Source organism: Lycium barbarum, chromosome 9, assembly GCF_019175385.1.
Source record: "Lycium barbarum isolate Lr01 chromosome 9, ASM1917538v2, whole genome shotgun sequence".
Classification (NCBI taxonomy): domain Eukaryota; kingdom Viridiplantae; phylum Streptophyta; class Magnoliopsida; order Solanales; family Solanaceae; genus Lycium; species Lycium barbarum.
Genome location: NC_083345.1, coordinates 63,274,737 through 63,346,825, shown reverse-complemented (window position 1 = coordinate 63,346,825; position 72,089 = coordinate 63,274,737).

The following is a 72,089-nucleotide window of genomic DNA, read 5'->3' as shown; positions in this document are numbered from 1 at the left end:
GTATATAGGGTAAGGGAAAAGGTGAGGCGCTGTTATATCCCGCATTTTGTACGTTCGGATATTTCAAGGTAGTAGCGGCAAGGTTAAGGAAATGACCATCGTCCAAAATTATTTTAATGTACAAGTTGGTGATGAACATTATTTATGAACATTAGTGGTATGGAAATATTGAGGAAGGCTAAGGGCAAAAAGGGAAATTCGCAAAATGATTCATGGTAATATTGTGGAAGTCTAGGGGCAAAATGGGAATTTCACTAAAATTTCATGAAGGTTCTTGAAAGGCCATGTTGGCCGTGTGATATGTGTGGAATATGTGCACATTTTTAATTTATGGGGACTAAAGTGTACACAAGAAGACACTTAGTCTTTTTTGTTTAATTTCAAGAAAGAGGGGGGAAAATCTAAAAAAATGGAGAGAGGGGCATGTGCCCCTCACATGCTTGAGGAATTATATATATATATATGAGTTCATCTTTTAATTCAAGACAAAGCAAGAAAAAAAAAAAGATGAGAGAGGTAGGAGCCATTCGGCTATGGCCTCCAAAAATGAGGTCACAAAAATTGACCAAGAAGAATTATTCCACTCTAGTGTTTTCACTAAATGGAAGGTCCTCTACGACATGGAGTGATTGTTGGAAGAAGTAGAGCACTTATTGTGCAAGTTGGAAGCTCTAGCCAAGTTTAAGAAGCAAGTGGAAAAAGGTAAGAACCAATCTTCCTTTATGTGTTATGGATGCTTGGTACATATTGTTGTATGTAGAAGTGGATGAAAAACATGAAATCATGCATTTTGAGGTTGGGCCGCGTATGTGTAGTATTGGCCGTGTGTGTCTATGTTGTATTGTGTAAAGTAGATTGAATTAATTCTATGTAGTATGTTGCTTGTTGTTGTAATGTATAGAAAAAGATGAAAAATTCATGGAAATATGTATGTAGTGTTGTGGCTGAGAATGGTGATGTTTTGGTAAGCTATGATGAATCAATTTCATGTGATATTCTAGTTGATGTCGTTGTGGATTTCATGATGTAAAATGAGAATTTAATGGTTAGAAGTGAAGCTGTGATTGCTTGTGGATATGGAAAAAGTTAGTGTGACATTGGTATGGTTTCTTATATGTGATAATGTGTAGGATATGAATATAATGCATGAACTTGGAAGTGAGACATTTGTTTGGAAGGTTGTAAGTTGGGTTGTGGTGATTAAATTTGAAAGAAGGAATTAAGTTTTTATTGTTTTTGTTAAATTTGGAAGGTGTTGGATGAAGTAGTATGTTGATTGGATCGTTTCGAATATTATATGAATTGAATTGAATTGAATTGAATCGGATGTTGAAGTGTTGCTAGAATAATTGTTGGTATTGTTGTTGATAGTTTGGCCGGGTTGAATTTCCGAATTGTTGTTGATTAAAATTTGGCCGAGTTAGAATCTCGGGGATGGTGTATTTACAGGGGAGGTGCTGCCGAAATTTCGGCAGACCATAAGTGAATGTACTTGAAAGGCTAAGGCAAGTATATGTCGATGAATCTAACGATAGTGTCAATCTTCTTGCATGTAGACTAACAAGTTGGACGAATAAGTGTAGCTAGTAAGGCGCGGCACAGGTATGTAAGGCTCGTCTCTTTTCTTTCAAAGGCATGATCCCCACGTTATAATGTCTTAAATGTTTTTATATCTTCCTAGCTTGCAAAAGTTAGAAGTCTATGACTCCAAGGTATAAGTCTTTTCCTAATAGTTCATAACTGTTTTTTTTTTTTCAAAATGCCCATATTTTCCAAAAACCAAGTTTTAAGAGGTTGAAAGCTCCTATGACTAAAACGACGAATATGATTTTATAATGACAACGATGACGTCAAATATGAGAAAATGTCCATAACGAATATGTCGGGGATATGTTCCTACTATGAATATGACAGTATGAAAATGTTAAGCTATTTCTTGATTTCTCAACTCTATTTATGGATAATGGCTATTTTAAAGACTCCAAATATATGAAACGATGCCTTATGATCCTGTTCTATGTTTCCTCATGATGTTACTCTCCATTGATAGTCTTGCCTTATATTAATTGTCCCTTCAAGGTGAGACACGAAGCCCACGGTTATTCCATAATATAATCGGAGGTTACCGACCTTACGTCACTCCGATGGATACACGACTTTCTTTGGGCTCTCCTGCATGCTGCTATATGATATATGTATATGTATATGTATATGGGGAAGATGGGGAGATGGGCAGAGCGCTATAGACGCTGATATATGTATATGTATATGTATATGTATATGTATATATATATGGGGAAGATGGGAAAAAGGGCAGAGCGTTATATACCCGTAGCCACCTGATCAGTTGGTATGACATGATATCGTCCCGGACGCGGGATATGTGGTTAAATGGATCGGCTGCCGATGCCTCGGCAATATGATATATTCTATTTTCTATATATATATATATAAAAAAAATGTTTTCAAAGCAAGTAAAGTATTATATGTATATATGGGGTTAAATGGATCGGGCTGCACGTTCCGCAGCAGTATATGTATATATGGATCGGGCTGCACGTTCCGCAGCACTAAGCATGCCGGGTATTCGCCTAAGTGGCACTCAAATGTACAGGTTACTCTTTTACTTCGTGATATGCTCTATATGTCCATTCTGTTATTATTCATATTTATATTCCTTACTGTGTTACTATTCGTGCCTTACATACTCAGTACATTGCTCGTACTGACCCCTCTTCTTCGGGGGCTGCGTTTCATGCCGCGCAGGTACACCCAGGTGAACAAAAGCTATTATAGAAGAGGTTCCAGCGAAGTTGGTAGACTCCACTTGTTCCTGGAAATGCTGCCAAGTCAGAGCTTGTATGCTAGGATTTCTGGTTTGATGTTAGAGACTTTGCAGACAGAGTCGTGGGTATTGGGAGTCAGTCTGCCAGCGGCTCCATCAGCCGACGTGTCTTTATGTGTCTACTATAGAGTTTCATATGATTACAGATTTTGAGATTAACAGAAAGAAAGGTTTTGAAAGTCTTATTATGTATTTCATGATTATTTGGTTTAGAGTCTGGAGAGATTAAGTATGTGATAAGAGTCAGCAGGTTCGCTCGGCTCCGAATATGGGGTCGGGTGCCCATCACACCCTAGTAAGGTCGGGGTGTGACAAAGTGGTATCAGAGCAGGTCGGTCTAAGGGTTGTCTGCAAAGTCGTGTCTAGTAGAGTCCTGTTTATGTGTGTGAAGCCGGCCACATTTATAAATAGGAGGCTGCGGGGCATCTAGGGATTGTTGACCTTCTTTCTGTCTTAGATCGGGCGATAGAGCCAAGTCATAGGAAATAAGATTCCTTATACTAATCGTTGATTTTCGCAGACGCCTAGTATCGACGAAGAAAGGCGAGTGACGATATGGCAAGTCACAGAGGTAAGTCTGGATATTTGTTCTGTTACTTGGAACTAGAAGTTCTGGATGGCTGGAATATGTCATATAGCCATATTGTCACGACCCGACTCGGGGCCGCGACGAGCACCCGGTGCTAGCCCACCCGAGCACCCTCTTAGCTTACTCTTATACTTACATCTAGGTGAGCCGCATAGTTATACATACATTTCCATTCATTGGTCAGCTAGTCCCAGTTGGACAACAATACATTTATATCACCATAGGCATCTATGCCACATCAATGTACGTGGGCCAACGTGGCCGACAAAATGATATACAAAACATAGGCCGACTAGGCCGGACATGTCTAACCATATACACATGACTACGAGCCTTTAGGAAGAGTATAACATATCACATGACCGGGACAGGAGCCCGCTATGCCCATAATTATATACACAAAAGAATAAGTACCCAAAAGCTATGGCTCCGAAGGAAATGGAGCTCCGCTATGTAATCTCTGAATAAGCAGCTATGGATCAAGTCTGTCTCCCTGTGCACCTGCGGGCATGACGCAGCGTCCACAAATAAAAGGACGTCAGTACGAAGAATGTACTGAGTATGTAAAGCATGATTAACATCAATGTAGAAGCATCATAGACAATATATGAAGTGGCATAGGAGGGAAGACAATAATATCATCATCATGGCACTTACCTGCCTTTCATAGGAACTTTCCATTTTTCATGCGTATTTCATAATAGTGCTCGTATTCGTATACATGCCCCTATTCGCATTCATATACATAGTCTTTTCACATTCATACTCATATTATATACATAGCCATACACTTATATACATACATAGCGTACCCGACCATAAGGTTCGGTGTTTCATACATACTTGGCCAACCAAGGCTCAATGTTATTTCTACCTGGCCCTACCAATGCTTCAGGGTTATCCGTACCATCTGCAGATGTGTGCGCGCGTTACGTAATCATATACATACATATATATATACGTCCATATACATATATTCTACCCGGCATTATAAGCTCGGGGTGTCATTATAGCCCCTCATAGGCACATGTGAATATAATAGCCCATAGGCACCTTTAGCATCATTATTAATATCATCGTCATCACTATCATCATCGTTTTTGCTACCTATCTATCTTATGTTCACTCGTCAATGGGGTGCGTAGTACATTTGTAGCACGTATCGGGATCGTGAGCTTATGAGCTCGGAGTGTTAATCGTTTGAATACAACATACTCATATAGAGGGTTCAAGAGTTTGGCCAAGGAACCATGCTTTATGAAAGAAGGGTTAGCCTTACATACCTTTTCGTCGGACTATTCTACACTTGCACGCTTCCTTCCAATGCTAGCGTCTATACCTTAGAAGTTGTAGGAACAAGCTTTGGTTAATAATACTCCACTTTGAGCAAAACCCTAGTTTTTCTCCATTTGCATTTCTTGACTTGAATGGTATTTAATGGCTTGCTTACACTTGCTTCACTTGTTTATGTTGTTGGTGACTTATAATCCTTGAAAACTTATGAAATAAATGTAGAGAGATGATTCTAGAGAGGAGTGGTGTAATGTAGAAAATGAAATAAACAAATCTTGGTCCTCATATTTAATGAATTGAAATTTTGTGCTGAGGTGTACAGTGGTCGTCCATGGAGGTTTACGGTCCATATTCCAGTTTACGGACACTCCCTCGTGGTAGTCTTTAACCTTAAGCAGAACCAGAAACTTTGGCTGCATGCATGGTGATTTACGACCATGGTTTACGGGTCGTAAATCACTTTACGGTCCGTCCACCAGGTCGTATTTTACCACTTCTCAACTGGGCCAAAAGTTGAAACCTTGCACGGCAATTTACGACTGCCAGTTTACGGACCGTATTCCATTTTACGGTCCTTATTTTGCACTTTACGACCACTGGGCAGTTTTGCCAACTTTCAACTTTTCACATTTCTCGACTTTTCATTCTAATCTTTCTCGTCCATATACGCACATTGCTCATGAAACATTATACACTCGCACTCCTCGCACACATCACTATTTCGTTTACTTGCGTACCAACGGGAAAGTTTTTGAGGTGCAACATTCTTCCCCCCTTAGGAACATTCGTCCTCGAATGTTAAAGTCTCGGGGAATTCTACGTAAATTTCGACAGAGTTCCCCTTATAATATGGCGCTACCATCCTGCCACAACAACCCATAATATCGATACCACACAGGGCCATAACGTAACAACATAAAAAATTTTGGCCACACATGACCCAAAAGCATAAAAGGAAATATACGTACCTTATGATCTTGACGTCTCATCTTGGGCTTCTTCCACCGGCTGAAATAAATGTGGGTATTTAGATCGCATACTTTCTTCTGCTTCCCATGTCATCTCCTCTCGATTGCTATTCCTCCACAGAACTTTAATTGAGGCCACTTCCTTGTTCCTAAGCCTCCGTACTTGCCTGTCTAATATGGCAATGGATACCTCTTCATAAGTCAATTTCTCTATCACTTGCACATAATTTATTGGGACGATCCTAGTGGGATCTCCAACACATTTTCGAAGCATCGAGACATGAAATACTGGATGGACTGACTCCAATTACGGAGGTCGATCTAACTTATAGGCCACTTTGCCTATTTTGCGCACAATCTCATATGGTCCAATATACCGGGGACTGAGCTTCCCCTTTTTGCCAAATCTCATAACGCCTTTCATTGGCGACACTTTCAAGAATACCCAATCCTTAACTTGGAACTCTAAGTCCCTTCGATGATTATCCGCATAGGACTTCTGGCGACTTTGAGCCGCTAACAACCGATCTTGTATGAGCTTGACTTTCTCTATAGCTTGCTGGACCAAATCTGGCCCTATCAACTTGGCCTCTCCAGTTTCAAACCACCCAATCGGGGATCTACACTTTCGCCCATATAAAGCCTCATACGGTGCCATTTGAATGCTAGAATGATAACTGTTATTGTAAGCAAACTCAATGAGCGGCAAATGGTCATCCCAATTTCCTCCAAGGTCTATCATACATGCTCGTAACATATCCTCGAGAGTCTAAATAGTGCGTTCAGCTTGCCCATCGGTCTGTGGGTGAAATGCCGTGCTTAGGTGCACTTGGGTCCCTAGACCCTCTTGGAACGATCACCAAAACTTAGCTGTAAACTGGGTCCCTCTATCGGAGATAATAGATACTGGAACGCCATGGAGTTTCACTATCTTTTTAAGATAAAGCTTCGCATAATCTTCTGCCACATAGGTCGTCCTGACCGGTAACAAATGAGCTGACTTTGTTAGTCTATCCACAATCACCCATATGGAATCATACTTACGTCGAGAACGGGGTAACCTTGTAATGAAATCCATATTAATCACTTCCCACTTCCAAGTTGGGATCTCTATAGCTTGCAATAATCCACCCGACTTTTGGTGTTCAATCTTCACTTGTTGGCAATTAGGACACTGAGCTACGAATTCCGCTATATCTTTCTTCATTCCATTCCACCAGTATATAGACTTAAGATCATGATACATTTTCGTCGCTCCGGGGTGTACGGAGTAACAGGAACAATGAGCTTCCCTCAATATTTGGTGACGTAGGCCTACCACATCGGGAACACATAACCTGCCTCGACATCGGAGAACTCCGTCTCCCGAAATATCAAATGATGACTCCTTTTTCTAAGGGAGTGTATCTCTGTACTGCATTAGCATGGGATCCTCATATTTCCGCTCTTTTACTTCCGCTTCTAGCGATGAAACTGCTGAATTCTGAATAGTAGCTCCGCTGCTACCTGAGTCCACTACTCGGACTCCTAGGCTAGCTAACTGTTGAAGCTCACGGGTCATCTCTTTCTTTTCTGGTCGTACATCACTTAGACTTCCCATGGATCTGCGGCTAAGAGCGTCAGCCACAACGTTAGCCTTTCCGGGGTGATACAAGATATCAACATCGTAATCCTTTAGCAACTCCAACCATCGTCGTTGCCACAAATTCAACTCTTTCTGCTTGAAGATATACTGAAGGCTCTTATGATCTGTATAAACATCCACATGGACACCATATAAATAATGTCGCCATATCTTTAATGCATGGACCACTGCAGCTAATTCTAAATCATGGGTCGGGTAATTCTGTTCATGTTTCCGCAATTGCCTAGAAGCGTACGCAATCACCTTACCGTGTTGCATCAGTACACAACCTATCCCGACGCCTGAAGCATCGCAATAAACAACATACCCTTCCAATCCCTCTGGAAGTGTCAAGACTGGGGCAGAAGTCAATCTATCTTTCAACTCTTGGAAGTTACGCTCACAGGCATCTGTCCATTGAAACTTAGCTGACTTCTGAGTCAACTTTGTGAGCGGTGCAGAAATAGAAGAGAAACCTTCAACAAATCTTCTGTAATAACCTGCTAAGCCCAAAAAGCTATGAACCTCCGTAGGAGTCGTGGGCCTTGGCCAAGTCTTCGCGACCTCAATCTTTTGGCTATCCACCCGAATACCATCATCTGCAACAATATGGCCCAGAAATGATACTAAGTTCAACCAAAACACACACTTGGAGAATTTTGCAAACAACTCTCGAGCTCGCTAAACTCCAAGGACTATACGCAGATGCTCCGCATGATCTGTCTCGGATCTAGAATACACCAGGATATCGTCGATGAATACAATCACGAATAGATCCAGAAAGGGTTTGAATACATTATTCATTAGGCCCATAAATGCTGCCGGTGCATTAGTTAACCCAAACGACATTCCTCGGAACTCGAAATGGCCATATCTTGTTCTGAAAGCTGTCTTAGGGATATCTTTCTCCCTAATTCTTACTTGGTGGTACCCGGACCTCAAATCAATCTTTGAAAACCATTTGGCACCTTGCAATTGATCAAATAAACCATCGATCCTCGGATGAGGATACTTGTTTTTAATCGTCACTTTATTCAATTGCCGATAATCAATGCACATTCTCAAGGAGCCATTCTTCTTTCGGACGAACAATACGGGTGCTCCCCACGGGGATGAACTAGGCCTAATGAAGCCTTTATCAAGCAAGTCCCTCAATTGCTCCTTCAACTCTTTCAATTCTGCGGGTGCCATTCTATATGGAGGAATAGATATAGGTGTGGTTCCTGGCAACACATCAATGGTAAAATCAATCTCCCGTTCGGGAGGAAGGCCTGGAAGCTCTTCCGGGAACACATCCGGAAATTCGTTCACCACTGGAACTGACTGTAGAGTCGGCGACTTAGCTTCTACATCCTGAACTCGTACTAGATGATAAATGCACCCTTTTATGATCATCTTCCTTGCCTTTAGATAGGAAATACACCTACCTTTTGGTGATGCCGCATTCCCTTTCCATTCTAAGACTGGTTCTCCCGGAAACTGGAAATGAACCATCTTCATTCGGCAATCAACATTGGCATAACAAGAAGCCAACCAATCCATGCCAATAATAACATCAAAATCTACCATTTCTAGCTCATGCAAATCAATCATAGTACGACGATCACAAATCACAATCACACAATTCCTATATACTCGACTAGCTATTACCGATTCACCCACGGGTGTAGACACCTCAAAAGGTTTGATAGACTCCGGCTCAATTATAAATCGACCCGCAATATATGGAGTAACATATGATAATGTGGAGCCCGGATCAATCAAAGCATATACATCATAAGAGAATACCGATAATAAACCTGTGACCGTCATCAGGAGAAGACTCAAGATCTTGGCGTCCAGCCAAAGCATAAATATGGTGCTGAGTACCGCTAGTACTAGGAGCTCTACCTCTACCTCTACCATGGCCGACTGGCACATGTGAACCTGGCCCCGTAGGGCGTACAGATGTTGATGATCCGACTGCCGACCCTGCTGGCTGGGTCCTACCTCTACCCTGTACTGAGGGGAAATCACGCATGATATGGCCTGGTTGACCACATGAATAGCAACCATCTGAGCCCAATCGACATCGACCCCAATGCAACTTCCCACACTGGGAACATCGTGGTACAGGTGGCCTTGACTGGCCTGAATAATCTCTTAACTGAGGTCCTGAATAACTGTGACTCGGCCCTGAACGAGCAGATCTATCGAGGCTCTGGCTTGGAAACCGAGCAGATGCACTGGTCATAGAATAGCCTGAATGTCTAGGGAACTGCTGCCTGTGTCCGCCTCTACACTCGCTTGTCGGACCCGAAGATCTAGCTCTCTTGCTATGTCCCCGATCTTACTCACGCTCACTTCTCCGCTGTTGTAGGCTTTCTTCTAAGTTCTGAGCATGTGCCTGAATGCGTGCAATATCCATACCGACCTGAAGGGACGTAGTCAAGCATTTATCCATCAAGTGTGGCCCTAGGCCCTTTACGAATCGGTGTACCCTGTCGCCTATATCTGCCACCATGGCCGAAGCATACCTAGCCAAGGAGTTAAAGCGGAGGCTATACTCTAGGGCACTCATACTACCTTGCCTCAAATTTAAGAATTTATCGGCCCTTTCTCGCCGAACTTCTGGAGGCATATAGTGACGGAGAAAAGCATCAACAAACTCTTGCCATACCGGGGGAGGTGCATTAGCCCCCCGTGAAGCCATCCACACCGTATACCACTGGATCGAGACATCTCTCAATCTATATGATGCTAGCTCTACCGACTCGGTGTCTGAAACATATATCAACCGGAGCGTCCTTAGCATACTATCAATAAAGTCCTGGGGATCGTCCGCCGGCTTTGACCCAAAGAATTCCGGGGGGTTCAAAGTAATGAAATCACGGGCCCTTGCACTAACAGCCCTATCACCATACCCTGAACCTTGCCTCTGAGCCTGGACCGCAACCAACTGGGTCAACAAATTAATGGCCTCTTTCATATCTTGGCCAGAAGTATTCGGTGGAGGAGCTAGAGGTGCTGGAGCTGGAGCTGAGGCTCCCTCACGCTCCTCAGTAATAGGCACTGTCTGGGAGGACTGAGATTGAGCCGCACTCTGGGACTCACTTTACTCTACTACCGGTGGCGGTGCTTTCTCAGCCCGCTTCTCTGCCACCGTCTTGCCTTTTTGGGCTGCCGTAGCCTTTCCCTTTTTAGGCATCTCTGAAATACACAACACACGATTTAGGAGCAAGAATTTCCTACATCATAGCTCTATCGCACGATTCTTATGAAGAAAGAAGGTCATTTATTCCTAAAATGTCCGCAGCTTCTTGTTTATAAGTGTGGCGCGCAACACACCCATAACCAAGACTCTACTAGACACGGCTCGTAGACACACCCTAGGACTGAACTGCTCTGATACCACTTTTGTCACGACCCGACTCGGGGCCGCGACGAGCACCCGGTGCTAGCCCACCCGAGCACCCTCTTAGCTTACTCTTATACTTACATCTAGGTGAGCCGCATAGTTATACATACATTTCCATTCATTCGTCAGCTAGTCCCAATTGGACAACAGTACATTTATATCACCATAGGCATCTATGCCATATCAATGTACGTGGGCCAACGTGGCCGACAAAATGATATACAAAATATAGGCCGACTAGGCCAGACATGTCTAACCATATACACATGACTACGAGCCTCTAGGAAGAGTATAACATATCGCATGAGCGGGACAGGACCCCGCTATGCCCATAATTATATACACAAAAGAATAAGTACCCAAAAGCTATGGCTCCGAAGGAAATGGAGCTCCGCTATGTAATCTCTGAATAAGCAGCTATGGATCAAGTCTGTCTCCCCGTGCACCTGCGGGCATGACGCAGCGTCCACAAACAAAAGGACGTCAGTACGAAGAATGTACTGAGTATGTAAAGCATGATTAACATCAATGTAGAAGCATCATAGACAATATATGAAGTGGCATAGGAGGGAAGACAATAATATCGTCATCATGGCACTTACCTGCCTTTCATAGGAACTTTCCATTTTTCATGCGTATTTCATAATAGTGCTCGAATTCGTATACATGCCCCTATTCGCATTTATATACATAGTCTTTTCATATTCATACTCATATTATATACATATCCATACACTTATATACATACATAGCGTACCCGACCATAAGGTTCGGTGTTTCATACATACTTGGCCAACCAAGGCTCAATGTTATTTCTACCTGGCCCTACCAAGGCTTCAGGGTTATCCCCACCATCTGCAGATGTGTGCACGCGTTACGTAATAATATACATAAATATATATATATACATCCATATACATATATTCTACCCGGCATTATAAGCTCGGGGTGTCATTATAGCCCTTCATAGGCACCTTTAGCATCATTATTAATATCATCGTCATCACTATCATCATCGTTTTCGCTACCTATCTATCTTATGCTCACTCGTCAATGGGGTGCGTAGTACATTCGTAGCACGTATCAGGATCGTGAGCTTATGAGCTCGGAATGTTAATCGTTTGAATACAACATACTCATATAGAGGGTTCAAGAGTTTGGCCAAGGAACCATGCCGTATGAAAGAAGGGTTAGCCTTACATACCTTTTCGTCGGATTATTCTACACTTGCACGCTTCCTTCCAATGCTAGCGTCTACACCTTAGAAGTTGTAGGAACAAGCTTTGGTTAATAATACTCCACTTTGAGAAAAACCCTAGTTTTTCTCCATTTGCATTTCTTGACTTGAATGGTATTTAATGGCTTGCTTACACTTGCTTCACTTGTTTATGTTGTTGGTGACTTATAATCCTTGAAAACTTATGAAATAAATGTAGAGAGATGATTCTAGAGAGAAGTGGTGTAATGTAGAAAATGAAATAAACAAGTCTTGGTCCTCATATTTAATGAATTGAAATTATGTGCTGAGTTGTACAGTGGTCGTCCATGGAGGTTTACGGCCCGTATTCCAGTTTACGAACCGTCCCTCGTGGTCGTCTTTAACATTAAGCAGAACCAGAAACTTTGGCTGCGTGCATGGTGATTTACGACCATGGTTTACGGGCCGTAAATCACTTTACGGTCCGTCCACCAGGTCGTATTTTACCACTTCTCAACTGGGCAGAAAGTTGAAACCTTGCATGGTAATTTACGACTGCCAGTTTACGGACCGTATTCCATTTTACGGTCCGTATTTTGCACTTTACGACCACTGGGCAGTTTTGCCAACTTTCAACTTTTCACATTTCTCGACTTTTCATTCTAATCATTCTCGTCCATATACGCACATTGCTCATGAAACATTATACACTCGCACTCCTCGCACACATCACTAGTTCGTGTACTTGCATACCAACGGGAAATTTTCCGAGGTGCAACACATATGTTTTGTGAAGTATTGTCGATATTTGCTACGTACAGATTTTGAATAGTAGGAGTGGTGGAGGAGATTCTACTAGAATGGATACGCTTAACAGAAAGAAACGTGGAAAGGGAATGCCGTAAACAGACAATAAATGGGATGTGTTGTTCTAGAGGACCTATGGTCTGGCGTGGCTATGAAGGTGCGATCTCTACTATTGGGAAACTGGAAGTCCATGATAGGAGGTAGCCATACACACAGGCGGAAGGTGAACATTGGAAATCAAGAAGGGCAAAACGGTAATTGTAAAAGAAAGGACGTGTTACGAAAATCCCTCGAAGTCTGCGAAACCTCGACTTGCTCCAGATCAGGTAATAAAGGTCATACGAGGAAGTGGACGCGATTATAGCAGCATTAAGGCACTGAATTCCACCAAAGTTTCGAGGTTAAGCGTGCTAAAGTGGGAGGATGGGTGACCCCCCTGGGAAGTTTACAAGAAATTCTACATATTCGGACATAAGAGACAAATGAGAAGTTAGGGTAGCCTAAGGGAAACTAGAGTATATGGGATGGCTGGAAACCTTAAGAGGACGCGTAAGACGAGGCAGACTAGATCGGTGAAGAGACAGAGAGTGTGCCACAGCTCGGGAATTAGGGTAGGCTTGAACAGTGTTTGGAAGTACTTTGTGGGCTAGTTGGTAATAAAATATATATATATATACGGATGTGTAGGATATCCCACGTATGATTGTATCGGAGGATATGTGAGTCCCAGCAACCGAAGCTACGGTATAAAAAGCATCAACCGAGTAAGGGTACCGAAGATCGAGTGACAATGCTAAGGGCAAGGGCAAAAAGGGAAATTCGCAAAATGGTTCATGGTCATATTGTGGAAGTCTAGGGGCAAAATGGGAATTTCACAAAAATTTCATGAAGGTTCTTGAAAGGCCATGTTGGCCGTGTGATATGTGTGGAATATGTGCACATTTTTAATTAATGGGGACTAAAGTGTACACAAAAAGACACTTAGTCTTCTTTGTTTAATTTCAAGAAAGAGGGGGAAAAATCAAGAAAAATGTTGCTTGTTGTTAGAATGTATAGAAAAAGATGAAAAATTCATGAAAATATGTATGTAGTGTTGTGGCCGAGAATGTTGATGTTTTGGTAAGCTATGATGAATCAATTTCATGTGATATTCTAGTTGATGTCGTTGTGGATTTCATGATGTAAAATGAGAATTTAATGGTTAGAAGTCAAGTTGTGATTGCTTGTGGATTATGGAAAAAGTTAGTGTGACATTGGTATGGTTTCTTATATGTGATAATGTGTAGGATATGAATATAATGCATGAACTTGGAAGTGAGACATTTGTTTGGAAGGTTGTAAGTTGGGTTATGGTGATTAAATTTGAAAGAAGGAATTAAGTTGTTATTGTTTTTGTTAAATTTGGAAGGTGTTGGATGAAGTAGTATGTTGATTGGATCGTTTCGAATATTATATGAATTGAATTAAATTGAATTGAATTGAATAGAATCGAATGTTGAAGTGTTGCTAGAATAATTGTTGGTATTGTTGTTGATAGTTTGGCCGGGTTGAATTCCCCGGATTTTCGGGGATGCTATATTTACAGGGGAGGTGCTGCCGAAATTTCGGCAGACCATAAGTGAATGTACTTGAAAGGCTAAGGCAAGTATATGTCGATGAATCTAACAATAGTGTCAATCTTCTTGCATGTAGACTAACAAGTTGGACGAATAAGTGTAGCTAGTAAGGCGCGGCACAGGTATGTAAGGCTCGTCTCTTTTCTTTCAAAGGCATGATCCCCACGTTATAAAGTCTTAAATGTTTTTATATCTTCCTACCTTGCAAAAGTTAGAAGTCTATGACTCCAAGGTATAAGTCTTTTCCTAATAGTTCATAACTGTTTTTTTTTTCAAAATGCCCATATTTTCCAAAAACCAAGTTTTAAGAGGTTGAAAGCTCCTATGACTAAAACGACGAATATGATTTTATAATGACAACGATGACGTCAAATATGAGAAAATGTCCATAACGAATATGTCGGGGATATGTTCCTACTATGAATATGACAGTATGAAAATGTTAAGCTATTTCTTGATTTCTCAACTCTATTTATGGATAATGGCTATTTTAAAGATTCCAAATATATGAAACGATGCCTTATGATCCTGTTCTATGTTTCCTCATGATGTTACTCTCCATTGATAGTCTTGCCTTATATTAATTGTCCCTTCAAGGTGAGACCCGACGCCCACGGTTATTCCATAATATAATCGGAGGTTACCGACCTTACATCACTCCGATGGATACATGACTTTCTTTAGGCTCTCCTGGATGCTGCTATATGATATATGTATATGTATATGGGGAAGATGGGGAGAAAGGCAGAGCACTATAGACGCTGATATATGTATATGTATATGGGGAAGATGGGAAAAAGGGCAGAGTGTTATATACGCGTAGCCACCTGATCAGTTGGTATGATATGATATCGTCCCGGACGCGGGATATGCGGTTAAATGGATCAGCTGCCGACGCCTCGGCAATATGATATATTCTATTTTCTATATATATATATAAAAAGATAAAAAACAATAATGTTTTCAAAGCAAGTAAAGTATTCTATGTATACATGGGGTTAAGTGGACCGGGCTGCACGTTCCGCAGCAGTATATGTATATATGGATCGGGCTGCACGTTCCGCAGCACTAAGCATGCAGGGTATCCGTCTAAGAGGCACTCAAATGTACAGGTTACTCTTTTACTTCGTGATATGCTCTATATGTCCATTCTGTTATATAAGTGAATGTACTTGAAAGGCTAAGGCAAGTATATGTCGATGAATCTAACGATAGTGTCAATCTTCTTGCATGTAGACTAACAAGTTGGACGAATAAGTGTAGCTAGTTAGGCGCGGCACAGGTATGTAAGGCTCGTCTCTTTTCTTTCAAAGGCATGATCCCCACATTATAATGTCTTAAATGTTTTTATATCTTCCTAGCTTGCAAAAGTTAGAAGTCTATGACTCCATGGTATAAGTCTTTTCCTAATAGTTCATAACTGTTTTTTTTTTTCAAAATGCCCATATTTTCCAAAAACCAAGTTTTAAGAGGTTGAAAGCTCCTATGACTAAAACGACGAATATGATTTTATAATGACAACGATGACGTCAAATATGAGAAAATGTCCATAACGAATATGTCAGGGATATGTTCCCACTATGAATATGACAGTATGAAAATATTAAGCTATTTCTTGATTTCTCAACTCTATTTATGGATAATGGCTATTTTAAAGATTCCAAATATATGAAACGATGCCTTATGATCCTGTTCTATGTTTCCTCATGATGTTACTCTCCATTGATAGTCTTGCCTTATATTAATTGTCCCTTCAAGGTGAGACACGACGCCCACGGTTATTCCATAATATAATCGGAGGTTACCGACTTTACGTCACTCCGATGGATACATGACTTTCTTTGGGCTCTCCTGCATGCTGTTGTATGATATATGTATATGTATATATATATGGGGAAGATGGGGAGAAGGGAAGAGCGCTATAGACGCTGATATATGTATATGTATATGTATATGTATATATATATGGGGAAGATGGGAAAAAGGGCAGAGCGTTATATACGGGTAGCCACCTGATCAGTTGGTATGATATGATATCGTCCCGGACGCGGGATATGTGGTTAAATGGATCGGCTGCCGATGGCTCGGCAATATGATATATTCTATTTTCTATATATATATATATATACATATATATATATATAAATGTTTTCAAAGCAAGTAAAGTATTATATGTATATATGGGGTTAAATGGATCGGGCTGAACGTTCCGCAGCAGTATATGTATATATGGATCGGGCTGCACGTTCCGCAGCACTAAGCATGCAGGGTATCCGTCTAAGTGGCACTCAAATGTACAGGTTACTCTTTTACTTCGTGATATGCTCTATATGTCCATTCTGTTATTATTCATATTTATATTCCTTACTGTGTTACTATTCATGCCTTACATACTCAGTACATTTCTCGTACTGAACCCTCTTCTTCGAGGGCTGCGTTTCATGCCGCGCAGGTACACCCAGGTGAACAAAAGCTATTATAGAAGAGGTTCCAGCGAAGTTGGTAGAATCCACTTGTTCCTGGAAATGCTGCCAAGTCAGAGCTTGTATGCTAGGATTTCTGGTTTGATGTTAGAGACTTTGCAGACAGAGTCGTGGGTATTGGGAGTCAGTCTGCCAGCGGCTCCATCAGCCGACGTGTCTTTATGTGTATACTATAGAGTTTCATATTATTACAGATTTTGAGCTTAACAGAAAGAAAGTTTTTGAAAGTCTTATTATGTATTTCATGATTATTTGGTTTAGAGTCTGGAGAGATTAAGTATGTGATAAGAGTCAGCGGGTTCGCTCGGCTCCGAATATGGGGTCGGGTGCCCATCACACCCTAGTAAGGTCAGGGTGTGACAGGCGCTATAGACGCATATCCACCTGATCAGTTGGTATCAGAGCCGGTGGTGGGGCAAACCCAATGGTGGGGCAAACCCAGTGGTGGGGCAAACTTCAACAAGAACCCTGAGTCCCAAAGGGGGGTGAGTGTAAGGCTTGCCTTAGGCGAATCCCGCATTGGTTTAGGCGAATCCCACATTGGTATAGGCAAAATCCCACATTGGTTTAGGCGAATCCCACATCGGTTAATATCGTCCCGGACGCGGGATATATTTGGCTAAATGGATCGGAGCCGACGCCTCGGCAATATGATATGTTCTATTTTACATATATATGCAAAATAAATGTTTGCAAAGAAAGTAAAATATGATATGTATATATATATATATAGATCGGGTTGCACGTTCCGCAGCACTAAGCATGCATGGTACTCGCCTAAAAGGCACTCAGATGTACATGTTACTCGTTTATCCCATGATATGCTCTATATCTCCATTCTGTTATTATTCATAATTACATCTCTTACTATGTTACTTTTCATGCCTTACATACTCAGTACCTTGCTCGTACTGACCCCCTTTCTTCGGGCGCTGCGTTTCATGCCGCGCAGGTACACCCAGATGAGTAGAAGCCATTATAGAAGATGCTCCAGCGAAGTTGGCAAGCTCCACTTATTCCTGGAGTGCTGCCGAGTCAGTGTATGTGTGCTATGATGTCTGATTAATGTTAGTGTCACGACCCAACCCCGTGGGCCGCGACCAGTGCCCGAGCTGGGCACCTATACGTACCCGATACCCCAAATTAGCATATTAACAGAATAATAATATAATAATAATATTAGTGGTCGCTACAGAATTTAGCAGAAAAGCAGACTTGGCACACATAGGCCGATAAGGCCATCACAGAACAGAATATCCCAAACATATGTACAGAACCCACACAGATGTATCCACAGACCTCTACAGAACATATCATAATCATAAGACGGGACAGGGCCCCGTCATACCCTGAACAAAGTACATATCCAGATAGCAGTGACAGACTGTACCAAAAGATGGGCTCTGTAGAAGAGAGCGCCCCAAATAGCAGAAATAGGATCCTAAACGTGTGGATCAGCGAACCTGTCGTCAGTACCTGCGCGGCATGAAAACGCAGCCCCCGAAGAAAGGGGGTCGGTACGAAATATGTACTGAATATGTAAAGCGGAATCATAGAAGTCAAATCATAATGGTTACAGAAAATGAGTACAGAATCCAGAGTGTCAAATGCATATTTCCAAAACAGACAGAATGCGTACAGAAACATATGTCATATCATATCATATCCGGTCCCTGACACGGGACTCGGCAGACAGAATGTGGCCACCCTCCCGACGCTGGTGCCACTATACAGAGGAATCAGAAAAAGGGGTGTGGCCCCGTATCATATAATGTCATATCAAACTGTCCATACAGATCAGATCAGAATAGGCGGACATGGCACATCATACTCCACAGACCCATGTACGCATATACCTGCCCCCTCACATCGGGACGCGGCGAACAATGCAGAGAATTTCGCTTGACAACATATCCTGGCCCGGGCTCAGTGTGGGAAACATTGGGACATCCACGAATGGAGTAGTGAGAGACTAATGCAATTTAAAAATATCATAAATGTTTTCAAAGACTCGATGAAGCGTATCAAAGACAAACCAATCCAATGGAGTCGGACGGAATCATAATAAATGTATTTCGGATATCATAATAAATTACAGAAGTATAACTTTCCCGAAGTCATCCCGAGTGTCAAAATAATTTATAATATTTAACAGAATATTTAAAATAATATTCGTTAAGCGATTAGTAGGGTAATTAAAACATTTCTTTCAAAAATCGCTTAAAAAGGAAGCTTTAACACATTAGGGGCAAAACCGTAAATAGCGGGCCCGGCTTGGGACAAACAAGGCGGCGGGCTCAAATTGTGCCCTCTAAGCATATAGTATCACCTAAAAAGGTTATACAAACATTCTATGACTTTCTGAATAATTTAGAGCAAAATTGCATAATTTCAGAAAAGGCGTATCAAAATGGTTCAATTCTACTGAAGGAAAAACTGAAATTTTGTCTTGCGGATTCCGAGGGCCAAGAGGTCCTTCGAGGCCCGGATCCAACCCTAACACACTAGGGGCATGCCAAGGGAAGAATTGGGGTTGCTTTACATACCTTTCGCGCTCCTTAAGCCTTTCCAAACTCACTTCCCATTTCGTCGAAAAACTGCAATTGGTCAAGTTTACCAATTATGAATTATTAATGCCATTATTTCAACTTTAAGGATATTTGGCTACCGAAATTTTGGCAGCACTTCCCCTATACATATGACACCCCGAGAATTCAACTCGGCTATAAATCATCAACAACAACCCAAACGACAACAACAATATCAACAATGAACATTAAAACACAAATATCCTTCAACTAGTCATTTTTCTCACAAGTTGACATAATCTTCAATTCAACCCAACTTTCAACTAAGATCAATAATTTCATATTCAACAACCATCATGATCATCACCATATAGTTCTAGAAACATTTCATATCGTTTTCCTTAACATATACACTCGATATACATGATATACAATCTTCCGCCAAAATCATAACTTATGCAAAACATCAAATCTTTGGCATACAACTTCATAACAAGTTTCCAACTTCCAAATTCATCAACCATAATCATAATTCACATCTTAACAACTTCATTTCCATAATATCACAAAATTATTCTAAAGTGGCATAATCATCTACATTCCAACTTCAACCAAAATTCATTCAACTTTCATTCCCAATATAATTTCCATCATAACCACAACTAGAATGCAACATAAAATTCAACTCATATATGTATACAACATATATACACCCATGGCTACATATATATATACATACCCACTTTGCAAACTTCCTTATTTCCATAATTTCTACTCATTTCCACATACCACAACATAAACAAACCTTCATAACATAAGAAAAAGGAATTGATTCTTACCTTTTTCTACAAACTTCTTCACTTGAACAAGTTGTCAACTTGAAGAAATAAGTGCTCCTTCTTCCAAAACAATTACACCAAGTTGTAGAGGACACTTAATTTAGTAGGAATTCAACAAGAAAATAATTTTAGAGGCAAGATTTTGAGGGGTGATTTTTCTATGGCCAAACCCGAAATGCCCTCTTTTTGTTCTTGTTTTTCCTCCTATTCTTTCTCTTGAAAGTTCTATGGAATTTGGATGATTAAGTGGTCTTTTATTCATTGACCACATGACTTAATTCCATGGGCTTGGATCCTTTTTATGGACCATGGCCGAATGGCTCCTCACTTGGGCCTGAATGTTTTTTTCATTTTTTTGGGCCAACTCGGTTGGTCCCGAGTTGGGCCTAGCCCACTGACCTTTCGACCTTAAAACGTTCATATCTCCTTGTACCGACGTCACCTGGGAACCCACGACCTATGGATGGAAAGCTAATTCAATTATCTACAACTTCTATTTCAAGGTATTTTCGAAATTCCAAACTTACAATACAGTTTTTGCCCCCCAAAGTCAGGTCACCCGAAAACGTTTTCTTAAAAATATTCGTTTGGAGGGTTTCCACTTTGATTTGGTCCAAAGGTACTTCATGAGTTGTGTTTAACTTTACATATGTGATTCATATGTCTTTTCAGATGTTCCAAAAAAAATCTCGGTATGTGGGCCCCACCCCAGCAGATGCTCCGAGGTTCAAAAATACGGGATATAACATCCTCCCCCCCCTTTAGAACATTCGTCCTCGAATGTTAAATTAATCTCATTGGGTTTGAAAATACTTTGGGGGAGTTCATGTTTACAGACATCACATATGACACACGATTGATATTGGAATAAATTAAAGCAGGGATTTAAGGTTACCTGTGGGTATAGAGAACAAATGAGGATATTTCTTCTTCATTTCCTCTTCGGCCTCCCATGTCATTTCCTCCCTATTATCGTTCCGCCACAGTACCTTAACAGAGGCTACATCTTTATTCCGAAGCCTCCTTACCTGACGATCCAAAATAGATACGGGCTGCTCCTCGTACGATAACTGCTCCGTCACCTGAATATCATCAGCAGGGAATACTCTGGAAGGGTCACCAACGCATTTGCGGAGCATAGACACATGGAATACCGGATGTACCGCTTCCAAATCAGATGGCAAATCTAACTCATAGGCGACATTTCCAACCTTCCGAACAATCTGATAAGGCCCAATATAACGCGGACTGAGCTTACCCTTTCTGCCGAACCGCATCACGCCTTTCATAGGCGATACCTTCAGGAATACCCAATCGCCTACCTGAAACTCCAACGGTCGACGCCGTTTATCCGCGTATGACTTCTGTCGGCTCTGGGCTGCCAACAGTCGCTCCCGAATAAGTTTTACCTTGTCCACGGCCTGCTGGACCATATCTGGGCCAATCAACTCTGACTCGCCAATATCAAACCAGCCAATCGGCGATCTGCATTTCCTGCCATATAGAGCCTCGTACGGAGCCATCTGGATGCTGGAATGGTAACTGTTATTATATGCAAACTCAATCAATGGCAAGTGATCATCCCAGCTGCCTCTGAAATCAATAACGCAGGCCCGCAACATATCCCCCAGCGTTTGTATAGTGCGCTCGGCCTGTCCGTCGCTCTGAGGATGAAAGGCTGTGCTCAGACTCACCTGAGTCCCTAGACCCTCCTGAAACGACCTCCAGAAACGCGCCGTAAACTGGGCGCCTCTGTCAGAAATAATAGATATAGGAACTCCGTGAAGCTTCACAATCTCTCTAATATAGAGCCTGGCATAATCCTCGACGGAATAAGTAGTCCTGACGGGAAGAAAATGGGCTGATTTCGTCAGCCTATCAACAACGACCCAGATGGAATCAAACTTCCGTGGAGTGCGAGGCAAACCTGTAATGAAGTCCATATTAATAACCTCCCACTTCCAAGTCGGGATTTCCATCTCCTACAACAGTCCACCCGGCTTTTGATGCTCAATCTTGACCTGCTGACAATTAGGGCACTGGGCGACGAACTCTGCAATATCCCGCTTCATGCCGTCCCACCAGTATAAGCATCGGATATCATGGTACATCTTCGTAGACCCAGGATGGACCGAATAGCGAGCATAATGTGCCTCGCTCATAACCTGCTGCCGAAGGCCTGCAATATCAGGTACACACAACCTGCCTCTGTATAACAAAGTACCGTCCGGTGAAAACTCGAACGGAATCCTCTCCTTATCATAGGCTGTGTCCCTGTACTGAGCTAAGACAGGATCTTCGTATTGACGCCGCTTAATATCGTCCCTGAGGGATGACTCAGAAACCCCTCGAACAGAAATCCGTGTATCTCCAAAATCGGCCAGACGAACCCTGAGACTAGCCAACTGCTGAATATCACGGGCTATCTCTCTCCTGTCTGGCTGCAAATCGGCCAAACTGCCCATAGACTTCCGACTGAGCGCATCGACAACAACATTAGCCTTACCCGGATGATACAGAATATCCACATCATAATCTTTCAGAAGCTCCAGCCACCTCCGCTGTCGCAAATTAAGCTCTCTCTGCCTGAAAATATACTGGAGACTCTTATGATCAGTATAGATATCCACATGAACGCCATATAAATAGTGTCTCCATATCTTCAGAGCATGAATTACCGCTGCGAGCTCCAGATCGTGGGTAGGATAATTCTTCTCGTGCTGCTTGAGCTGCCGGGAAGCATACGCTATAACTCTGCCATGCTGCATCAATACACAGCCCAACCCCATGCCAGAAGCGTCACAATAAATAACATACCCGTCCGGTCCCTCTGGAAGAGTCAGAACTGGGGCTGTAGTCAGCTTCTCCTTCAGCAACTGGAAGCTCCGTTCACAAGCGTCAGACCACAGGAACTTAGCTCCCTTCTGAGTCAGCCTTGTCAAAGGCGCTGAAATCGAAGCAAACTTCTCCACAAATCTCCTGTAATAGCCTGCTAACCCCAGGAAACTGCGTACCTCTGTGGGCGTCGTAGGTCTGGGCCAATTATTCACGGCCTCAATCTTCTGTGTGTCCACCCGGACACCATCAGCTGCAATAACATGCCCCAAGAAAGCCACTGAAGACAGCCAGAATTCACACTTAGAAAATTTCGCATATAATTTCTGATGCCGGAGTACCCCTAATACCGATCTCAGATGATCTGCGTGCTCCGCCTCAGACCGAGAATAAACCAGGATATCATCAATGAATACAATTACAAACATATCCAAGAATGGCCTGAATACCCGGTTCATCAAATCCATGAATACTGCGGGGGCATTAGTAAGCCCAAAAGACATAACCCTGAACTCGTAATGCCCATATCGGGTCCGGAAAGCTGTCTTAGGGATATCGGCCTCTCGTACTCGCACCTGGTGGTAACCGGATCGAAGATCTATCTTCGAAAAACACTTAGCGCCCTGCAGCTGATCAAACAAATCATCAATCCTGGGGAGGGGGTACTTATTCTTTATAGTTACCTTATTCAGCTGCCGATAATCAATACACATACGCAGCGACCCGTCTTTCTTACGCACAAATAATACCGGGGCTCCCCAAGGCGAAGTACTGGGTCTGATGAAGCCCTTATCCAACAAATCTTTCAGCTGCTCCTTCAACTCCTTTAACTCTGCAGGCGCCATTCTATACGGAGGAATAGAGATAGGCTGAGTGTCTGGGAGTAAGTCAATAGAGAAGTGTATCTCCCGCTCTGGAGGAAGACCTGGAAGCTCGTCGGGAAAAACATCTGGAAACTCGTTAATCACGGGGACTGACTGAAGTGTCGGCGTCTCGGCGTCCAAGTCTTGCACCCGAACCAGATGACAGATATAACCCTTTCTAATCATTTTCTTTGCCTTAAGGTATGAAATAAACTTACCCTTCGGCGATGCTGTATTTCCAGCCCAATCTAAAACTGGCTCCCCGGGAAACTGGAAGCGAACTACCTTATTCTGGCAGTCAACATTAGCGTAACAGGAAGCTAGCCAATCCATACCCATAATAACATCAAATTCAGTCATATCTAACTCTACCAGATCTACCTTAGTGTCACGGTCACAAACGATCACAGAACAGTCTTTATAAACCTGTTTCGCTACAACAAAATCCCCTATCGGTGTGGCTACCTCAAATGGCTCTATAGGTTCAGACATAATACCAATTTTACCGGCAACAAGGGGTGAAATATATGATAAAGTCGAACCTGGATCAATTAGTGCATACACAGATTGAGAGAAGACCAATAAAGTACCTGTGACGACATTAGGAGATGCCTCCTGATCCTGGCGGCTGGCCAAAGCATAAATGCGGTTCGAAGGACCGCTAATACCAGAAGCTCCACCACGGCCTCTGCCGCGACCTGCTGGTGCCGAAATACCCTGCCCCGTAGGGCGTATAGCCACTGACGAAGATGAAGACCCAACGGCTGATCCGGTAGGCTGCGCTGCACCACCCGAACTACCCTTATACGGGCAATCTCTCACAGAATGGCCCTGACGGCCACAAGAAAAGCATGCACCGGTGGCTCTGTAGCACTCTCCCGTATGGTATCTGCCGCAAAAAGAACACTGAACCCTGGGTGGCCTCATCTGACCAGAACCCCTATCTGTCCGCGAACCTGAAGCCCTGGAGCTCTGGCCTGCTCCTGAATACCCTGGGCTATCGAATCTGCGACCTGCAGGCTGGGGAGGCGCGCTCTGCGCCGGCTGAGATGAGAATCTGCTAGGCTGCTGCGACTGTTGGGGCTGTCTGCCCCGAAAATCTCCAGATGACCTGGCCCTCTTGGGCTGTCTCCGATCCTGGCCCCTGTCAGGCTGGTGTCCTCCTCTGCCCCGATCCTCCATGCCCTGGGCATGGGCCTGGATACGGGCAATGTCCATACTGGGCTGAGCAGCCAATACTAAGCAGCTATCAACAAAATACCGATCCAGCCCCATAATATATCTGTGCATCCGGTCCGCCATAGTAGCCACCACAGTAGGTGCATATCGGGCCAAGGAATCAAACTCCAAACTGTAGTCCCGGATACTGCGGCCCTTCTGCCTCAATAATAAGAATCTATCAGATCTGGCTAGTCGCAACTCTGGGGGCAGAAAGTGTCCAAGAAATGCCTGAGAAAAATCGCCCCAAACTGCTGGAGGAGCGCCGTCCCCCCTGGATATCCCCCATGACTCGTACCAGTTTGCCGCCATATCATATAACCGGTACGAAGCTAACGCGACTGACTCTGTCTCGGAAGCATTAATCAAATCTAGAGTGCGTCGCATCTTCCTAATAAACTCCTCAGGATCCTCCTCGGGCTTTGTTCCGAAGAACTCTGGAGGGTTACAAGTCAAAACCTCACGGGCTCTCGAACTATCACGCCTGACTGCCCGGTCACCTCCCAGTCCATGCCCCTGAACCTGCCCTGCCACAAGTCTAGTCAGCAACTGGACTGCCTCCCTCATAGACTGATCCTCAGTGCCTGGCCGTGGAGCTGGAGGCTCAGGTACTGGAACTGCGGGAGCTGGCAGTGGAGGCGTCCCCCGATCTGCAGCTACGGCTGCCCCAATCTCCTCCACGAGTGGCGGTGTAGAAGAACCCTCTGTCTGGGGCAAAGTCTCCGGAGCAATATATACCTGGGCCCTGGTAGTCCTCTCGACCCGGCTAGTCTCTCCGACGGCAACTGACTTGGCCTTTTGGGCCGCTGTCGCCTTTTTTGGAGGCATATCTGCAAATATAGCCACTCGTTAGGAAGGGGTCATCCTGATAACACAGCTCTATCGCACGATCTAAGACAGAAAGAAGGGTAGTATCCTAAATGCCCTGTAGCCTCCTGTTTATAGGCGTGGTGCACAACACACCGATAAACAAGAATCTACTAGACACGATCTGTGGACAATCCGAGGACGAACCGCTCTGATACCACTTTTGTCACGACCCAACCCCGTGGGCCGCGACCAGTGCCCGAGCTGGGCACCTATACGTACCCGATACCCCAAATTAGCATATTAACAGAATAATAATATAATAATAATATTAGTGGTCGCTACAGAATTTAGCAGAAAAGCAGACTTGGCACACATAGGCCGATAAGGCCATCACAGAACAGAATATCCCAAACATATGTACAGAACCCACACAGATGTATCCACAGACCTCTACAGAACATATCATAATCATAAGACGGGACAGGGCCCCGTCATACCCTGAACAAAGTACATATCCAGATAGCAGTGACAGACTGTACCAAAAGATGGGCTCTGTAGAAGAGAGCGCCCCAAATAGCAGAAATAGGATCCTAAACGTGTGGATCAGCGAACCTGTCGTCAGTACCTGCGCGGCATGAAAACGCAGCCCCCGAAGAAAGGGGGTCAGTACGAAATATGTACTGAATATGTAAAGCGGAATCACAGAAGTCAAATCATAATGGTTACAGAAAATGAGTACAGAATCCAGAGTGTCAAATGCATATTTCCAAAACAGACAGAATGCGTACAGAAACATATGTCATATCATATCATATCCGGTCCCTGACACGGGACTCGGCAAACAGAATGTGGCCACCCTCCCGACGCTGGTGCCACTATACAGAGGAATCAGAAAAAGGGGCGTGGCCCCGTATCATATAATGTCATATCAAAATGGCCATACAGATCAGATCAGAATAGGCGGACATGGCACATCATACTCCACAGACCCATGTACGCGTATACCTGCCCCCTCACATCGGGACGCGGCGAACAATGCAGAGAATTTCGCTTGACAACATATCCTGGCCCGGGCTCAGTGTGGGAAACATTGGGACATCCACAAATGGAGTAGTGAGAGACTAATGCAATTTAAAAATATCATAAATGTTTTCAAAGACTCGATGAAGCGTATCAAAGACAAACCAATCCAATGGAGTCGGACGGAATCATAATAAATGTATTTCGGATATCATAATAAATTACAGAAGTATAACTTTCCCGAAGTCATCCCGAGTGTCAAAATAATTTATAATATTTAACAGAATATTTAAAATAATATTCGTTAAGCGATTAGTAGGGTAATTAAAACATTTCTTTCAAAAATCGCTTAAAAAGGAAGCTTTAACACATTAGGGGCAAAACCGTAAATAGCGGGCCTGCCTTGGGACAAACAAGGCGGCGGGCTCAAATTGTGCCCTCTAAGCATATAGTATCACCTAAAAAGGTTATACAAACATTCTATGACTTTCTGAATAATTTAGAGCAAAATTGCATAATTTCTGAAAAGGCGTATCAAAATGGTTCAATTCTACTGAAGGAAAAACTGAAATTTTGTCTTGCGGATTCCGAGGGCCAAGAGGTCCTTCGAGGCCCGGATCCAACCCTAACACACTAGGGGCATGCCAAGGGAAGAATTGGGGTTGCTTTACATACCTTTCGCGCTCCTTAAGCCTTTCCAAACTCACTTCCCGTTTCGTCGAAAAACTGCAATTGGTCAAGTTTACCAATTGTGAATTATTAATGCCATTATTTCAACTTTAAGCATATTTGGCTACCGAAATTTCGGCAGCACTTCCCCTATACATATGACACCCCGAGAATTCAACTCGGCTATAAATCATCAACAACAACCCAAACGACAACAACAATATCAACAATGAACATTAAAACACAAATATCCTTCAACTAGTCATTTTTCTCACAAGTTGACATAATCTTCAATTCAACCCAACTTTCAACTAAGATCAATAATTTCATATTCAACAACCATCATGATCATCACCATATAGTTCTAGAAACATTTCATATCGTTTTCCTTAAGATATACACTCGATATACATGATATACAATCTTCCGCCAAAATCATAACTTATGCAAAACATCAAATCTTTGGCATACAACTTCATAACAAGTTTCCAACTTCCAAATTCATCAACCATAATCATAATTCACATCTTAACAACTTCATTTCCATAATATCACAAAATTATTCTAAAGTGACATAATCATCTACATTCCAACTTCAACCAAAATTCATTCAACTTTCATTCCCAATATAATTTCCATCATAACCACAACTAGAATGCAACATAAAATTCAACTCATATATGTATACAACATATATACACCCATGGCTACATATATATATACATACCCACTTTGCAAACTTCCTTATTTCCATAATTTCTACTCATTTCCACATACCACAACATAAACAAACCTTCATAACATAAGAAAAAAGAATTGATTCTTACCTTTTCCTACAAACTTCTTCACTTGAACAAGTTGTCAACTTGAAGAAATAAGTGCTCCTTCTTCCAAAACAATTACACCAAGTTGTAGAGGACACTTAATTTAGTAGGAATTCAACAAGAAAATAATTTTAGAGGCAAGATTTTGAGGGGTGATTTTTCTATGGCCAAACCCGAAATGCCCTCTTTTTGTTCTTGTTTTTCCTCCTATTCTTTCTCTTGAAAGTTCTATGGAATTTGGATGATTAAGTGGTCTTTTATTCATTGACCACAAGAGTTAATTCCATGGGCTTGGATCCTTTTTATGGACCATGGCCGAATGGCTCCTCACTTGGGCCTGAATTTGTTTTTCATTTTTTTGGGCCAACTCGGTTGGTCCCGAGTTGGGCCTAGCCCACTGACCTTTCGACCTTAAAACGTTCATATCTCCTTGTACCGACGTCACCTGGGAACCCACGACCTATGGATGGAAAGCTAATTCAATTATCTACAACTTCTATTTCAAGGTATTTTCGAAATTACAAACTTACAATACAGTTTTTGCCCCCCAAAGTCAGGTCACCCGAAAACGTTTTCTTAAAAATATTCGTTTGGAGGGTTTCCACTTTGATTTGGTCCAAAGGTACTTCATGAGTTGTGTTTAACTTTACATATGTGATTCATATGAATTTTCAGATGTTCCAAAAAAAATCTCGGTATGTGGGCCCCACCCCAGCAGATGCTCCGAGGTTCAAAAATACGGGATATAACAGTTAGAGACTTTGCAGACAGAGTCATGGGTATTGGTTGTCAGTTCTGTAAGCGGCTCCATCAGCTGATATGTCATTTCGTGTTATGTGATAAACCCCATATGATTACAGATTTTTCTGATTTGAGAAAGATGAAAAGAAAGTTTCTGAAAGCCTTACTATGAGTTTTATGCTTATTTGATTTGAAAGTCTAAATGAGTATGTATGTAATATGAGTCAGCGGGTTCGCTCGGCTCCGAATATGGGGTCGGGTGCCCATCACACCCTAGTAAGATCGGGGTGTGACAAAGCGGTATCAGAGCAGGTCGTCCTAGGGGTAGAATCCTGTTTATGGTGTGAAGCCGGCCACATTTATAAACAGGAGGCTGCGGGCGGGGCATCTAGGGATTGTTGACCTTCTTTCTGTCTTAGATCGTGCGATAGAGCCAAGTCATAGGAGAATGAAATTCTTTATATAAGCCTTACATACGACGGAAGGAGGTAAGTGATGATATGGAAAGTTATAGAAGTGAGCCTTGATATTTCTTTCTGTTACCTGAAATTGGAAGCTCTGGGTGGCTGGAATATGTCGTATGACTGTATCCCCTGTGAGGCATTATTGGTACTTGCTGCGTGCAGATTTTGAATAGTAGGAATGGTAAAGGAGATTCTGCCAGAATTGTTCACAACCAGGTCGTCTAGTTAAATACGTCTAATAGGAGGAGGCGTGGAAAGGGAATATCGTAATCAGACGATAAGTGAGATGTGCTGTTTAGAGGAGTTATGGATTTGGCATGGCATGAAGAAAAATTGCGGGAAAGATGATTAACAGTCTGGAGGATTAAATTGGATAATATTCGAGGTTTAGTAAGAACAAGGTCTGCTCAAGGATTCAGAGAAAGTCGGCAATCAGTTTTGCTGTAAATTATTATGTAAGGATGGTGAGTGGAAATCCAAACAGGCTGATACCCGAAGAATTCATAAGTAACGGCAAAGAAGGTATATTTGCTACCATCGGGAATCTGGGAATCTAGGATGAAAGGTAGCTATGCACATAAGTAAAAGGCGAATATTGAGAGTTAAAAGGGGTAAATGGTAATTGTAAAGGGAAGGACGTGTTATGAAAATGTCTCGGAATGCGTAAGACTTCGACTTGCTCCAGATCATGTAATAAAGATCGTGCGAGGAAGTGGACCTGATTATGTTGGCATTAATGCACCGGATTTCATCAAAGTTTCGAGGTTAAGCGTGCTAAGGTGGGAGAAATCTGTTTCACCTCGTAAGAGTCTGTGCTATTTTAATTAACACAAGAAAGAATGAGTTAGGAAAGTTCAAGGAAAGTTAATCGAGTTAGTAAGAATATCGTTATATATATGGTTGCCTTAAGTATCCCGAGGTGACATCGTAACCTAAAGGATTTGAAATCGCGTTATGAGCATATATGAGGTAATGTGAGTGCTCTTTTGAAGTATTTGAGATTATTAGTAATGATATAGAAGATGGATAAAAGATATGAATATATTTTTGCGATTGGAGTTTCGTCGAAACTCCGTAAGTTCTCCAGTTACGTTTAAGGTTATGGTGATTCTCCGGACCCTTCGAGACGTGTATGGATTGTTATGTATGTATATGGGTATGTATATGTATGTATAAGAGGTTACATGAGGAGTTTTAAGGTGTTTCAAAAGCCTAAAATGAAGTTCATCGAGTCTAGTTTCCAACGCAACAAACCGCTCGTCAAAATGATATTTGGATAAGGAAATATGGACGATGAAATTTGGGCTGGCAGGGCAGCAAGTTTGGACCCGACCCAAACACTAATGTTTCGGCCCATGAGGCCCATTAACGTTAATATATATGGAAAATTCACTTGAGGGCTGATCATTTTCAGCTAATATCCTCCAAAAACATTAGAGAGAGAGAGATCCTAGGCTAAGGAAGCCATTTTGATCAAAATCCGAGCTCCGAATCCCGAAGCTCATGAAGAGAAAAACGTTGTACGTTGTGTTGCCTTCAATTTGAGATAAATATTGGTCTTGGGGGATGAAATTTTCGTAGTGGATCTTCTGATAAGGTATTTATAAAATTCCTTTTATGTTATTAAAGTGTTTATTTAGAGTTTTAACGAATTAGAACGGAGAAAACAACATTATAAACTCGTTTGTTGTTTTGTTGAAATTTATGGGTGAGGGGCTGTTTTAATTGAAATTGATGGACTGATTTGAATTAATATTTTGGTTGTTGTAATTATGGATATGTGAGGAGAGTGAAGGAATTTAATGGTTAGAGTTGGAGTTAAATTGTTGTGGGTTGTTGTAAGGATTATAGAGATAATAATGTGGTTTTATTGCACATGAATAGATGATGTGGTGTCGAGTGGGTGCTATTGTATTTCCCTGAAATTTTCTGAAAATATTGCATGAAATAAGGTATAAGAAGTGCATATGGGCTGCTTGGTGTATTGCAAGTGTTCGTTAGAATTTCGGGCATCGTTATGTTACAGTTGGGGGCTGTTTTGATATGTTGTTGTTCTTGTTGAAATAAAAGAATTGATGATATGGTTGTGTCCATATGTTATTGTTGGTATTTCTGTGTCAACAGGAGAGCAATTGGAAATTCGGATAGACGAGTTTATAGGGGAAATGCTGCCCAAATTTTTGTAGACAAGTGATGATTTAAAGATTGAATACCAAAAGCCTTATAGTTAACAATTGGTAAAAATGACCATTTGTAGGTTTTGGGCGAAACGGAGATTGAGTTTGGACAAGCGTGAGTAGCGCGAAAGGTATGTAAAGCTTATCCTTTCCTTCTTTGGCATGACCTAGGTCTACTAGGTTGCGATTTCGGCCTCGGGGACCATCCTGCTCATCGTAACCCGAGATTAGTTTTCGTTACTATTCATTCAATAGAATTGAATTATAAAAGGTGCATTTTACTAGAAAAGTGGTTGGACTCCCAAAACGTTTACAAATGTAACCCGATCGTTCTAAAAATTTCCTAGGTGACTCCGTAGAGTCTAATGGGCGTGATTCTCGTCCGCCGCCTCGACTTGGCCCGAGGTGGGCCCGCTATCCCCGTTGCCTCTCTTATTGTTCTGTTTGTCTTATTCCCGTACGGTAAGTCAAGGGAACTCATGGTTATTGTTCCGACTACTAAACGGGAGATATTTTATCTATCCCGAGATGGATTTTAATGATTATTGACCCAATTGTGGGGACCGAAACCCTGACATGTGATGTACGGCTTTAGCCAATGTACTCTTGTCCGGAGTTCGCAGGTAATTCCTGGTTATTATGCTGTTCACTATATGATAGTTGTTATGACCACCTTCATGAGCATTATAAAATGTTTTTGACATCTAAAGCGTTTTTAAAAATCTTACCTTGAGATTCTGGACAAACTACTTATTTTCTTTATTTTCCGATATACGATTTTGGTATACCTAAGTCCTGTGTGATGCATGATCCTGGCATGTGTGATTATGTTTGGAAAGTGATAATTTGGCATTTTGTCCGGTTATCTTCTTTGTTACCGAGTCCCGGGCCGGTTATGTGAATATGCGCATATGTGATATTGGCCGCTGGACCCTCGACCGCGGCGTGCCCGACATTAACTGCTGGACCCTTGACCGCGTCATGCCGGACGTGTGGCATTGACTGCTGGACCCTTGACCGCGTCTGCCGCACTTGTGATTATGCCGACATAGACCGCTGGACCCTTGACCGCGGTATGTCGAACTTGTGATAGAAAACCGCTGGATACTTGACCGCGGTATGTGTGATTGTGACCGCTGGACTTATGGCCGCGGAAATTGTGCGTTGATTCTTCTATGTGTGTGAAACAAAGATGTTTTCCAAAAGAAAGCAAACATTTTGTCATCCCGATTGCCGTGTTGATTTCTCCGGAACTTCTTTTGTCTGTTGTACGCCGGATACGACTCCTTAGTATGCTGGCTATTGTGCTCGCTTTCTATATATCGTATTTCAGTTGTGACTTTGCTTTCTGTGTTGTATGCTTTACATACTCAGTACATATTTCGTACTGACCCCCTCTTTTCGGGGGGCTGCGTTTCATGCCGCGCAGGTACTCCCAGGTGAGTTGAAGATAGTATAGAAGATGTTCCAGTGCAGATGGCAAGCTCCATTTGTTCCCGGAGTGCTGCCGAGTCAGAGTTGGTATGTTATGCTTTCTGGATTACGTTAGAGACTTTGCAGACAACGTCGTGGGTATTGGTTGTCAGTCTATAAGCGGCTCCGTCAGCCAAAATGTCGGTCTGTGTTATGTACTGAATTTTGTATGATTATTGATTCGTTATGCTTGGAAGCTACGTGAAAGAATATTTCTAGAAAAAAAAATTACGATGTATTTCATCTCATTTGATTTGAAAAGTTTGACATGATTTTATGTGCAGCAAGAGTCTGAGGGTTCGCTCGGCCCTAGGTAAGGGTCGGGTGCCATCACACCCTAGCGGAATTAGGGTGTGACAAAATCTTAGGATGGATGACCCCCCTGGGAAGTGACCTAAAAGTTCTATAAATTGAGACATAAGAGGCAAATGAGAAGCTAGAGTAGCCTAAGGGGAACTAGAGTGTGCGGGATGGTTGGAGACCATTAGAGGTCGTGTAGGACGAGACGGACTAGATCGGTGAAGAGAAAGAGAATGCATCATAACTCTGGAATTAGGATAGGCTTGAATAGCGTTTGGAAGTATTTTGTGGACTAGTTGATAGTAATTATATATATATATGAATGCGTATGATATCTCATATGTGATTGTATCGGTGGACATGTGAGTCTCAGCAACCGAAGCTACGGTATGGAAGGCCTCAAACGAGTAAGGGTACCAGAGTTCAAGTGACAACAAAAATAAACGGAACAAGCGTTGCGAGCTAAAATAATGCTATGCTCACTACAGGTTAAGATTGGAAATTTTCTAATACAACGATATTTGGAAAAGAAAGAGTGTGAGTAAGTAGAAGACAATGAGATTAAAATGTCAGAAAAAGGTGAAAGGTAAGAAACCTTAGTGAGTAAAGCCCTGAGAGAAATTACCGGCAAAGTACGAGATTACTTGGGTAAAAATTCAACGATAGGCACGGGAAAAGGAATAAAATGTGCAGCTATATTAATGTGGTTGCCTCAGACATGGAAATGCTTTTCTGAAAGGATGACTTAAGAATAGAACGGATTTGCGCGCTTAAAGTAAAAATTTCACGAATTTCAGAATCGATGCCACAAATGGCAAAAGAAGCAAAGTGTTCGAGGAGGAAGAAACCCAAGGAAGGTTAAGGATGAAACTAGAAAAATAAGAGCAAAGAACAAACCGTGACCATATTGGATTGTCAAGTGAAGATTTCGTACTAAAGACATGGCTTCTGTTAAGGAGTGGTGACAAAACAATAACAGAAAAGAGATGATCTGGGAAAGACAGGGATAATGAGTTGGCGCAGCGGATTAAAAAACCTATGACACAGAATGAGGACTGATATAAAGACCGAGAAGTCGATTATAAAGAAAATAGGGTGAAAAGATAAAGAATGATCATGAAGAGAAGGACAACCATAAGAAGGGCCCTCCCAAAGTGTTACAAGACCCCATAAGATCAGTTGAACATTCGAGGACGAATGTTCTAAAGGGGGGGAGGATGTTATATCCCGCATTTTGTACATTCGGATAATTCAAGATAATTGCGGGAAGCTAAGAGCAAGGCAATATTTTTGATCTTGTTTAACATATATGTTGGTTATGAAAATTTTTGATGTGGAAATATTAAGAAAGGCTAGCGGTAAAAAGATAAATTCGCAAGACGACTCATAGAAATATGGAGGGAGGCTAAGGGTAAATTTGGAATTTGGAGAATAATTTTCCATGAATTACAAAACAAACAACAACAAAAAAGTTGGGCTTAAGTAAAGGGCCATGTGGCCGTCCAAACTAATTGGGCTAAAGCCCAAATGGATGCTAAGTGTGTATAAATGAAATATGGCCCATTGATTATTATTCATCTTCTCTTTATTTCAAGAAACATGAGGAAGTTTCAAGAAGAGAGGAGACATAGTAGTATTCGGCCATGGCTCCCAAAATTGAGCCATGGAAAATTGACCAAGAAAAATTGTTTTCTTCTAGGTTTTCTACCAATTGCAACGTCCTTAACAACATGGAGTGGTTGTTGAAGCAAGCAAACCATTCATTGGTGCAATATACACCCTAGCCGAGTAAAGAGATATGTGGAGGAAGGTATGTGTTTAATCTTCTTTTCATGTGTTATAGATGATTTGTGAAGTGTTGTAGTATGTAGAAATGGGTAAAGTTCATGAAAATATGGATGTAGTATTGTGGCCGAATGGAAGTGGTATGGTGTAGATGTGATGAATTGATTTTATTTAGTAATTTGATTGTTGCGTTGTGAATTCCATAATGTAAAATGAATGAAAACCATGAATCTAGTGTGTTGGTGTTTGGCCGTGTATATGCCATGTTTGGCCGTGTGTGTGTATTGTGTTGTAGGGAGATGATGAACTAATTTATGTAGTATTTTGGTTGTTGTTGTAAGGAATTCTATGATGAAAGTGAAAGTTTAATGACTCTAGTGAAGTTGTAATAATTGGAGGGTTGCTTTAGAAGTTAATGTGATTTGAATATAGTCTTCATATAATTATGGAAGACAATGTTGTTAGTATATAAATTGTGGGTGTAATTCATGAATTTGGATATGAGACATGTGGTTGGAAGATTGTAAGTGGGTTGTTGTGTTTGAATTTGAAAGAAGGAAATATGTTGATTGGGTTGTTAGGAATATTATGTGAATTGTTTGAAGTATTCTTGAATTTTGCTAGTAAGGTCTTGGGCAAGTACTTAAATGTGAGATCATTGGTATTGGTTTGATTTCATGTGGTTGAATTGAATATACATGGAATGCCGTCGGATTGTGTAGAAAGAAGTTGCTAATGCTAATATGCGTTTTGAACCGATTGTGAATATTGTTAGAATAATTGTTGGTATCGTTGTTGATATTTTGGCTGAGTTGAATTCTCGGTTTGTTGTTGATAAAATTGGCGAGTTAGATTCTCGGGAATTGTGCATTTACAGGGGAAATGCTGCCGAAATTTCGGTAGAATAAATGAATTCATTTGAGAAGATAAGGCATGTGTATGACAATGAGTCTAATGATTGTGTCGATTCTTTTGAATGTAGACTAGCAAGCTTGGACAATTAAGCATAGCTAATAGGACGCGGAGCAGGTATGTAAGGCTTACCCTTTCTTTCTTTTGGCATGATCTTTGTGAAACCAATGTGACAAAGTATATATATGATTTCAAAGAAACTCCCATTCTTAGAGCCACTAGGATGGCTAACGTTCTTGATTTCCATAAGCTGTTTCATATGGTTTTGATACGTATCTATGATGTCCAAAGATCTATTTGATATGTTTCCGAATGGCATTCAAAAGATAATTGATATGACTAAAGTTTTGATTTTCAAATGATAGTACGTTTGATTATTCCATTGAGTCTTTGATATATGTTTGATACGTATATATGGAAGCTCTATCTGATTTGATCCGTAACGACATTCAAAAGGTCCTAAGATGATTATTGCGTTGATTTTCGAAAAATGGCATCTGAAACGTTCGTAAAAGGTTCTGTACTTCAAACGCTCATAACTTTTTCATACTAAATCGGATTGACCCGAAACTTGTTTCTGAGCCTTCAGGTGTCGGTAAGTATACTTGTCTATCGAGTCTTCCATAATATATGCAGAGGTTACCGACCTTACGTCACTCTGATAGAGACATAACATTCTTTGGGCTCTCCGGCATGCCGCTTACATGATGTATGCATATGATATATGTATATGATACGTGAACATGATATATGTATATGTATACGGGGTAAGGGAAAAGGTGAGGCGCTATAGATGCATATCCACCTGATCAATTGGTATCAGAGCCGGTGGTGGGGCAAACCCAATGGTGGGGCAAACCCAGTGGTGGGGCAAACCTCAACAAGAACGCTGAGTCCCAAAGGGGGGTGAGTGTAAGGCTTGCCTTAGGCGAATCCCACATTGGTTTAGGCGAATCCCACATCGGTTAATATCGTCCCGGACGCGGGATATATTTGGCTAAATGGATCGGAGCCGACGCCTCGGCAATATGATATGTTCTATTTTACATATATATGCAAAAGAAATGTTTTCAAAGAAAGTAAAATATGATATGTATATATATATATGGACCGGGCTGCACATTCAGCAACACTAAGCATGCATGGTACTCGCCTAAAAGGCACTCAGATATACAGGTTACTCTCTTATCCCATGATATGCTCTATATCTCCATTCTGCTATTATTCATACTTACATCTCTTACTATGTTACTTTTCATGCCATACATACTCAGTACATTGCTCGTACTGACACCCTTTCTTCGGGTGCTGCGTTTCATGCCGCGCAGGTACACCCAGATGAGTAGAAGCCATCATAGAAGATGCTCCAGCGAAGTTGGCAAGCTCCACTTGTTCCTGGAGTGCTGCCGAGGCAGAGTATGTGTGCTATGATGTCTGATTAATGTTAAAGACTTTGCAGACAGAGTCGTGGGTATTGGTTGTCAATTCTGTAAGCGGCTCCATCAGCCGATATGTCATTTCGTGTTATGTGATAAACCGCATATGATTACAGATTTGTCTGATTTGAGAAAGATGAAAAGAAAGTTTCTGAAAGCCTTACTATGAGTTTTATGCTTATTTGATTTGAAAGCCAAAAGAGTATGTATGTAATATGAGTCAGCGGGTTCGCTCGGCTCCGAATATGGAGTCGGGTGCCCATCACACCCTAGTAAGATCGGGGTGTGACAAAGCAGTATCAGAGCAGGTCGTCCTAGGGGTTGTCTGCAAAGTCGTGTCCAATAGAGTCCTGTTTATGGGTGTGAAGCCGGCCACATTTATAAACAGGAGGCTGCGGGGAATCTAGGGATTGTTGACCTTCTTTTTGTCTTAGATCGTGCGATAAAGCCAAGTTATTGGAGAATGAAATTCTTTATATACGCCTTACATACGACGGAATGAGGTAAGTGATGATATGGAAAGTTATAGAAGTGAGCCTTGATATTTTGTTCTGTTACCTGAAATTGAAAGCTCTGGGTGGCTGGAATATGTCGTATGTCTGTATCCCCTATGAGGCATTATTGGTACTTGCTGCGTGCAGATTTTGAATAGTAGGAATGGTAAAGGAGATTCTACCAGAATTGTTCACAACCAGGTCGTCTAGTTAAATACGTCTAATAGGAGGAGGAGGCGTGGAAAGGGAATATCGTAATCAGACGATAAGTGAGATGTACTGTTTAGAGGAGTTATGGATTTGGCATGGCATGAAGAAAAATTGCGAGAAAGACGATTAACAGTCTAGAGGATTAAATTGGATAATATTCGAGGTTTGGTAAGAACAAGGTCTGCTGAAGGATTCAGAGAAAGTCGGCAATCAGTTTTGCTGTAAATTATTATGTAAGGATGGTGAGTGGAAATCCGAACAGGCTGATACCCGAAGTATTCATAAGTAACGGCAAAGAAGGTATATTTGCTACCATCGGGAATCTGGGAATCTAGGACGAAAGGTAGTTATGCACATAAGTAAAAGGCGAATATTGAGGGTTCAAAGGGGTAAATGGTAATTGTAAAGGGAAGGACGTGTTATGAAAATGTCTCGGAATCCGTAAGACTTCGACTTGCTCCAGATCATGTAATAAAGATCGTGCGAGGAAGTGGACGCGATTATGTTAGGATTAATGCACTAGATTTCATCAAAGTTTCGAGGTTAAGCGTGCTAAGGTGGGAGAAATCTTAGGATGGGTGACCCCCCCTGGGAAGTGAACTAAAAGTTCTATAAATTGAGACATAAGAGGAAAATGAGAAGCTAGAGTAGCATAAGGGGAACTAGAGTGTGCGGGATGGTTGGAGACCATGAGAGGTCGCGTAGGACGAGACGGACTAGATCGGTGAAGAGAAAGAGAGTGCATCACAACTCTGGAATTAGGATAGGCTTGAATAGCGTTTGGAAGTATTTTGTGGACTATTTGATAGTAATTATATATATATGAATGCGTATGATATCTCATATGTGATTGTATCGGTGGACATGTGAGTCTCAGCAACCGAAGCTACGGTATGGGAGGCATCAAACGAGTAAGGGTACCGAAGTTCAAGTGACAACAAAAATAAACGGAACAAGCGTTACGAGCTAAAATAATGCTATGCTCACTACAGGTTAAGATTGGAAATGTTCTAATACAATGATATTTGGAAAAGAAAGAGTGGGAGTAAGTAGAAGAAAATGAGATTAAAATGTCCGAAAAGGTGAAAGGTAAGAAACCTTAGTGAGTAAAGCCCCGAGAGAAATTACCGAAAAAGTACGAGATTACTTGGGTAAAAATTCAGCAACCGAAGCTACGGTATGGAAGGCATCAAACGAGTAAGGGTACCGGAGTTCAAGTGACAACAAAAATAAATGGAACAAGCGTTACGAGCTAAAATAATGCTATGCTCACTACAGGTTAAGATTGGAAATGTTCTAATACAACGATATTTGGAAAAGAAAGAGTGTGAGTAAGTAGAAGACAATGAGATTAAAATGTCAGAAAAGGTGAAAGGTAAGAAACCTTAGTGAGTAAAGCCCCGAGAGAAATTACCGGCAAAGTACGAGATTACTTGGGTAAAAATTCAAAGATAGGCACGTGAAAAGGAATAAAATGTGCAGCTATATTAATGTGGTTGCCTCAGACATGGAAATGCTTTTCTGAAAGGATGACTTAAGAATAGAACGGATTTGCGCGCTTAAAGTAAAAATTTCACGAATTTCAGAGTCGATGCCACAAATGGAAAAAGAAGCAAAGTGTTCGAGGAGGAAGAAACCCAAAGAAGGTTAAGGATGAAAGTAGAAAAATAAGAGCAAAGAACAAACCGTGACCATATTGGATTGTCAAGTGAAAATTTCGTACTAAAGACATGGCTTCTGTCAAGGAGTGGTGACAAAACAATAACAGAAAAGAGATGTTCTGGGAAATACAAGGATAATGAGTTGGCGCAGCGGATTAGAAAACCTATGACACAGAATGAGGACTGATATAAAGACCGAGAAGTCGATTATAAAGAAAATAGGGTGAAAAGATAAAGAATGAGCATGAAGACAAGGACAACCATAAAAAGGACCCTCCTGAAGTGTTACAGGACCCCATAAGATCAGTTGAACATTCGAGGACGAATGTTCTAAACGGGGGGGAGGATGTTATATCCCGCATTTTGTACATTCGGATTATTCAAGATAATTTCGGGAAGCTAAGAGCAAGGCAATATTTTTTATCTTGTTTAACATATATGTTGGTTATGAAAATGTTTGATGTGGAAATATTAAGAAACGCTAGGGGTAAAAAGGGAAATTCGCAAGACGACTCATAGAAATATGGAGGGAGGCTAAGGGAAAATTTGGAATTTGGAGAATAATTTTCCATGAATTACAAAACAAACAAAAAAAAAGTTAGGCTTAACTAATGGGCCATGTGGCCGCCCAAACTAATTGGGCCAAACCCCAAATGGATGCTAGGTGTGTATTAATTAAATATGGCCCATTGATTATTATTCATCTTCTCTTTATTTCAAGAAACATGAGGAAGTTTCAAGAAGAGAGGAGACATAGTAGTATTCGGCCATGGAAAATTGACCTAGAGAAATTGTTTTCTTCTAGCTTTTCTACCAATTGGAACGTCCTTAACAACATGGGGTGGTTGTTGAAGCAAGCAAACCATTCATTGGTGCAACATACACCCTAGCCGAGTAAAGATATATGTGGAGGAAGGTATGTGTTTAATCTTCTTTTCATGTGTTATAGATGATTTGTGAAGTATTGTAGTATGTAGAAATGGGTAAAGATCATGAAAATATGGATGTAGTATTGTGGCCGAATGGAAGTGGTATGGTGTAGATGTGATGACTTGATTTTATTTAGTAATTTGATTGTTGCGTTGTGAATTCCATGGTGTAAAATGAATGAAATCCATGAATCTAGTGTGTTGGTGTTTGGCCGTTTATATGCCATGTTTGGCCGTGTGTGTGTGTTGTGTTGTAGGGAGATGATGAACTAATTTTATTTAGTATTTTAGTTGTTGTTGTAAGGAATTCTACGATGAAAGCGAAAGTTTAATGACTCTAGTGAAGTTGTAATAATTGGAGGGTTGCTTTAGAAGTTAATGTGATTTGAATATATTCTTCTTATAATTATGGAAGACAATGTTGTTAGTATATGAATTGTTGGTGTAATTCATGAATTTGGATATGAGACATGTGGTTGGAAGATTGTAAGTGGGTTGTTGTGTTTGAATTTGAAAGAAGGAAATATGTTGATTGGGTTGTTAGGAATATTATGTGAATTGTTTGAAGTATTCTTGAATTTTGCTAGTAAGTTCTTAGGCAAGTACTTAAATGTGAGATCATTGGTATTGGTTTGATTTCATGTGGTTGAATTGACTATACATGGAATGCCGTCGGATTGTGCAGAAAGAAGTTGCTAATGTTAATATGCGTTTTGAACCGATTGTGAATATTGTTAGAATAATTGTTGGTATCGTTGTTGATATTTTGGCCGAGTTGAATTCTCGGATTGTTGTTGATAAAATTGGCCGAGTTAGATTCTCGGGGATAGTGTATTTACAGGGGAAATGCGGTCGAAATTTTGGTAGAATATAAATGAATTCATTTGAGAAGCTAAGGCAAGTGTATGACAATGAGTCTAATGATTTTGTCGATTCTTTTGAATGTAGACTAGCAAGCTTGGACAATTAAATGTAGCTAATAGGACGCGGAGCAGGTATGTAAGGCTTACTCTTTCTTTCTTTTGGCATGATCTTTGTGAAACCAACGTGACAAAGTATATGTATGATTTCAAAGAAACTCCTATTCTTAGAGCCACTAGGATGGCTAACGTTCCTGATTTCCATAAGCTGTTTCATATGGTTTTGATACGTATCTATGATGTCCAAAGATCTATTTGATATGTTTCCGAATGGCATTCAAAAGATAATAGATATGGAAGGCATCAAAGGAGTAAGGGTACCGGAGTTCAAGTGACAACAAAAACAAACGGAACAAGCGTTGCGAGCTAAAATAATGCTATGCTCACTAAAGGTTAAGATTGGAAATGTTCTAATACAATGATATTTGGAAAAGAAAGAGTGTGAGTAAGTAGAAGACAATGAGATTAAAATGTCGGAAAAGGTGAAAGGTAAGAAACCTTAGTGAGTAAAGCCCCGAGAGAAATTACCGGCAAAGTACGAGATTACTTGGGTAAAAATTCAAAGATAGGCACGTGAAAAGGAATAAAATGTGCAGCTATATTAATGTGGTTGCCTCGGACATGGAAATGTTTTTCTGAAAGGATGACTTAAGAATAGAACGGATTTGCGCGCTTAAAGTAAAAATTTCATGAATTTCAGAGTCGATGCCACAAATGGCAAAAGAAGCAAAATGTTCGAGGAGGAAGAAACAAAAGGAAAGTTAAGTATGAAAGTAGAAAAATAAGAGCAAAGAACAAACCGTGACCATATTGGATTGTCAAGAGAAGATTTCGTACTAAAGACATGGCTTCTGTCAAGGAGTGGTGACAAAACAATAACAGAAAAGAGATGATCTGGGAAATACAAGGATAATGAGTTGGTGCAGCGGATTAGAAAACCTATGACACAGAATGAGGAATGATATAAAGACCGAGAAGTCGATTATAAAGAAAATAGGGTGAAAAGATAAAGAATGAGCATGAAGAGAAGGACCCTCCCGAAGTGTTACAGGACCCCATAAGATCAGTTGAACATTCGAGGACGAATGTTCTAAAGGGGGGGAGGATGTTATATCCCGCATTTTGGAAATTCTGATAATTCAAGATAATTGCGGGAAGCTAAGAGCAAGGCAATATTTTTGATCTTGTTTAACATATATGTTGGTTATGAAAATTTTTGATGTGGAAATATTAAGAAAGGCTGGGGGTAAAAAGGGAAATTCGCAAGACGACTCATAGAAATATGGAGGGAGGCTAAGGGCAAATTTGGAATTTGGAGAATACTTTTCCATGAATTACAAAACAAACAAAAAAAAAAGTTGGGCTTAACTAAAGGGCCATGTGACCGTCCAAACTAATTGGGCCAAATCCTAAATGGATGCTAAGTGTGTATTAATGAAATATGGCCCATTGATTATTATTCATCTTCTCTTTATTTCAAGAAACATGAGGAAGTTTCAAGAAGAGAGGAGACATAGTAGTATTCGGCCATGGCTCCAAAAATTGAGCCATGGAAAATTGACCAAGAAAAATTATTTTCTTCTAGCTTTTCTACCAATTGGAACGTCCTTAACAACAAGGAGTGGTTGTTGAAGCAAGCAAACCATTCATTGGTGCAATATACACCCTAGCCGAGTAAAGTGATATGTGGAGGAAGGTATGTGTTTAATCTTCTTTTCATGTGTTATAGATGATTTGTGAAGTGTTGTAGTATGTAGAAATGGGTAAAGTTCATGAAAATATGGATGTAGTATTGTGGCCGAATGGAAGTGGTATGGTGTAGATGTGATGAATTGATTTTATTTAGTAATTTGATTGTTGCGTTGTGAATTCCATGATGTAAAATGAATGAAAACCATGAATCTAGTGTGTTGGTGTTTGGCCGTGTATATGCCATGTTTGGCCGTGTGTGTGTGTTGTGTTGTAGGGAGATGATGAACTAATTTTATCTAGTATTTTAGTTGTTGTTGTAAGGAATTCTATGATGAAAGCGAAAGTTTAATGACTCTAGTGAAGTTGTAATAATTGGAGGGTTGCTTTAGAAGTTAATGTGATTTGAATATAGTCTTCTTATAATTATGGAAGACAATGTTGTTAGTATATGAATTGTTGGTGTAATTCATGAATTTTGATATGAGATATGTGGTTGGAAGATTGTAAGTGGGTTGTTGTGTTTGAATTTGAAAGAAGGAAATATGTTGATTGGGTTGTTAGGAATATTATGTGAATTGTTTGAAATATTCCGGAATTTTGCTAGTAAGGTCTTGCGCAAGTACTTAAATGTGAGATCATTGGTATTGGTTTGATTTCATGTGGTTGAATTGACTATACATGGAATGCCGTCGGATTGTGTAGAAAGAAGTTGCTAATGTTAATATGCGTTTTGAACCGAAGGTGAATATTGTTCGAATAATTGTTGGTATCGTTGTTGATATTTTGGCCGAGTTGAATTCTCGGATTGTTGATGATAAAATTGGCCGAGTTAGATTCCCGGGTATGGTGTATTTACAGGGGAAATGCTGCCGAAATTTCGGTAGAATATAAATGAATTCATTTGACAAGCTAAGGCAAGTGTATGACAATGAGTCTAATTATTTTGTCGATTCTTTTGAATGTAGACTAGCAAGCTTTGACAATTATGCGTAGCTAATAGGACTCGGAGCAGGTATGTAAGGCTTACCCTTTTTTCTTTTGGCATGATCTTTGTGAAACCAACGTGACAAAGTATATGTATGATTTCAAAGAAACTCCCATTCTTAGAGCCACTAGGATGGCTAACGTTCTTGATTTCCATAAGCTCTTTCATATGGTTTTGATACGTATCTATGATGTCCAAAGATCTATTTGATATGTTTCCGAATGGCATTCAAAAGATAATTGATATGACTAAAGTTTTGATTTTCAAAGGATAGTACGTTTGATTATTCCATTGAATCTTTGATATATGTTTGATACGTATATATGGTTCCAAAAGCGCTATCTGATTTGATCCATAACGACATTCGAAAGGTCCTAAGATGATTATTGCGTTGATTTTCGAAAAATGGCTTCTGAAACGTTCGTAAAAGGTTCTGTACTTCAAACGCTCATAACATTTTCATACTAAATCGGATTGACCCGAAACTTGTTTCTGAGCCTTCAGGTGTCGGTAAGTATACTTGTCTATCAAGTCTTCCATAATATATGCGGAGGTTACCGACCTTATGTCACTCCGATAGAGACATAACATTCTTTGGGCTCTCCTGCATGCCGCTTACATGATGTATGCATATGATATATGTATATGATACGTGAACATGATATATGTATATGTATATGGGGTAAGGGAAAAGGTGAGGCGCCATAGATTTATATCCACCTGATCAGTTGGTATCAGAGCCGGTGGTGGGGCAAACCCAATGGTGAGGCAAACCCAGTGGTGGGGCAAACCTCAACAAGAACGCTGAGTCCCAAAGGGGGGTGAGTGTAAGGCTTGCCTTAGCGAATCCCACATTGGTTTAGGCGAATCCCACATCGGTTAATATCGTCCCGGACGCGGGATATATGTGGCTAAATGGATCGAAGCCGACGCCTCGGTAGTATGATATGTTCTATTTTACATAAATATGCAAAAGAAATGTTTTCAAAGAAAGTAAAATATGATATGTATATATATATGGATCGGACTGCACGTTCCGTAGCACTAAGCATGTATGGTACTCGCCTAAAAGGCACTCAGATGTACATGTTACTCTTTTATCCCATGATATGCTCTATATCTCCATTCTGTTATTATTCATAATTACATCTCTTACTATGTTACTTTTCATGCCTTACATACTCAGTACATTGCTCGTACTGACCCCCTTTCTTCGGGGGCTGCGTTTCATGCCGCGCAGGTACACCCAGATGAGTAGAAGCCATTATAGAAGATGCTCCAGCGAAGTTGGCAAGCTCCCCTTGTTCCTGGAGTGCTACCGAGTCAGAGTATGTGTGTTATGATGTCTGATTAATGTTAGAGACTTTGCAGACAGAGTCGTGGGTATTAGTTGTCAGTTTCGTAAGAGGCTCCATCAACCGATATGTCATTTCGTGTTATGTGATAAACCCCAAATGATTACAGATTTGTCTGATTTGAGAAAGATGAAAAGAAAGTTTCTGAAAGCCTTACTATGAGTTTTATGCTTATTTGATTTGAAAGTCCAAAAGAGTATGTATGTAATATGAGTCAGCGGGTTCACTCGACTCCGAATATGGGGTCGGGTGCCCATCACACCCTAGTAAGATCGGGTTGTGACAAAGCGGTATTAGAGCAGGTCGTCCTAGGGTTTTCTGCAAAGTCGTGTCCAATAGAGTCCTGTTTATGGGTGTGAAGCCGGCCACATTTATAAACAGGAGGCTGCGGGGAATCTAGGGATTGTTGACCTTCTTTTTGTCTTAGATCGTGCGATAAAGCCAAGTTATTGGAGAATGAAATTCTTTATATACGCCTTACATACGACGGAAGGAGGTAAGTGATGATATGGAAAGTTATAGAAGTGAGCCTTGATATTTTGTTCTGTTACCTAAAATTGGAAGCTCTGGGTGGCTGGAATATGTCGTATCACTATATCCCCTGTGAGGCATTACTGGTACTTGCTGCGTGCAGATTTTGAATAGTAGGATTGGTGAAGGAGATTCTGCCAGAATTGTTCACAACCAGGTCATCTAGTTAAATACGTCTAATAGGAGGAGGAGGCGTGGAAAGGGAATATCGTAATCAGACGATAAGTGAGATGTGCCGTTTAGAGGAGTTATGGATTTGGCATGGCATGGCATGAAGAAAAATTGCGGGAAAGACGATTAACAGTCTGGAGGATTAAATTGGATAATATTCGAGGTTTAGTAAGAACAATGTTTACTTAAGGATTCAGAGAAAGTCGGCAATCAGTTTTGCTGTAAATAATTATGTATGGATGGTGAGTGAAAATCCAAACAGGCTGATACCCGAAGTATTCATAAGTAACGGCAAAGAAGGTATATTTGCTACCATCGGGAATCTGGGAATCTAGGACGAAAGGTAGTTATGCACATAAGTAAAAGGCGAGTATTGAGGGTTAAGAGGGGTAAAATGGTAATTGTAAAGGGAAGGACGTGTTATGAAAATGTCTCGGAATCCGTAAAACTTCGACTTGCTCCAGATCATGTAATAAAGATCGTGCGAGGAAGTGGACGTGATTATATTAGCATTAATGCACCGGATTTCATCAAAGTTTCGAGGTTAAGCTTGCTAAGGTGGGAGAAATCTTAGGATGGGTGACCCCCCTGGAAAGTGAACTAAAAGTTCTATAAATTGTGACATAAGAGGCAAAATGAGAAGCTAGAGTAGCCTAAGGGCAACTATAGTGTGCGGGATGGTTTGAGACCATGAGAAGTCGCGTAGGACGAGACGGATTAGATCGGTAAAGAGAAAGAGAGTGCATCACAAATCTGGAATTAGGACAGGCTTGAATAGCGTTTGGAAGTATTTTGTGGACTAGTTGATAGTAATTATATATATATATATATGAATGCGTATGATATCTCATATGTGATTGTATCGGTGGACATGTGAGTCTCAGCAACCGAAGCTACGGTATGGAAGGCATCAAACGAGTAAGGGTACCGGAGTTCAAGTGACAACAAAAATAAACGGAACAAGTGTTACGAGCTAAAATAATGCTATGCTCACTACAGGTTAAGATTGGAAATGTTCTAATACAATGATATTTGGAAAAGAAAGAGTGTGAGTAAGTAGAAGACAATGAGATTAAAATGTCAGAAAAGGTGAAAGGTAAGAAACCTTAGTGAGTAAAGCCCCGAGAGAAATTACCGGCAAAGTACGAGATTACTTGGGTAAAAATTCAAAGATAGGCACGTGAAAAGGAATAAAATGTGCAGCTATATTAATGTGGTTGCCTCAGACATGGAAATGCTTTTCTGAAAGGATGACTTAAGAATAGAACGGATTTGCGCGCTTAAAGTAAAAATTTCACGAATTTCAGAGTCGATGCCACAAATGGAAAAAGAAGCAAAGTGTTCGAGGAGGAAGAAACCCAAAGAAGGTTAAGGATGAAAGTAGAAAAATAAGAGCAAAGAACAAACCGTGACCATATTGGATTGTCAAGTGAAGATTTCGTACTAAAGACATGGCTTCTGTCAAGGAGTGGTGACAAAACAATAACAGAAAAGAGATGTTCTGGGAAATACAAGGATAATGAGTTGGCGCAGCGGATTAGAAAACCTATGACACAGAATGAGGACTGATATAAAGACCGAGAAGTCGATTATAAATAAAATAGGGTGAAAAGATAAAGAATGAGCATGAAGAGAAGGACAACCATAAAAAGGACCCTCCCGAAGTGTTACAGGACCCCATAAGATCAGTTGAACATTCGAGGACGAATGTTCTAAAGGGGGGGGGGGAGGATGTTATATCCCGCATTTTGTACATTCGGATAATTCAAGATAATTTCGGGAAGCTAAGAGCAAGGCAATATTTTTGATCTTGTTTAACATATATGTTGGTTATGAAAATGTTTGATGTGGAAATATTTAGAAACGCTAGGGGTAAAAAGGGAAATTCGCAAGACGACTCATAGAAATATGGAGGGAGGCTAAGGGAAAATTTGGAATTTGGAGAATAATTTTCCATGAATTACAAAACAAACAAAAAAAAAAGTTAGGCTTAACTAAAGGGCCATGTGGCCGTCCAAACTAATTGGGCCAAAGCCCAAATGGATGCTAAGTGTGTATTAATGAAATATGGCCCATTGATTATTATTCATCTTCTCTTTATTTCAAGAAACATGAGGAAGTTTCAAGAAGAGAGGAGACATAGTAGTATTCGGCCATGGCTCCAAAAATTGAGCCATGGAAAATTGACCTAGAAAAATTGTTTTCTTCTAGCTTTTCTACCAATTGGAACGTCCTTAACAACATGGAGTGGTTGTTGAATCAAGCAAACCATTCATTGGTGCAATATACACCCTAGCCGAGTAAAGTGATATATGGAGGAAGGTATGTGTTTAATCTTCTTTTCATGTGTTATAGATGATTTGTGAAGTGTTGTAGTATGTAGAAATGGGTAAAGATCATGAAAATATGGATGTAGTATTGTGGCCGAATGGAAGTGGTATAGTGTAGATGTAATGAATTGATTTTATTTAGTAATTTGATTGTTGCGTTGTGAATTCCATAGTGTAAAATGAATGAAATCCATCAATCTAGTGTGTTGGTGTTTGGCCGTGTATATGCCATGTTTGGCCGTGTGTGTGTGTTGTGTTGTAGGGAGATGATGAACTAATTTTATCTAGTATTTTGGTTGTTGTTGTAAGGTATTCTATGATGAAAACGAAAGTTTAATGACTCTAGTGAAGTTGTAATAATTAGAGGGTTGCTTTAGAAGTTAATGTGATTTGAATATAGTCTTCTTATAATTATGGAAGACAATGTTGTTAGTATATGAATTGTTGGTGTAATTCATGAATTTGGATATGAGACATGTGGTTGGAAGATTGTAAGTAGGTTGTTGTGTTTGAATTTGAAAGAAGGAAATATGTTGATTGGGTTGTTAGGAATATTATGTGAAATGTATGAAGTATTCTTGAATTTTGCTAGTACGGTCTTAGGCAAGTACTTAAATGTGAGATCATTGGTATTGGTTTGATTTCATGTGGTTGAATTGACTATACATGGAATGTCGTCGGATTGTGTAGAAAGAAGTTGCTAATGTTAATATGCCTTTTGAACCGATTGTGAATATTGTTAGAATAATTGTTGGTATCGTTGTTGATATTTTGGCCGAGTTGAATTCTCGGATTGTTGTTGATAAAATTGACCGAGATAGATTCTCGGGGATGGTGTATTTACTGGGGAAATGCTGCCGAAATTTCAGTAGAATATAAATGAATTCATTTGAGAAGCTAAGGCAAGTGTATGACAATGAGTCTAATGATTTTGTCGATTCTTTTGAATGTAGACTAGCAATCATGGACAATTAAGCGTAGCTAATAGGACGCGGAGCAGGTATGTAAGGCTTACCCTTTCTTTCTTTTGGCATGATCTTTGTGAAACCAACGTGACAAAGTATATGTATGATTTCAAAGAAACTCCCATTCTTAGAGCCACTAGGATGGCTAACGTTCTTGATTTCCATAAGGTGTTTCATATGGTTTTGATACGTATCTATGATGTCCAAAGATATATTTGATATGTTTCCGAATGGCATTCAAAAGATAATTGATATGACTAATGTTTTGATTTTCAAATGATAGTACGTTTGATTATTCCATTGAGTCTTTGATATATTTTTGATACGAATATATGGTTCCAAAAGCTCTATCTGATTTGATCCATAACGATATTCGAAAGGTCCTAAGATGATTATTGCATTGATTTTCCAAAAATGGCTTCTGAAACGTTCTTAAAAGGTTCTGTACTTCAAACGCTCATGACTTTTTCATACTAAATCGGATTGACCCGAAACTTGTTTCTGAGCCTTCAAGTGTCGGTAAGTATACTTGTCTATCGTGTCTTCCATAATATATGCGGAGGTTACCGACCTTACGTCACTCTGATAGAGACATAACATTCTTTGGGCTCTCTTGCATGCCGCTTACATGATGTATGCATATGATATATGTATATGATACGTGAACATGATATATGTATATGTATATGGGGTAAGGGAAAAGGTGAGGCGCTATAGACGCATATCCACCTGATCAGTTGGTATCAGAGCCGGTGGTGGGGCAAACCCAGTGGTGAGGCAAACCTCAGTAAGAACGCTGAGTCCCAAAGGGGGGTGAGTGTAAGGCTTGCCTTAGGCGAATCCCACATTTGTTTCGGCGAATCCCACATTGGTATAGGCAAATCCCACATTGGTTTAGGTGAATCCCACATCGGTTAATATCGTCCCGGACGCGGGATATATTTGGGTAAATGGATCGGAGCCGACGCCTCGGCAATATGATATGTTCTATTTTACATATATATGCAAAAGAAATGTTTTCAAATAAAGTAAAATATGATATGTATATATATATGGATCGGGCTGCACGTTTCGCAGCACTAAGCATGCATGGTACTCGCCTAAAAGGCACTCAGATGTACAGGTTACTGTTTTATCCCCTGATATGCTCTATATCTCCAGTCTGTTATTATTCATAATTACAACTCTTACTGTGTTACTTTTCATGCCTTACATAGTCAGTACATTGCTCGTACTGACCCCCTTTCTTTGGGGGCTGCGTTTCATGCCGCGCAGGTACACCCAGACGAGTAGAAGCCATTATAGAAGATGATCCTGCGAAGTTGGCAAGCTCCACTTGTTCCTGGAGTGCTGCCGAGTCAGAATATGTGTGCTATGATGTCTGATTAATGTTTGAGACTTTGCAGACAGAGTCGTGGGTATTGGTTGTCAGTTCTGTAAGCGGCTCCATCAGCCGATATGTCATTTCGTTTTATGTGATAAACCCCATATGATTACAGATTTGTCTAATTTGAGAAAGATGAAAAGAAAGGTTCTGAAAGCCTTACTAAGAGTTTTATGCTTATTTGATTTGAAAGTCCAAAAGAGTATGTATGTAATATGAGTTAGCGGGTTTGCTCGGCTCCGAATATGGGGTCGGGTGCCCATCACACCCAAGTAAGAACGGGGTGTGACAAAGCGGTATCAGAGCAGGTCATCCTAGAGGTTGTCTGCAAAGTCATGTCCAGTAGAGTCCTGTTTATGGGTGTGAAGCCGACCACATTTATAAACAGGAAGTTGTGGGGCATCTAGGGATTGTTGACCTTCTTTCTGTCTTAGATCGTGCGATAGAGCCAAGTCATAGGAGAATGAAATTCCTTATATAAGCCTTACATACAACGGAAGGAGGTAAGTGATGATATGAAAAGTTATAGAAGTGAGCCTTGATATTTTGTTATGTTACCTGAAATTGGAAGCTCTGGGTGGATGGAATATATCTTATGACTGTATCCCCTGTGAGGCATTATTGGTACTTGCTGCGTGCAGATTTTGAATAGTAGGAATGGTAAAGGAGATTCTACCAGAATTGTTCACAACCAGGTCGTCTAGTTAAATACGTCTAATAGAAGGAGGAGGCGTGGAAAGGGAATATCGTAATCAGACGATAAGTGAGATGTACTGTTTAGAGGAGTTATGGATTTGGCATGGCATGAAGAAAAATTGCGAGAAAGACGATTAACAGTCTAGAGGATTAAATTGGATAATATTCGAGGTTTGGTAAGAACAAGGTCTGCTGAAGGATTCAGAGAAAGTCGGCAATCAGTTTTGCTGTAAATTATTATGTAAGGATGGTGAGTGGAAATCCGAACAGGCTGATACCCGAAGTATTCATAAGTAACGGCAAAGAAGGTATATTTGCTACCATCGGGAATCTGGGAATCTAGGACGAAAGGTAGTTATGCACATAAGTAAAAGGCGAATATTGAGGGTTAAGAGGGGTAAAATGGTAATTGTAAAGGGAAGGACGTATTATGAAAATGTCTCGGAATCCGAAAGACTTCGACTTGCTCCAGATCATGTAATAAAGATCGTGCAAGGAAGTGGACGCGATTATATTAGCATTAATGCACCGGATTTCATCAAAGTTTTGAGGTTAAGCGTGCTAAGGTGGGAGAAATCTTAGGATAGGTGACCCCCCTAGGAAGTGAACTAAAAGTTCTATAAATTGAGACATAAGAGGCAAATGAAAAGTTAGAGTATCCTTAGGGTAACTAGAGTGTGCGGGATGGTTGGAGACCATGAGAGGTCGCGTAGGACGAGACGTACTAGATCGGTGAAGAGAAAGAGAGTGCATCACAACTCTGGAATTAGGATAGGGTTGAATAGTGTTTGGAAGTATTTTGTGGACTAGTTGATAGTAATTATATATATATAAATGCGTATGATATCTCATATGTGATTGTATCGGTGGACATGTGAGTCTCAGCAACCGAAGCTACGGTATGGAAGGCCTCAAACAAGTAAGGGTACCGGAGTTCAAGTGACAACAAAAATAAACGGAACAAGCGTTGCGAGCTAAAATAATGCTATGCTCACTACAGGTCATGATTGGAAATGTTCTAATACAACGATATTTGGAAAAGAAAGAGTGTGAGTAAGTAGAAGCCAATGAGATTAAAATGCCGGAAAAGGTGAAAGGTAAGAAACCTTAGTGAGTAAAGCCCCGAGAGAAATTACCGGCAAACTAGGAGATTACTTGGGTAAAAATTCAAAGATAGGCACGTGAAAAGGAATAAAATGTGCAGCTATATTAATGTGGTTGCCTCAGACATGGAAATGCTTTTCTAAAAGGATGACTTAAGAATAGAACGGATTTGCGCGCTTAAAGTAAAAATTTCACGAATTTCAGAGTCGATGCCACAAATGGAAAAAGAAGCAAAGTGTTCGAGGAGGAAGAAACCCAAGGAAGGTTAAGGATGAAAGTAGAAAAATAAGAGCAAAGAACAAACCGTGACCATATTGGATTGTCAAGTGAAGATTTCGTACTAAAGACATGGCTTCTGTCAAGGAGTGGTGACAAAACAATAACAGAAAAGAGATGATCTGGGAAAGACAAGGATAATGAGTTGGCGCAGCGGATTAGAAAACCTATGACACAGAATGAGGACTGATATAAAGACCGAGAAGTTGATTATAAATAAAATAGGGTGAAAAGATAAAGAATGAGCATGAAGAGAAGGACAACCAATAAAAGGACCCTCCCGAAGTGTTACAGGACCCCATAAGATCAGTTGAACATTCGAGGACGAATGTTCTAAAGGGGGGGGGGGGGGGGGAGGATGTTATATCCCGCATTTTGTACATTCGGATAATTCAAGATAATTTCGGGAAGCTAAGAGCAAGGCAATATTTTTGATCTTGTTTAACATATATGTTGGTTATGAAAATGTTTGATGTGGAAATATTAAGAAACGCTAGGGGTAAAAAGGGAAATTCGCAAGACGACTCATAGAAATATGGAGGGAGGCTAAGGGAAAATTTGGAATTTGGAGAATAATTTTCCATGAATTACAAAACAAACAAAAAAAAAAGTTAGGCTTAACTAAAGGGCCATGTGGCCGTCCAAACTAATTGGGCCAAAGCCCAAATGGAAGCTAAGTGTGTATTAATGAAATATGGCCCATTGATTATTATTCATCTTCTCTTTATTTCAAGAAACATGAGGAAGTTTCAAGAAGAGAGGAGACATAGTAGTATTCGGCCATGGCTCCAAAAATTGAGCCATGGAAAATTGACCAAGAAAAAATGTTTTCTTCTAGCTTTTCTACCAATTGGAACGTCCTTAACAACATGGAGTGGTTGTTGAAGCAAGGAAACCATTCATTTGTGCAATATACACCCTAGCCGAGTAAAGAGATATGTGGAGGAAGGTATGTGTTTAATCTTCTTTTCATGTGTTATAGATGATTTGTGAAGTGTTGTAGTATGTAGAAATGGGTAAAGTTCATGAAAATATGTATGTAGTATTGTGGCCGAATGGAAGTGGTATGGTGTAGATGTGATGAATTGATTTTATTGTTGCGTTGTGAATTCCATGATGTAAAATGAATGAAAACCATGCATCTAGTGTGTTGGTGTTTTGCCGTGTATATGCCATGTTTGGCCGTGTGTGTGTATTGTGTTGTAGGGAGATGATGAACTAATTTTATGTAGTATTTTGGTTGTTGTAAGGAATTCTATGATGAAAGCAAAAGTTTAGTGACTCTAGTGAAGTTGTAATAATTGGAGGGTTGGTTTAGAAGTTAATGTGATTTGAATATAGTCTTCTTATAATTATGGAAGATAATGTTGTTAGTATATGAATTGTTGGTGTAATTAATGAATTTGGATATGAGACATGTGGTTGGAAGATTGTAAGTGGGTTGTTGTGTTTGAATTTGAAAGAAGGAAATATGTTGATTGGGTTGTTAGGAATATTATGTGAATTGTTTGAAGTATTCTTGAATTTTGCTAGTATGGTCTTGGGCAAGTACTTAAATGTGAGATCATTGGTATTGGTTTGATTTCCTGTGGTTGAATTGACTATACATGGAATGCCGTCGGATTGTGTAGAAAGAAGTTGCTAATGTTAATATGCGTTTTGAACCGATTTTGAATATTGTTAGAATAATTGTTGGTATCGTTGTTGATATTTTGGCCGAGTTGAATTCTCGGATTGTTGTTGATAAAATTGGCCGAGTTAGATTCTCGGGGATGGTGTATTTACAGGGGAAATGCTGCCGAAATTTCGGTAGAATATAAATGAATTCATTTGAGAAGCTAAGGCAAGTGTATGACAATGAGTCTAATGATTTTGTCGATTCTTTTGAATGTAGACTAGCAAGCTTGGACAATTAAGCGTAGCTAATAGGACGCAGAGCAGTTATGTAAGGCTTACCCTTTCTTTCTTTTGGCATGATCTTTGTAAAACCAACGTGACAAAGTATATGTATGATTTCAAAGAAACTCCAATTCTTAGAGCCACTAGGATGGCTAACGTTCTTGATTTCCATAAGCTGTTTCATATGGTTTTGATACGTATCTATGATGTCCAAAGATCTATTTGATATGTTTCCGAATGACATTCAAAAGATAATTGATATGACTAAATTTTTATTTTCAAATGATAGTACGTTTGATTATTTCATTGAGTCTTTGATATATTTTTGATACGTATATATGGTTCCAAAAGCTCTATATGATTTGATCCATAACGACATTCGAATGGTCCTAAGATGATTATTGGGTTGATTTTCCAAAAATGGCTTCTGAAACGTTCGTAAAAGGTTCTGTCCTTCAAACACTCATAACTTTTTCATACTAAATCGGATTGACCCGAAACTTGTTTCTGAGCCTTCAGGTGTCGGTAAGTATACTTGTCTATCGAGTCTTCCATAATATATGCGGAGGTTACCGACCTTACGTCACTCCGATAGAGACATAACATTCTTTGGGCTCTCCTGCATGGCGCTTACATGATGTATGCATATGATATATGTATATGACACGTGAACATGATATATGTATATGTATATGGGGTAACGGAAAAGGTGAGGCGCTATAGACGCATATCCACCTGATCAGTTAGTATCAGAGCCGGTGGTGGGGCAAACGCAGTGGTGGGGCAAACCTCAGCAAGAACGCTGAGTCCCAAAGGGGGGTGAGTGTAAGGCTTGCCTTAGGCGAATCACACATTGGTTTAGGCGAATCCCACATTGGTATAGGCAAATCCCACATTGGTATAGGCAAATCCCACATTGATCGGGCTGCACGTTCCGCAAACTAAGCATGCATGGTACTCGCCTAAAAGGCACTCAGATGTATAGGTTACTCTTTTATCCCATGATATGCTCTATATCTCCATTCTGTTATTATTCGTAATTACATCTCTTACTATGTTACTTTTCATGCCTTACATACTCAGTACATTGCTCGTACTGACCCCCTTTCTTCGGGGGCTGCGTTTCATGTCGCGCAGGTACACCCAGATGAGTAGAAGCCATTATAGAAAATGCTCCTGCGAAGTTGGCAAGCTCCACTTGTTCCTGGAGTGCTGCCGAGTCAGAGTATGTGTGCTATGATGTCTGATTAATGTTTCAGACTTTGCTGACAGAGTCGTGGGTATTGGTTGTCAGTTCTGTAAGCGGCTCCATCAGCCGATATGTCATTTCGTTTTATGTGATAAACCCCATATGATTACAGATTTGTCTGATTTGAGAAAGATGAAAAGAAAGTTTCTGAAAGCCTTACTATGAGTTTTATGCTTATTTGATTTGAAAGTCCATCACACCCTAGTAAGATCGGGGTGTGACAAAGCGGTATCAGAGCAGGTCATCCTAGGGGCTGTTTGCAAAGTCGTGTCCAGTAGAGTCCTGTTTATGGGTGTGAAGCCTGCCACATTTATAAACAAGAAGCTGCGGGGCATCTAGGGATTGTTGACCTTCTTTCTGTCTTAGATCGTGCGATATAATCAAGTCATAGGAGAATGAAATTCTTTATATAAGCCTTACATACGACGGAAGGTGGTTAGTGATGATATGGAAAGTTATAGAAGTGAGCCTTGATATTTTGTTCTGTTACCTAATATTGGAAGCTCTAGGTGGCTGGAATATGTCGTATGACTGTATCCCCTGTGAGGCATTATTGGTACTTGCTGCGTGCAGATTTTGAATAGTAGGAATGGTAAAGGAGATTCTGCCAGAATTGTTCACAACCAGGTCGTCTAGTTAAATACGTCTAATAGGAGGAGGCGTGGAAAGGGAATATCGTAATCAGACGATAAGTGAGATGTGCTGTTTAGAGGAGTTATGGATTTGGCATGGCATGAAGAAAAATTGCGGGAAAGACGATTAACAGTCTGGAGGATTAAATTGGATAATATTCGAGGTTTAGTAAGAACAAGGTCTGCTTAAGGATTAAGAGAAAGTCGGTAATCAGTTTTACTGTAAATAATTATGTATGGATGGTGAGTGAAAATCCAAACAGGCTGATACCCGAAGTATTCATAAGTAACGGCAAAGAAGGTATATTTGCTACCATCGGGAATCTGGGAATCTAAGACGAAAGGTAGTTATGCACATAAGTAAAAGGCGAGTATTGAGGGTTAAGAGGGGTAAAATGGTAATTGTAAAGGGAAGGACGTGTTATGAAAATGTCTCGGAATCCGTAAGACTTCGACTTGCTCCAGATCATGTAATAAAGATCGTGCGAGGAAGTGGACGCGATTATATTAGCATTAATGTGCCGGATTTCATCAAAGTTTCGAGGTTAAGCTTGCTAAGGTGGCAGAAATCTTAGGATGGGTGACCCCCTTGGGAAGTGAACTAAAAGTTCTATAAATTGAGACATAAGAGGCAAATGAGAAGCTAGAGTAGCGGGATGGTTGGAGACCATGAGAGTTCGCGTAGGACGAGACGGACTAGATCGGTGAAGAGAAAGAGAGTGCATCGCAACTCTGGAATTAGGATAGGCTTGAATAGCGTTTAGAAGTATTTTGTGGACTAGTTGATAGTAATTATATATATATATATATATATATATATATATATATATATATATATATATATATATATATATATATGAATGCGTATGATATCTCATATGTGATTGTATCGGTGGACATGTGAGTCTCAGCAACCGAAGCTACGGTATGGAAGGCATCAAACGAGTAAGGGTACCGGAGTTCAAGTGACAACAAAAATAAACAGAACAAGCGTTACGAGCTAAAATAATGCTATGCTCACTACAGGTTAAGATTGTAAATGTTGTAATACAACGATATTTCGAAAAGAAAGAGTGTGAGTAAGTAGAAGACAATGAGATTAAAATGTCGGAAAAGGTGAAAGGTAAGAAACCTTAGTGAGTAAAGCCCCGAGAGAAATTACCGGCAAAGTACGAGATTACTTGGGTAAAAATTCAAAGATAGGAACGTGAAAAGGAATAAAATGTGCAGCTATATTAATGTGGTTGCCACGGACATGGAAATGCTGTTCTGAAAGGATGATTAAAGAATAGAACGGATTTGCGCGCTTAAAGTAAAAATTTCACGAATTTCAGAGTAGATGCCACAAATGGCAAAAGAAGCAAAGTGTTCGAGGAGGAAGAAACCCAAGGAAGGTTAAGGATGAAAGTAGAAAAATAAGAGCAAAGAACAAACCGTGACCATATTGGATTGTCAAGTGAAGATTTCGTACTAAAGACATGGCTTCTGTCAAGGAGTGGTGACAAAACAATAACTGAAAAGAGATGATCTGGGAAAGACAAGGATAATGAGTTGGCGCAGCGGATTATAAAACCTATGACACAGAATGGGGACTGATATAAAGACCGAGAAGTCGATTATAAAGAAAATAGGGTGAAAAGATAAAGAATGAGCATGAAGAGAAGGTCAACCATAAGAAGGACCCTCCCGAAGTGTTACAAGACCCCATAAGATCATTTGAACATTCGAGGACGAATGTTCTAAAGGGGGGGGAGGATGTAATATCCCGCATTTTGTACATTCGGATAATTCAAGATAATTGCGGGAAGCTAAGAGCAAGGTAATATTTTTGATCTTGTTTAACATATATGTTGGTTATGAAAATTTTTGATGTGGAAATATTAAGAAACGCTAGGGGTAAAAAGGAAAATTCGCAAGACGACTCATATAAATATGGAGGGAGGCTAAGGGCAAATTTCGAATTTGGAGAATAATTTTCCATGAATTACAAAACAAAAAAAAAAGTTGGGCTTAACTAAAGGGCCATGTTGCCGTCCAAACTAATTGGGCCAAAGCCCAAATGGATGCTAAGTGTGTATAAATGAAATATGGCCCATTGATTATTATTCATCTTCTCTTTATTTCAAGAAACATGAGGAAGTTTCAAGAAGAGAAGAGACATAGTAGTATTCGGCCATTGCTCCAAAAATTGAGCCATGGAAAATTGACCAAGAAAAATTGTTTTCTTCTAGCTTTTCTACCAATTGGAACGTCCTTAACAATATGGAGTGGTTGTTGAAGCAAGCAAACCATTCATTGGTGCAATATACACCCTAGCCGAGTAAAGAGATATGTGGAGGAAGGTATGTGTTTAATCTTTTTTTCATGTGTTATAGATGATTTGTGAAGTGTTGTAATATGTGGATGTCACGACCCAGCTAGGGGCCGCGACGGGTACCCGGGGCTAGTTACCGAGCACCGCTCACTCTAATACTTATCTTGCTCATTTAATACTCTTTTATCAATTTTACATACCAATTGTAGAAAAATCATATTTAATCAAAACATAAATACTTTATATGCATTTGCCTCTCGGCCATCAAAATAATATACATACATATGAAAACATCTTGTGAGACCATTTAACCCACACTACGTATCTACGAGCCTCTATTAAAATAATGAATACATAGACGGAACAAGACTCCATCATGCCCAACATATGCATATATGAATGTACATCAAAAGAATAGCCATAAGCACCTCCGAACAATTGAGTGCTATCTATCAGCTGACAGCTACTGAGGACCTGGGCCAAGCTCTCCTCCCTGTCTACCTGTGGGCATGAACACAGCGTCCGAAGAAAGGACGTCAGTACGAATATTGTACCAAGTATGAGAGGCATACATAATGAAAGGAGACATCAATAATATGGGGATAAAATCAACATGAGACATCTGGATCTGACTGATAACCATAAATGAAGTAATGCATGCTATCTTACTCATACTCATCATCATAACATGTATGCATCATATGCAAGCTGCCCGTCCATGTCGGAACGGTGTGATAATCAATAATATTTTCCCGCGTCTAGGCCTCCCGCGTCCAGGGTACCATCTCATGCCGCCCACTAGTGGTGTCTGCCCACGCCCGTAGGTCGTGGTGTATCCGTATCGCCGCCCGCCGAAGCGGTGTCTGCCCGGCCAACTAGGCCCGGTGTGAATGCAATCATGACATTCTTAACGTAAATAATCATAGTAATATGCTTATCACAAAATACTTATCATAATGCGTGTATAAGGCTCATGATCAACTTTACCCTATCGGGGCGACGTAAGGTCGTGATCCCCCGATTACATTATGGAACCATTATGGACATTCTGCCCCACCTTGAAAGGACTAGTACATAAGGTGAGTGTAGGCAAGGAATAATATCATCATCATTCTAGTGTCATCATATCGTATAACTTATCTCATATAGACATTCATAGGTATAAGCTTTTAACTTCTTAGAATGTAAGAACTCATGAAAGGAATAGGGATTCAAGCTAAAAGATTCATGCCATTAGAAAGAAGGACTAGCCTCACATACCTTGGTCGTTTAGCTAAGATATCGCGCAGTTGTTCTCCGTCGATATCACGTCATTACCTTCATAAGAGAATTCGGATCAACATTAGTAAACTAACTATAAGAACGCGTCGCTAATTCTAGGAGAAGTTGGGCAGCGTCTCCTTTGTTCATACTACTTTTCTCACGTTTTATATCAACTCCCAATATTCATAATATTATTCGCAGTATCATAATCGACAATCGTCACTTACGTACATTTGGCAAAATCCACGATTTTCCTACAATTTTCCCTTGTTTCTACTTCTAGCTCATCATTGTGTTCTCATGCATTTAATGCTTGTTTCAAGATATAAACATCATTTATAACGTATTTGTACTCACAACGCTTCAATAGTCATAGTTCAATTCCACTATCATTCATTTATGTCACTATTCACTCAATAATGACCCATTTCTATGTTCTCCTACATTTCAAGTGTCTAAGCTTTCCAATACTTCAAACAACATGGAATAATCATGAAACTTACCTTGGATGATGGTTGAACAATCCTTAAGTGGAAATACTTCAATTAACCAAAACCCTAGTTCCACCTTCTTTGAAATTTCATCACTTAAATGATCCTTTGTTGTGTTTCTTACACTTGATTACCTGAATTTGGTGTTGATAATCTTAAGTTTCCTTGGATTTTCTTGATATTCTTAGAGTTGAAGTGTTGAGGAACACTCTAGAGTTTTCTTAAAGTGTTTGGATGAAAAATGACGTGAAATGGGCTTAAGTCCCTCTTAATAATCCCAAAATCTGATCTTTAATGAATTCTGGTCGGGATGAACAGTGGTCGTAAACCACCATGTATGGACCGTATTTTGATTTACGGTCCGTCCTCCATGGCCGTATTTAATCATTTCAAAGACAGAAAGTTTTGGTTGAGGAACATGGAAGTTTACGACCTGGTTTACGGTCCGTAAACCAGTTTACGGGCCGTAAACTAGGTCGTATTTAACCATATTCAACACTTGGCAGAAACTTAGAATTTTTGGTTGATGGAAGACGATTGCACTATACGGTCCGTAAATCACTTTACGGGCCGTATAGTGCCATATACGACCACTGGACAGAAAATTTTCCGCAACTTTCTTATTTCCACAAATCCTTAATTAGCCATTTCCGACTTAACAAAACATCATACACTCAAACTTTTCATCATTCCACTCATCATACAAGTACGGAGAAATTTCCGAGGTGTAACATTCTTCCCCCCTTTTGGAACATTCGTCCTCGAATGTTCGACACTCGGGGATTCTGGAAAAATTTTGCCAGAGTTTCCTTTGTAATTTGGACACTACCTTTCCCTTACAACAACCCACAATATCTTCGCCTCACAGGGCTATATCACAATATCAACACATTTATGGCCACACACGACCAGAAACATAAAATTAAAACATACATACCTTACACCATCGACGTATCATCTTGAATCTCTTCTGGGGATTGGAACAAATGGGGGTACCTAGATTTTATCTTCTCCTCCGCTTCCCAAGTCATTTCTTCCCGATTATTGTTCCGCCATAGAACTTTGACTGTAGCAACCTCTTTATTCCAAAGCCTTCGTACTTGTCTATACAAAATGGCAATGGGCATTTCCTCGTATGTTAGCTTCTCTGTTACTTGCACATCATCAACTGGAACTATTCTTGTTGGGTCTCCAATACACTTGCGGAGCATCGAAACATGGAATACTGGGTGCACGGATTCGAGCTCTGAAGGCAAGTCAAATTCATAGGCTACTCGACTCACCTTGCGAATGATTTGGTAGGGTCCGATATATCTGGGACTTAGCTTTCCCTTCTTGCGAAATCTCATCACTCCCTTCATCGGCGATACCTTCAGGAACACCCAATCGCCCACTTGAAATTCCAAGTCTCGTCGGCGATTATCTACATAAGACTTTTGGCGACTTTGAGCTGTTAACAGTCGGTCTCGAATCACTTTAACCTTTTCAACTGCTTGTTGGATCAAGTCGGGGCCTATCAATTGTACTTCTCCGGTTTCAAACCATTCAATTGGAGATCTGCATTTTATTCCATATAAGGCCTCGTATGGAGCCATTTGAATACTGGAATGATAGCTGTTATTACAGGAAAATTCAATAAGAGGCAAATGCTCATCCCAACTACCACCAAAGTCCAGCACACACGCTCGTAGCATATCTTCCAAGTCTGAATAGTACGCTCGGCTTGTCCGTCGGTCTGCGGATGGAACGCCGTGCTGAGCTTAACTTGAGTACCTAGACCTTCTTGAAAGGACTTCAAGAACTTGGCTGTGAACTGTGCCCCACTGTCTGTGATAATGGCCAAAGGAATACCGTGAAGTCGTACAATCTCCTTGAGATACAATTTATCATAATCTTCCGCTGAATAGGTGGTTCTAACGGGGAGAAAATGAGCTGTTTTTGTGAGTCTATCCACGATCACCCATATAGAATCATACTTCCCTCGCGCACGGGGTAATCCTACCACAAAATCCATGTTAATTTCTTCCCATTTCCACGTAGGAATTTCCATTGCTTGCAATAACCCTCCTGGCTTTTGATGCTCGGCTTTCACTTGCTGGCAATTCGGACATTGGGCTACAAATTCTGCTATGTCTCGCTCCATGCCATCCCACCAATATATCGATTTAAGATCGTGGTACATCTTAGTTGCACCTAGATGAACGGAATACCGGGAATAATGTGCTTCCTCTAGAATCCGTTGGCGCAAGTTTGCCACATTCGGTACACATAGCCGGCCTCGATATCTAAGAACCCCTTCTATGGAGACTTCGAATGGAGACTTTTCCTTTTACTGAGATAGATCTCGATAGTGGCTTAACTGAGGATCTTCATATTGCCGTTCCTTCACTTCTAGATTCAATGATGAAACTGTGGGGTCATTGATGCTAATACTTGCATCTCCTGAATCAATTGGCTGTACGCCGAGACTTGCTAACCGATGGACCTCACGAACCATTTCTCGCTTTTCCGAAGGAACTCCACATAAACTACCCATCGATCGGCGGCTAAGTGCATCTGCTACTACATTCACCTTTCCTGGATGATATAGGATGTTCACATTGTAATCCTTCTGTCACGACCCGGCTAGGGGCCACGACGGGTACCCGGGGCTAACCACCGAGCACCGCTCGTGCTATCATTTACCTAACCCATTTAACAATCATTCATCTATTTCCAGTTAACTTTAAAAAGACGATTTGCTTTTCATTACAAAAATATAACGCATTGATACAAAAACATATTTCAATATACTTATACACATGCGTACAACCCACGTTGTGGAACCACACAACCCACATCGAGCATCTACGAGCCTCTATTGAGTGACATACAAATATATACACAAAAAGAACAACCAATTAGCACCTCCGGAAGATGTAGTGCTCTTCTGCTCGGCTAGTGACTCCTATCAGTCTGGACCGCTTTCCCGTCTACCTGTGGGCATGAACACAGCATCCAAAGAAAGAGGATGTCAGTACGAGCATTGTACTGAGTATGTAAGGCATACATCAAGAAATAAAGTAAGAATAAGAAAGTAAAGTAAGTACAAGGAGATAATCGATAACTGCTTGCCTCTTAAGGCGGATCCATGCATGCATAATCATAAAACATCATGTAGTGAATTGCTGCGGAACGCGCAGCCCGATCCATATATCATCATATGTTAGTGCCGAGGAACGTACGGCTCAATCCATAAATATAATAAGTTAGTGCCGAGGAACGTACGACCCGATCCATAACCTATATATCCCGCGTCCGTGCATCCCGCGTCCGGGATGAAATCATGATATGCCAGCTGACCAGGTGGCTATGCGTCTATAGCGCCTCACCTTCCCCATATCCCCTGAATACATATACATATCATATACTTATACCATATACTTAGCATGCATGAGAGCCCAAGGAAAAGCTGTAAGTACGTCGGAGTGACGTAAGGTCGAAAGCCTCCGATTATGTTATGGAGTAATCATTGTCGCTTTGTCTCACCTTGAAGGAACAATTATTATAAGGTGAGACTATCAATGAAGAATAACATTAAAAGAAAACATAGAATAAAATCATGATCTTCATAAGGCATCCATTCATATACTTTGGAAGATTTAGAAATAAAGTCACCATCCATGAATAAATTGAGAAATCAGTAAATAGCTCGACATCCTCATATAGTCATTGAAATCGTAAACTTGAAACTTTTAAACATACGATTTGCTCTCATCATGGTCAGCATAATAATATTTTCACTTTTGACATCATCATTGTTATTGAAAACACTATCCACGTTCGTTATCATAAGCGCTCACATAATTACAACCTTTGGTTTTGGAAAATAGGAGTACTTTGGAAAACATTTATGGAATATCAAGAAGGACATCATGCTTCGGAATCTTAGACTTTTTAACCTTTGATAGCAAGGAAAAGATGGGAGCATTTATGAAATCGTAAGCTAGGGATCATGCCTTTGAAGAAAGGGAATAGCCTCACATACCTTCGACATTTACAATTCTTATCGCTTGCTCGTTCTCCCTTAATGCACTCGTATATACCTTCAAGAGAATTCATGTCGTCGTTAGCTAAGTAATTATAAGAACGGACTACTATTTCTAAGGAAGATCGGGCAGCACTTCCTTCATTTCTAATACTTTTCCCATGTTTCATTTCAACTCTCATACATTCGTAACGACACTCACAATATTACTTTCAACAATCATCACTTATACACTTTGAGAAAAATCTACCATTTTCCTCCAATTTCTCCACATCCATGGTTATAGCTCGTTATCACGTTTTCTCATATATAATACTTATTTCATGGTCTAGACGTTATTTATAACATATTCACAACCGTAGCTTATCAACATTCATGACTCCATTCAACTACTATTCAATTGTTCCACTATTCACCCATGCTAGGCCCATTTTCTATGTTCTTATACATTTCAAGTATCTAAGCCTTCCAATACTTTGAACCATATGGTATAGTCATGAAACATACCTTGGATGATGGTGGAACAAGCCTTGAGCAACAATACTCTTTTTATACCAAAACCCTATTTCAACCCTTTTGAGATTTCTTGAAGAAGATGACTTCCAATAGAGCCTCATGCACTTGCTTTCATGAATTAGATGTTGATGATCTTGGTTTCCCTTTGATCTCTTGAATTTTGTGGATGAATATTTGGAGAGCTTCTAGAGTGTTCTTGAAGGTTGTATGGATGAAAAATGAAATAAAATGAGGCTTTGGTCCCTTTTAACAACTCAAACTTTGATCTTTAATGAATTCTTGTCGGGGTGAACAGTGGTCGTAAACCACAGTTTACGAGCCGTCCTCCCTGGTCGTATTTAAGCATGTCCAAAACAGAGAAGTTGGCTGAAGAATATTGCAGTTTACGATCGAGGTTTACGGTCCGTAAACCAGTTTACGGGCCGTATTCCAAGTCGTATTTAAGCATTCCCACACTTTAACAGAAAGTTGGAATTTGAAAGGTTGGAGGATGATGGTGGTTTACGGTCCGTAAATCACTCTACGGGCCGTAAATCACTATACGACCACTGGGCTGCATGAAATTCTACAACTTTTCCATTTCCAAAAATTCACGAATCATCACCCCTTGCTTAGTAAAACACCCCACACTCATACCCTTATCGTTCTATTCCTTGTACATGTACGGGGACTTTTCCGAGGTGTAACACCTTCAGTAATTCTAACCATCGCCTTTGCCGCAGGTTCAACTCCTTTGTTTGAAAATATATTGAAGGCTTTTGTGATCCGTATAGATGTCCACGTGTACACCATATAAGTAGTGTCTCCACATTTTCAATGCATGAATGACCGCAGCTAGCTCAAGATCATGAGTGGTATAATTTTGTTCATGTTTTCGCAACTATCTCGAAGCATATGCAATAACTTTCCCATTCTGCATCAATACACATCCTAATCCCACACCGGAGGCGTCACAATATACTACATAGCCATCTGATCCTTCTGGAGGTGTTAGCACTGGCGCTGAGGTCAGCCTGTTTTTCAACTCTTGGAAGCTACGCTCACAGGTATCACTCCACTGGAATTTAACCGACTTCTGGGTTAACTTTGTCAATGGGCCTGAAATAGATGAGAAGCCCTCTACAAATCTTCTATAATATCCTACTAACCAAAGGAAACTACGAACTTCTGTAGGCGTCGTAGGTCTTGGCCAAGTCTTCACAGCTTCTATTTTCTGAGTGTCGACTCGGATACCATCATCTGAAATAACATGACCCAGGAATGCAACTGAATTAAGCCAAAACTCGCATTTTGAAAACTTTGCATACAATTCTCGATCTCGAAGAACACCAAGAACAATCCTTAGATGATCTGCATGTTCTGATTCTGTGCGAGAATATACCAGGATATCATCGATAAATACTATCAAGAAGAGGTCCATGAAAGGCCTGAACACATTGTTCATTAAATTCATAAACACCGCCGGGGCATTTGTCAACCCGAACGACATTACTCGAAACTCGTAGTGACCATATCTTGTCCTGAAGGCAGTCTTGGGAATATCTGCTCCCCTAATTCTCACCTGATGATAACCCGATCTCAGATCTATCTTGGAGAACCATTTAGCGCCCTGTAATTGATCAAACAAATCGTCGATTCTGGGAAGAAGATATTTATTCTTTATTGTCACCTTTTTCAACTGCCTGTAGTCGACGCACATTCGTAGAGATCCGTCTTTTTTCTTTACGAACAGGACTGGTGCTCCCCACGGCGAAGAACTAGGCCTTATAAACCCCTTCTCCAGTAAATCTTTTAACTGTGCTTTTAGCTCTTTCAGATCTGCTGGAGCCATTCGATACGAAGGAATAGAAATAGGCTCGGTGTTTGGTAATACATCAATAGCAAAGTCGATTTCCCTTTATGGAAGAAGGCCTGGTAACTCGTCGGGAAACACATCTGGGAATTCATTCACTACCGGGACAGACTGAATAGTTGGCACTTCCGCTTCCGTGTCATGAACCCGAACTAGTTGACAAATATAACCTTTGGCTATCATTTTTCTCGCCTTAAGGTAGGAAATAAACCTACCCTTTGGGGAAACTGTATTACCCTTCCACTCAAGTACGGGCTCTACCGGGAATTGGAATCGAACTACCTTTGTCCGGCAACAAACATTAGCATAGCACGATGCCAACCAGTCCATACCCATAATTACGTCAAAATCTATCATCTCAAGTTCAATCAAATCAGCCCTTGTCTGACGATCACATATAATGACTACACAGTTCTTATATACTTGCCTCGCTATTACAGGATCACCAACCGGAGTGAATACCTCGAAAGGTTTAATTGGCTCAGGTCTCACCCCAACACAATCAGCGATATACGGAGTAATATATGAGAAGGTAGAACCCGGATCAATCAGAGCATATACGTCACGGGAAAATATAGTCAAGGTACCTGTGACAACGTCTGGGGAAGACTCAAGATCCTGTCTCCCAGCTAAGGCATATACACGGGGCTGAACAACACCTGAAGTGGATGCTCCCCCTCTACCTCTGCCTCTGCCTGCTGTAGTCTGAGGAGTCTGTGCTGTCGGGCGAACTGACGAAGAGCCCGCTGCTGAACCTGTGGGCTGAGTCCCCACTCTATCTCTCGCTGAAGGGCAATCTCTCATCATGTGACCAACCTGCCCGCAGGCGTAGCAAGCATCCGAACCTAGACGACATTTTCTGGAATGCAATTTACCGCACTGGCTACACCGCGGCACTGGAGGTCTCCTCTGGCTAAAGTCTCCCCTAGACTGCGAATCTAAGGCCCTCGAACTCTGCCCCTGGCCTGACTGAAAAGAACGATCAACCCTCCTATCTGAGAATCTGGGAGGTGCACTAGTCACTGACTGACCTGAGTGCCTAGAATGCGTCTTTCTCGGTCCCCCTCAGTACTCACTGCTCTCCCCTATAGATCTAGCCCTCTTACCTTGTCTTCTGTCACCATCACGATCACATCTCTGCTGTCGTTGTCGTTCCTCGAGGTTCTTAGCATCGGCCTGTATCCGGGAAATATCCATCCCGTCTTGCAAAGAGGCTGTCAGACAATCTCTGAACAAGTGTGGTCCTAATCCACTCACAAATCTATAGACTCGGTCTCCCATGTCAGCCACCTAGTCGGAGCATACCGGGCCAATGAGTTAAATTGCATACTATACTCTCGGGCACTCATGCTTCCCTGTTTCAAATTCAAGAACCAGTCCACTCTAGCTCGGTGGACTTCAGGTGGCAAGTAGTGACGAATAAAGTCATCTACAAACTCTTGCCACACGGGAGGTGGTGCATTCTCTCCTCTTGTTATCACCCAATTCTTATACCATAGTACCGCCACGTCGCGAAGTCTATATGAGGCCAACTCTATGGATTCGGTCTCAGAAGCATGCATAAGTTTCAGCGTCCGCAACATCTCATCGATAAAACCTTGTGGGTCCTCATCTGGCTTTGACCTGAAAAATTATGGAGGGTTTAGAGTAAGGAAATCACGGGCTCTTGTACTAGCCGAACGATACCTTGGGCCCACATTCTGTCATTGTGCCTGAGCGGCAACCAACTGTGTCAATAAATGTATGGCCTTGGACACTTGTTGACCCGAAGCACCTGGTGGAGGAATCGGAGCTGAGGCTCCTCCCTGGTCTTCTACATTGGGCGCGGCCTCACTTTGCGATTCACTTTCCTCTACCTCCGCCGGAGGCTCCCTTTCTGCCCGCTTCTTCATCGTAGCTTTGCCTTTCTGGGCAGCTGTAGCTTTTCCTTTCGGCGGTATTTTTCTGAAACCATAACGCACTTTAAGGAAGAACATAATCCTAGACATGGCTCTATCACACGATTTCATGAGAAGAAAGATGGTCAATTTCTTAAATGCCCTGTAGCCTCTTGTTTATTAGCGTGGCGCGCAACACACCATAAACAAGACTCTCATAGACACGGCTCGTAGACACTTCCTAGGGCGAACTGCTCTGATACCACTTCTGTCACGATCCAGCTAGGGGCCGCGACGAGTACCCGGGGCTAGTTACTGAGCACCGCTCACTCTAATACTTATCTTGCTCATTTAATACTCTTTTATCAATTTTACATACCAATTGTAGAAAAATCATATTTAACCAAAACATAAATACTCTATATACATTTTCCTCTCGGCCATCAAAATAATATACATACATATGAAAACATCTTGCGAGACCATTTAACCCACACTGCGTATCTACGAGCCTCTATTAACATAATGAATACATAGACGGAACAAGACTCCGTTGTCACGACCCGTCTAGGGGCCGTGACGAGTACCCGATACTTGTACCGAGCACCCCTTGTATATCGTTTTACCTTTACCTCTTAGCAAGCCATGTAAACAGAGCCATTTTTTTTTAACATTAACATTAGCGGCGTCATTCTGAACATAGACTAATAAACTTCGTTATCACTTATACATCAACATTAACATGCCAAAACACCATATATCTAACTGTACTTAACTGACTGTACATAACTGTCTACGAGCCTCTAGACGTAGTACACTTATATATAGAAAGGGCTGAGTACTGCCATGCCCGAATATATATACACAAAATAGTACAAAGGAAGTGAGGCTCCGGAATAACTGGAGCACTATCAACACTGCTGGTAGAGCTTCTAAGGATCAAATCCGCCTGTCTGCTGACCTGCGCGGCATGAAACGCAGCGTCCACAAGAAGGGACGTCAGTACGAATAGTGTACCGAGTATGTAAGGCATGAATAGTAATATACAGAAAATATGAATCATGTATAATGACATAAGAGAGTTAGAACACATGTCCTGGGATAGAAACATAACTTGTATATATATATACCCTTGGCAGGTGCTATGCGTACTTAGCTTTCCTTTAAGAATCTTTCCTTGTTCATATACATATACATATAAAATAGGACATCTCATATTGCCGAGGCGTATCATGTAATGCCAACTTATCAGGTGGATATGCGTTCATAACGCTCTGCCCTTACCTCCATTTTCCCCGTATACACATGCATATATCATGTACATATATCAGCGTCTATAGCGCTCTAGCTCTTTTATCATATACATATACGTGTGTCGTGTAGGTACATCAGCGTCTATAGCGCTCTAGCTCTTTCGTCATGTGCATGTTTTAAAAAAATCTATACACATATCTTACATACATTTACATGTCTTATATGCATTTACGTATCCTATATACATATGTCTCATAGGCACGAAAGCCCAAAGAAGAATGATGTAGTCATCGGAGTGACGTAAGGTCGGTGACCTCCAATTATATTATAGAATACTCATGATCGCTTTGTCTCACCTTGAAGGAACGAGTATTTTAAGGTGAGACTACCAACGGGGAATAATATTAAAGTAAACGTAGAATGAAATCGGGGCATCATAGATGACAGTTCATAGACTTTGAAATCTTTTAGAAAATAAAGTCATAGCTAGGAAATATAAATAAGATTAAAAAATTAGTTTATCATTTTCATGTTTACATAAGATACTTAGCTTAGTCATCTTAGTCATAGAGTCGTTCCGGTAGTACGTATCGTAGGCATATTCTCTTATCTAACATCATTGTTATCATTATCGTCATGGAAGTGCCCTCGTTAGAGGAGTCATAGTATTTATCATTTGGTATCGAAATCGGGATCAAAGGTTCCCTTTGGATTCACTTCAAGTAAGTCAAGCAAGACTGTAAGGAAATATCCGAGAGTAGTGGGCCCACCTCGGGCCGGATGGGGTGACGTATATGATTTACATATATTACGTGTCATGTCATTACTTGTGAGGGTCCTAGGGTAATCGGGTCCCACTTATGCAAATTCTAAGGGTTTAAGAGGTCTTTCCATCATTTGCACACTTTCTAGTTCAATTCTATTGAACAAAAAGTGGAAAACTTTAGGTGCGGATTCTGGGGGCTAGGGTTGTCCCCGAGGCTCGTACCCGACTTATTACATCTAAGACATGCCATAGAAAGAAGAGTGAAGCCTTACATACCTCTTTCCGCTCCTTTTGCTATTCCAAATTCACGTCGCAATCTCGTCAAAATCTGCAAATTGGTCATGTTTACCAGAACTCTTATAAGGGTACTTAGAGTTGAATTCTTAAGGAAACATTTGGCTACCGAAATTTCGGCAGCACTTCCCCTATAAATACTCCATCCCACCAAGTTCAACTTGGCTAATTTCAATCAACAACAATCCCGGGAATTCAAACCCGGCCAAAATATCAACCACAATTCCAACAACAACAA